The sequence below is a fragment of the Thermobia domestica genome, unplaced genomic scaffold, assembly GCF_964235325.1.
Source record: "Thermobia domestica unplaced genomic scaffold, izTheDome1.hap1.1 HAP1_SCAFFOLD_1057, whole genome shotgun sequence".
Lineage (NCBI taxonomy): Eukaryota > Metazoa > Arthropoda > Insecta > Zygentoma > Lepismatidae > Thermobia > Thermobia domestica.
This window is the reverse complement of record NW_027656767.1, coordinates 1-62,749: the sequence shown is the minus strand read 5'-3', so window position 1 is coordinate 62,749 and position 62,749 is coordinate 1. Positions and strand designations below refer to the sequence as shown.

Below are 62,749 nucleotides of genomic sequence, written 5' to 3'. Positions count from 1 at the left end.
GGGTGTTCGAAAAAGAATGTATCCTCTTGAAAGAAAATATTCTCTGGGCCCCTAATCCTTTATATACCGAAAGGAAGTTTGTATAGCATTTTTTCTTACCTTCGTTAGAAGAATTGAAAGTGACTACTATCGTGACACGGGAGATATTTAATCGATAGTCGAATTACTCACATACTCGAATGAACACGTCTCTTGTAAGGAGAGGAAAGGCTTCTGTGATCCGCTATCGCAGCTGTGTCATATCTGCAGAGAATGTTAGGACACAAACGTGATCTTTGAGAGCCTCGTGAAAAGAAGTCGCATAGTATCATGTGTGGAGACATCGGGGCCATCTGAAGAACGCTTCATCATTAGGACCAAGGGCGAGTTACGAAACACTCTGGGATATATTTATTAACATAACTTCTCGTCATTCTGCAAGTGTGGTGGAGCTCCATCCTATTGGAAAAGGAAACCTCGGGAGCCCTCTTCATGTGTAGGTATCGTTCACATCTGAAGCATGTGAAGATAGATTACTGTACTATCGTGTACCTAAAATCATTTTCTACGAATACGAACATGTCTACACTGAAGGCAGTGCAGCTCTTTTTCTCTTTTTTTTGGTCATGTATTGTAACGCGGGGCAATGCACACAATAACATGTAATGTTGTGTATCATCATAAAGGGCCAGGGCGATGATTGGATCTTGATGGACGTGGAGAACTGATAGGTGATGTGAGTGGTATTGTGATCTATGGTTGTATGTTTACTGATGAATGCATAAGGAGAGGTGAAGGGGTTGCCTTTTTTTTTATGTCGATCGGGAGGGAAGCGATTGGGAAACTTTTGACTTTGTTTTTCAACCGAATATATTGATTGAATAGGTCGCCGACAATTTTACGGGGCGTCACGTCGTTGCCTTTTTCATGTCGATCGCGAGCGAAGCGAGCGTTTTTTTTTTTTTTTTTTTTTTTTTTTTTTTTTTTTACCGACAATATGTATTGAATCGGTTGCCAACACCTTTAGGGGCGCGTCACGTCCTTCTTTCTGTGCTGATCGCGAGCGAAGCGAGCGCGAAATTTTTGACTTTTTTTTTTTTTTTTTTTTTTTTTTTACCCACAATATTTATTCAATCGGTCGCCAACACTTTTAGGGGTGCGTCACGTCCTCTTTTCTCTGCTGATCGCGAGCGAAGCGAGCGCGAAATTTTGACCTTTTTTTCTCTTTTTAATTCTTTTTTTTCTTTAAGAAAAAATATTGATTTCATAGGTCGCGAACATTTTTACGGGATGCAACATCGTTTATTTGTTTTTCCAACCGTCTTTCTGTCTTGAGCCCCCGCCAAGTTAACTTTATGGTGGACAAAAACTATGTGCGGTGGGTTACCGCGGGGTTCTCCCGTTTCCTCCCACTTTCTTCATTCCACCACCATTTCAATCATTTCTCATAATCAGCGCCTCTTTTAGCCTAAGCGGCATAACGTGGGACGTAAAACAAAGATTTCCTTTAGTTGCTTTCTGTCTTGATTACGAGCGCGAAATTTTTTACTTTTTTTTTCTTTCTTTTGATATTATTCATTTAATAGGACGGCAACACCTTTACGGGCCGCCGCGTCGTCGTTTACACTTCTTCAGCCCATATTCTTTCTGCTTGTTCGTTTTCCGGCATCTTGTTATCACCGCCCGCGGCAATGCCTATGTCTTTCATCGCTTTTTGAAGCAAATCTTTAATAAATATGCACTCTCACATTTGTACTAATATGCATACCACAGTGGATAGACTGTAACTAGGAAAGCAGAAGCCTGCATATCATATTATTTAACAGTTGAAAGTGAACTGTCATTTTAAGTTTGATTTTGATCAGATGAGTGCAGTTCAACTCGTCGACAATTGTGAAGATTCTCGAGGTTAGGGACCATCCATTTTGTGCTTTGTAATGAAAATGGCTGCAGCCAAACTTCTCTGATCTGAATGAAACTTGGCATGATGATACATCTTGACCTGCTCTACAAGTTTATTTAGTATTTTCCGTTGCGCAGGCTTTTGCTTCTCCAGGTTCTCCCATGGAACTGAGAAACGTATTCAGTCGAACTTCTGCGGTAAGTCAGTATATCATCCTGAGAAGTTTGATCGAGATAGCAGAGGTTCGACTATTCGTTTTTCAATTCCATGTGATATTACAACACGGTGAACTAAATTTATATAGAAACACTTTGATTTTGTTTTGTTTTTTGCTAGCATTAAACTGAGAAAATGTTATTCAATAGACAGAGAACACCACTCAAAGAAAAGTACATCATAAGAATATATATATGGTTGCTGTGGTTCTCGGTTTAATTTGCTAGTTAAGAAACTTGCTCTAAATAAGTACATCTTACAGGTGAAAAACTAAGCCAGGCGATAGAATTAAATATAAAGTTATACACTTTTATTTTACGTTTACTAGTGTTGGGTTACTACTGTAAAATAAGTCAGTATATATGAAAGATAACTGTATTAGGTACTATTTTCCACCGGCGGTGTATTCTTGCATAGTGTACTTAATGTTTACAAGCGGGGCGCTACTAGTATGGATGCATGACAAGTGCTATTGAAACTCGAAAACTAACTGGTTTCCACTACCCTTGCTTATACGTATACCCGCGTCGCCTTCGCTCCTGTTCACTTTGGACGCACATTCTTGCTATCGCTCAGGCCCCCAGCTTTCTCCTGTTTTGGCTCCCTTAAATAGTATTCGTGCTTTTTATTGGCCACCTGGCAAAGCACTTGTAATGATTTTACACCAGTAACTCTAAAATACATGTGTATTACTTTATTTAATTCTGTCGTCTGCAGAATTTTTTTTTTTTTCGTACAAATATGCCTTTTCATGCAGAACACTGAATTTTGCCTGTAAATTTTTGAGAATATGCTGTGACGAAACTTGAGCACCGTTCTTCTTTTCTTTCTTATCACGAGTCTTCTTTAGCCTAATGAGCACAATCATCACACGATAACGACTATTCTTTTCATTTAACTTGTAAACAAGTTGAACTAATAATAATAATTGATGTACAAAGGAGAAGTGTCCTACATATTTGAGGTAAAAAATAAAATAAATATACTTCTACTTCATCCGTGTTTACAAAGTTAAATGTTATCGATTTACAAAAAATGGTCACCTATCCACACACTGACCAGGCTCGACACTGCTTGACCATACATATTAAAACATCGGTCCCACTGAATACACAAGTAGTAAGCACATTCACATAAAAATAATTAGGATTACAGTATATAAAATGCGTTAATTAAAATAGCAAATGCCTTACCTTATCACAGGCGATCCAAAGCCACTGCACATCATCTGCTACGCACACTATATTCCTCCAATATTTCACTCACTTCCTATATCACGCAACAGAAAATATTAATAAAATTCACTTAGCAACATTTTCATTTTTAATCAACAATACGTATAACAATTAAGAATAAAATTAATTGTGAGCACATTGTTATAATTAGAATACTGTTTTTATTCGTTTACAAATATGGGATTAATATAGAGCTGGCAGCAACAATATATACAACTCATCCTGTATGTATCGTAAATCCTAACTTGAGAAGACATCTCTGACGCAAACAATGAGACAAGAAATCAAATACTATATCCGACACATTTGGGGTTTATTGAACTTCAATGTTGGAAGATACCACCTTGTCGGTAGTACAAATGTAATATCCTTACAACACGCGGAACTTTTGCCAGGCATATCTAGGAATTTGGGAAGATTAATTGATATCCTTAATGTGCAATGTATGATTATGACGCATTGTTATGTACACGCAGACGGAACCAGGACAATCTATAGATGACATTTGCACTGTGTTTGGACAATTTGTTCGCAGAAAATAACCGTTTTTGTCTATGAATACTTGAGAACATGGAAGGTATGAGATATACATTTTATGCGCAAATATTATAATACAAATCATTGTTAGTTTGGTGGATGCGTGAAAGAAAGAAAAGGAGTAGATTTTTGCAGACGTCCGGATATAAAGCGAGAACTGAGAATACGCATCTATAACATCTATTTTCTTTGTGTTAATGATATCGATGAACTAAACGGGGAAACTAAAATACAACTGTTTGCAGTATAATTCGAAGTATAGTCAAGTGCAGAGGCGTACTCACGGGGTGTCCACCGGGTGCGGACTCCTCGCAAAAGTTCCTAAGTGAACATACATTTGCAGACTTTCTCATTAAATGTAGTTATTAACAGGGAAAATATTGATGTATCATCAATATAAATCTGATCTTACACTTCATCTGTACTCTGTCTGTATCATGTTTTTGTGAAAAAGTAAGTGGAATATTTATCGTGTTTTCGAATGCAGAATAATAGTATATAGACATAGTGGCTTGTAGTATTGGAACCTTGCCCCCCGAAGCTTGGATCCCTTAGAAGAAAAAAAAATGCATGCGCGCCTGGTGAAATGGTTAACGAATTCAGTTCACTCGATGAATCGACAGATAGTAATACACATTTCGACAGATCGACAGCATTCGACAGATACAGACATATGAAAGTAGCACAAGAATTAGGCGAAAGTCCGTGCGTTTCCTCAATTCACGTAGGAAACAACAGAAAATATCAACTACCATAAAATAATCCGTATATATATTTAATTTATTTGGAATAAAATAAATATAGAAACAACCTGTTCATACATAACTACGGTAAGTGCGTTAATTGCTAACGTAAGAACAAATATGAAACAAGGCACAAAATAAAAAAGAAAAATAAAGTTAAAGGGAATAAATATTTAGGCTTGATTGTCATTCGTATTAAGAAGCTGGGTAATAAAATGTTAAAATCTACAGAAAATTATGAAATTAAATCAGGATTTGAAATAAAAGTCTATACATTGGAAGTAGGCCAGGGAGTTTGCAAGGCAGATGTGTGCGACACGCGTTACTTTATAGATTCCCTTCATTGAACTATAGTAAGCAGTACGAAGATGGTACTTTGCGTATAATCACAGGAAGGATTGAAGTTAATTACCATGGTAATATAATTATTTATTGATAAGTATTTCCATGTTAAATTATGAAAATTATAAGCACAAGGAGGGTGAAAAAGTAGTGTGACCGACTTAGCAATGACTGAAACATAAAATAGAAAAGCGAATAAAAACAAATGCCTTTTGAGTTATGTGGAATAAAGTTTCTTCTAGCCAGTAAGGAAGAATAGGATCTGGTGCATTCATTGAATACCTGAAAAAAATCGTTTATCAAAATAGAAGGAAACACACTTATCGTTGTGGCAACTACGAACTTCTGTTTACCTCAGCCCGCCTCAGCAAGTGCTTTCTATCCGGTCCGCGCTCCGTAACCAAACTCAACGCTGCCTGCTAGCGAAAATTTCATCAATTGCAAGCCCCAATCCCTAGCACGAAGGAGGTTCAGCGGGTTACCCGGACCTTTCGGTCAGGGAAGACACGTTGATTCCTTCAGTGTGGCGCGCGTGCGGCCCAGAGGGATCAAGGGAACCGTCCCTCAATAAAGTTATCATCTCGTATTTTTTGTGTGAAAATGGCTGGCTAAGGCAGTGCGGGAGTGCCGAAATAGTATTACGCGTACTCGGGAGTGCTTCGGGGTACGGATTTAGGCCCTTACCCTTCTAGGGGGACCTAACCCTGAAGAATTAGGTTAGAGGTACCGTCCTCAAATAATAAACTAGAAATACGAGGAACGTGTATTAGACGTAACCGGCCCTTTCAAGGACCACGCAGGACGCTCGGCGCCTGGCATTAATTGACAGTGACGCTCTCTGAGAGGTAATATATCTGTTAAAAGCTCAAAGTCCAAAGTAAATATCGTAGTGCAAAGTGCCTTATACGCTCAACTGAACGCGACGAGTGGTCAAAGTGCTATTAACTAAGTGACTACCAATACAAGTGTAACAGTGCTAAATCGAGATGGCCCGGCGGAAGAGGAAAGCGGCATCAGACTCAGAAGTAGGATGCATCCCGGAGCAACTACAAACAGCCGAGGAGGTGATCAGGTCAGACAGTAATCAAGACAAAGGTCAGTCAATTAGTATCAATACAAATGACATTAGAGATGGCAGACATAGGCGGAATTTGTCGTTAGATGATAAGAATATAAGCCAAGTTAATATAAGTCCTATAAACGATGATACTAGTAGTAGCTGCTCAGACACAGACGTAGAGTCAGATTTTTCTAAACTAAACATCACATATAGCACAACAGACGATTCTAGTGACACCACTTGCGAGACAACTTACTCTAGAGCACTACAGAAATCACCCAAGATTACACAGACGACACAAACACTGAACACAAAACAAAAGAAACCACTAATACGACAATATCCTTACATCACAGTTACAAACAGAGAAACTTTCAGTGACATCTCAAGAAAATTTGGAAATCTCACCGCGACAGTCACCAGTCAAGGCTTCAGGTTAAACGTGTGGAATGAGATAGCTTACAAGGAAATATTAGCGTACATACAGGAAAACAAAATAGCTCATTTCCACACAGCAAGAAACAACGCAAAGCATGCCAGGGTGGTAATTAGGGGGTTACCAGTCGACATGCCTATAACAGACGTGCAGGACTACATAAACAGGGTTCTACAGACAACAGGAGTCACAGTGCACCAAATGTCCAAACGGGTGTACAGTGACAAAAACAAGAAAACCGAGGGAAAAGAAAAGGTTCCAATGCCACTCTATCTCGTTAAGTTGCCCGATAATAAACTAAAGGATAAGCTCGTGAACTTGCCGCATATTTTGCATATAGCAGTCAGATTCGAGGAATATAGGCCTTCCCCCCAAGATGTAATTCAATGCCACAGATGTCAGAACTTCCAGCATTCTGCGGCCGGCTGCAATCTCCAGCCCAGATGTGTTAAATGTGGACTTGAACACTGGACGAAGGATTGCAAAAAGCCCAGAAGCGAACCACCAACCTGTGCTAATTGTCGAGGCCCCCACCCCGCCAATTACAGAGGCTGTGAGGTGTACAAGAAGATTCTGTCCAGAAAATCTGGCAACTTGCGAGATGGAAGGGCTGCAAGAACGAGAAAAACAGATACGACACCACAACAAACCAACAAAATGACCCAACAAAAACCAAAATCAACCCAACCTATCCCTCAACCTTCTACCTCCAACCAAACATCAACCCAGCAACCTAACCAACGAAAGAAGTCATACCAAAGATCAAAGCCAACACGAACACACGCAATAAGCACAACTAGTAGTGACACAGAAGACGAAACCACACCAATACGTACACAGTCATCAAAACAACACAATAAAAATAAAAACGAACCCATAACTAAACCACAAACAGAAAACTATACAGACATTGTCTCTAAATCATTAGGCCTGTTTCCTAAAATTGTAGATAATAAAAATGTAGACTCAGTATTATTTCATTTAAGAGACTTTATAAATAATCTGTTAATTTGGGCGGGCAGAGTTGCAAAGAAATCAACATTAGATCAGCAAACACAAACACACTAAAAAAAAAAAAAAAGCAATGGGCAGCTTAAATAGAAAACGAACAACACTCAGGATACTAGCCTGGAACGCAGAAGGGTTGACGGAGAAAGTAGATGAGTTAGGTGATTACATTGAACAAAACAAAATAGACATTGCATTAATTAGCGAAACACTGCTGAACCCGCTAACTAAAACAGCAATCCGAGGATATGCAATATACAGAAATGATAGGCATACAATAGGCAGCAACTTAGGCACAATGGTAGCAGTTAAGAAAAGCTTAAAACATACAGAGATAATCCTACCCACTCTCAATACTATTGAGGCTACTGGCATCAAAATATTTGTGAACAACCAACACGTTAACATTGTCTCTGTGTATAATTCCCCCTCTAAACAAATCGACACAGAAGACATCAGAAAACTAGCCAATACAAGTAGTTCAATAATACTAGCAGGGGATCTTAATAGCAAACATCCTCACTTCTGTAGCAGACAATCCAACAACAATGGTAGAAAACTATATAACTTCTTGCAAGGATCTCCCTTGCAGATCCTATCCCAATTTCAACCGACTCACTACCCTCACAACGGAAACGCGCCGGACGTACTAGATTATGCCTTACACAAAAACATTAACTCAAGACTCACTATACAAGTAGGAAACGAACTAGACTCAGACCATCAACCCATTATAATAACAATAAATGGCGAACCAGACCTGGAAAAAATTAATAAAGCACTCAACTACAGAAAAGCTAACTGGGATCTATTCAAAAATACAATAGATGAAAACTTACCAGGCGAGTATCCTATACACACAAAGGAAGATTTAGAAAAAGCAGTTAACACACTAACTAAAGCTATACAATTAGCAACTAACAAATCAATACCATTAGTAGACAATAATAAACATAGCAATAAATTACCTAATGTAATTCAGGAGTTAATTAAAACCAGAAATAAACTTAGAAGAGCATACCGAAACCATAGAGACCAAACTCTTAAAGCTCAGATTAATCAATTAAGACGAATAATAAAAGAAGAAATTAGGAGATACAAAATGTATACCTGGGATAAAAAAGTAGAAAGCGCCAATTTCAAAGATAACAGTATATGGAGAATAACTAAAACTTTAACCAAGCCATACACACCCACCCCTTCCATACATGGGGAAAATGGGCTAGTCTTTACTGATGAAGATAAGGCCAACACCCTAGCTGATACACTAGAAAAAACTTTCAAACCCAATGAAAATGACGAGTTCAGACAACATGAAAGGCAAGTTAAAAGACAAGTAAACGAACTGCTAGAAAGTCAACCATTAACGTCAGCAAGAAAAACAAACAAGAAAGAAGTGTACAAAGTAATAAAGAAACTAAAGCCTTTCAAAGCTGCAGGTCCTGACAACATACAAAATATTTGTATCAAAAACCTCTCACCAAAAGGAATTTCCTTTTTAGTCAAAATCATAAATGCAATAATGAAACTAGCCCACTTTCCCACTGAATGGAAAACAGCAAAAATAGTTGCATTACCGAAACCAGGAAAAGATCCTAAATTTCCACAAAACTATAGACCAATTAGCTTACTGAACACACTAGCTAAACTAACCGAGTCAATTATATTAGCAAGAATAAAACAACACATACAAAACTACAATGTGCTAATAAAAGAACAGTTCGGCTTCAGAAACCACCACTCTACTACACACCAACTAGTTAGAGTCATAGAATCAATAACAGATAAATTTAACAAAAACCAAAGTGTAGTAGCAGTATTTCTAGACATAGAAAAAGCTTTTGACAGAGTATGGCAAACGGGTCTTATATATAAGTTAAACAACATTGGCCTACCCGATATTTATGTTAAACTAATCTCTTCGTACCTGAAAAACCGTAAATTCTATGTATCAGTTGTAAATTCCCAATCTACCCATCGCAGAATAGAAGCAGGTGTCCCCCAGGGATCTCTCCTAGGGCCGGTACTCTTCAGTATCTATGTAAATGACATACCAAAACATAAAGACACCAACATAGCGCTCTTTGCAGATGACACATGTATATATTCTCATAGCTGGCAACCAAATCAGGCAGTAAAATATATCCAGAGACACATTCCGACACTTGAAGAATGGTTTAACAAATGGAAAATAAAAATAAATAGCACTAAATGTGAGGCTGTATATTTCACAAAACGTAAAAAGAGCCCTACCACCAACGTTGAAATTTTTGATACCCCAATAAACTGGTCTAATAAAGCAAAATACCTCGGTGTCACCCTGGATAGAAACCTAAATTTCAAAGAACACACCAAGCTGCAAATAGGCAAGGCCACTGGCCGACTTTCCGAACTAAAACCGCTATTAACAAGCCAAAACATTAGTAGAAATGCAAAAGCAACCCTATACAAAACACTTATAAGACCGATACTCACATATGCAGCCCCTGCTTGGGGACATGCACTGATAGGAAATATGAAGAAATTGCAGACATTTCAAAATAAAATCATAAAATTAATCACAAACTGTCCTAGGTATACTAGATTAAAACCATTACAATATAGTATGAACATCCTGCCCATTGCTGAAATAATAAAGACACAAGCGAAAACTCTTTACAACAACAAACATAACATAAATAACACTTTAATAAATACACTAGGCACCTACACAATAAACTCCTACACCAAACACAAGAGACCACTACACCTAATATTAAACCCATAAAAGTTTCTATTACTCAGAGGATGGAGAAATACTTATCTTAAGCTAACCGTAAAATATTCAAATATGTACGAGCGTATACGTATGTAGGTGCGAATGCATATGTAAGTATGTAAGTTTGTATGTGTGAGTATATGTATGTACATTTGTGTATACGAATATCTATATGTTTGTGAATGTGTGCGTATGTCCGAGCGTGTATGCGTGGATATGTACATGAATAACATTGTATATATGTGTATATATGTATGTGTGTGTGTGCGTATGTATACTTTGGACGCAAAAAACATTTTCAAATATATGTATGTATGTGTGTAGTGTGTATGTATATGTATAGAAAAAAAAAAAATAAATAAAAATAAAAATAAAAAAAAATACAAAAAAAATAAAAAAAAATAATAAAAAAATAATAATAATAAAAATTAAAATTAAAAAAATATTAATAAAAATAAATAAAAAATAAAAAAAAAATAATAAAATAATAAATAATAAAAAAAAACTAAAACACGTAACATTTCATTGACCAAACGAGAATCAATAGGGTAATATAGTATGTTTGTATATAAGCATATCAATATATATGTACAAATATGTATATAATTAGCACAAATTGACGAATCTGGGTAATAGTCATATACAATAGACACTAATAACAAAAGCAACCTAAGTTTCTCTTTTCAGGAATAAATCACGACGACCAGGCGAGGCAACGGAACAAGCAGCAGAATTGCATGACATATTAAAAAAAAATAACAAAGTCCCCACTAACAAAACACCTCCACACTACAGACAACACAGACATGACAACAGATTAAATATTAATCAACTGCAGAAGTAGTATTATAAAGATGCAACTACACACTTATTTACATGGATTTTCACCACCCCTTCAAGTGTGGTTTTGCCATGTAAATTGCCTATGCATGCAGCACGACCGACAAGGGGGTTTTTTCCTGGCTTCCAGGTTTTTTGTCCCTCTATCAAAACAAAATAACTTCTCTCGCGCTTTCCTATCTTCTTGTTTACCCTTCTTTCTTTCTATCTACACATAATACCAGATTCGCGTGTAAATGTCTTCCGTTTAAGATAGAGGCCGCGGTACACACACTCCCCACCGACAGATTCTATAGGTTACTAACAGCATGGAGGAGAGGCATGTAGAATGTTGGTTGATGCCTTACTCACTATCCAGGACGCGGGCTTTCCTGAGGGGCGTCCTTACTTATAAATTTTCTGTTTCTGTTTCTGCGAAAATTTCATTCTTCAGTATCGTTGAGTTTATTGCAGAAAGCAATGGCAGATACGGCATCAGCACCTGCAGCCCCGGCACAGGCTTCTCCTAAGAAGTCTGCAAAGCCTAAGAAACCAAAAACAACACCTTCTCATCCAAGAACATCAGAAATGGTGAACAACGCCATCAAGAATTTGAAGGAAAGGGGAGGAAGTTCACTGCAAGCTATTAAGAAATACATCTCTCAGAACTACAAAGTGGATGCCGAGAAGCTTGCTCCATTTATCAAGAAATACTTGAGAAGTGCAGTTGCTTCTGGGTCTTTGGTTCAGACCAAGGGAAAAGGTGCATCTGGATCGTTTAAGCTTAGTGCTTCATCGCTGAAGGAGAAGCCTGAAGGTGGATCTTCAACCAAGGCGAAACGATCAGCATCAAAGGAGAAGAAGCCTGCGAAAAAGCCAGCAGCTAAACGTCCCAAGAAGACTGGTGAAAAGAAAAAGGCTGCTGCTCCCAAACCTAAGAAATCACCATCTAAAGTGAAGAAGGCAAAAACTCCCAAGAAGCCAAAGGCCCCGAAGCCAAAGAAGGCTACAGCAAAACCGAAAAGTGCTAAGAAGGCTGCACCAAAGAAGAAGTAAATGTGTCAGTAAATCATCTGACATTTTAAAACGGCTCTTTTTAGAGCCATCAAATACTTTGAGAAGAGTAAAATTGTGCTTTTCCTATCATTATCACATGTTCATTCATAGCAATGTATAGTATACACGCAAGGGACTTTGAGTTTTCTTTTTAACCGAAGCACTTCTTGATGTAAGTGCTTTATAACAGAGGGGAATTGAGGGTGGGGAAAGAAAGCTTTCACGGGTGTCAAGAATGGTGTACTCGAAAAAAAATGGGGAACACATTACGTAATGTCAATTTGTGATCACTTACTTTTTCCTTGTTCCTATCTTCAAGTAGCGAAACAGTACAGAAAACGCACTTAATGCATTTGTTAGAAAAACTTTTGCAGGCTGACTGGGTTCGATTCTCGGTGGGAGCTCAAATGTTTCGCATTGCACGTTAATAAGTAGGTCCACGTTTGAAACAGCCTTGCTGCTGAAAGGGACACTAAACTAAAATCAACTCTTTTCAAGGCTGGGGTGAAAGAAATGTTCGAACTTATTACAACTCGTGAAAGTGAAGTAGACTATGTTTCAATTTAACGTCGTACTATTATGATTTTTATGATAAAGGAGACGGGTGATTACGCCTAATGAATGATGGAAATACTGGTGTAATGAGAAAGTGTTAGGAAAAGGGAACACGCTAATAACCACGGATACCGTCTTATAATTCGTAATATTGCTATAAAGAAAAATAGTAACACCAGCAGAAATGTAGGTGTACAATTGAACTGATGTTAAGTACAAACAGACACTTAAAGAAAGTTTAGTTTAACGTTTGCATTCAACAGCAGCGACCTCTGACAAAATAATATTACTTTTGCTACCTTGGAAGAAGTACATATTTCGCCTGCGAGTTCTATCAGATTAATAACGTTGAGAAGGGCAAACAGTGGTTGAATCGAAGTTAAGTTATGCAACATATGGCAAAATCGAACCCTTGACCACATAAAACGAAGATAATCAATCGGTAAACATAGGGGAAAACTAAAGAATATACTTGAAAGATAGGATGATATACGAAACGACAGGAAAACGAAGGTAGATGTATTAACTATGCAACATACGGCGTGAGAATTTAAAAAAAAAAGATAACAAGTATGGACAAGATCCTTGTTAGGATAACAGCATCTCTAAGTAGTGTATTGGTCCTAAAAAGGACCGTTTTTGAACTCAGTGCCAGAACTTCAAACTTAAGCACGTTCCCCACGGATGCGGCGAGCAAGCTGAATGTCCTTAGGCATGATTGTGACTCTCTTTGCGTGAATAGCACACAAGTTGGTGTCTTCGAAAAGCCCTACAAGGTAAGCTTCACTTGCCTCCTGTAAAGCCATGACAGCTGAGCTTTGGAAGCGAAGATCTGTCTTGAAATCTTGTGCAATTTCTCGGACGAGTCGTTGGAAGGGCAGCTTGCGGATGAGCAATTCAGTGCTCTTCTGGTAACGACGAATTTCTCGGAGAGCCACAGTACCAGGCCTGTAACGATGGGGCTTTTTCACTCCACCGGTAGCTGGAGCACTCTTTCTTGCAGCTTTGGTGGCAAGCTGCTTTCGAGGAGCTTTGCCTCCAGTAGATTTCCTAGCTGTCTGCTTGGTACGTGCCATTGCAACTGTCACGACTTGTTTCAAATAATTGCGCGCTGAATGAAGTCAAGTTATATAAAGAGCAAAACCGTTAAATCAAGCTATTTCTCATTGGATAAAGTCAGTCGAAAAGGACAGTTCTCATTGGCTTAGACACGTTTTGTGTTTTTCCTCCGTGCTTTCCCTGCATGATCGAAGGAACAAAACCACGAGTCTTGGGCTGCTTGGGCTTGTATTTCTCGTGTGTGGTGAGCGAAGCAGTAACATATCGAAATGACAGGACGTGGAAAAGGAGGCAAGGGTCTTGGCAAAGGAGGTGCCAAGCGCCACCGTAAAGTTCTTCGTGACAACATCCAGGGTATCACCAAACCCGCTATTAGGCGTCTTGCTCGCCGTGGTGGTGTGAAGCGTATCTCTGGTCTCATTTATGAAGAGACCCGAGGAGTATTGAAAGTATTCCTGGAGAACGTAATCAGAGATGCTGTTACATACACAGAACACGCCAAGAGGAAGACAGTGACAGCTATGGATGTTGTGTATGCCTTGAAGAGGCAAGGAAGAACCCTGTACGGTTTCGGAGGTTAAGTTGGGGTTCCTCCTATTTTGGATATAAAATTGGCATAAACGGCTCTTTTCAGAGCCAACAAATTTATATAAAGGGAAAGATTTACTTTGTGCGATTTTCTGTTAGATTATAAGAATTCGTGTAACTACATTAAAGCCTTTTGATGCACACTAAATTACAGACGTAGAGAGATTAATTTGAGAAAATCATACGTTTTTTTTTACATTATGTACGTTCATGTATACGTATTCATATCATGTAGCAGTATTAATGCTGGAGAAGGGGTTCTGGTTGGAAATTGGCGATTTGTTGGAAGTAGCGAGCATGAGAGATGCGAAACGCAAGTCGGAATTTCTGTTCTGACAGTAGGATGTACGTATAGAGGCTTATACAACTTCTATACTGTGCTGTGAGGGGCGAATAATGCGTTAGAAACCTGAATCTTGTCCTTTATCTTGTTTACGTGGTCTTGGGTTCGATTTCTTTCTTTTGCGGTAGTGTCTATTGTGATTTACATGTAAATTAATGACACTTCGTAGCGGGTTACTAAAATAAAGAGTAATACAAATATGAGATGTAGGTTAATGCATTGTATACTTCACATTATTTACTAAAGAAAGGCAGTAGTTACAAGAAACCTAGGCTCGCTCGTTGGGCACAGTAGCAAATGAGTTCTGAGATCAGAGAATAAGAGTAGTTGCGTATTACAAACCATATACATATAACACATATCACACAAATATGAATATCGACCTTGCAAAGAATAAATCGTACTTAAGTGTGCATTTAATGTCATTACTATGTTGCAAAAGAAATTTAGGAAAGTTTTCTGATCCGCTCTGTTCATGATGTCATTGGGGCATAGTAATGAACAATAATAAATGTCGAGAACATATTGAACAGAGTAATTTCAGCCAAGCCAACGCAAGAGAGAAACATGAGTGCTTTAAGAATGTTGGAAATTCCTTTGTCTAGCATGAAGTACATGAGAATATGTGGTATGAGGTTTTCTTCCATTGCTGAGAATCTGGGCTCGACTGTCCTGTCCTCTGGGTAATATGAGCCCGATGTACGCAAATATCAAAAAAATGTAGCTAGCGACAATACAAAAGGTAATGATCTTATAATTAATAATGTAGTGGGAACTAAGCACATCGCTGTTTGGAGTATTCTAAAGTTAGTGTGACTTCCTATGGGCTTCAATTACGATCGACGACTACACATATACTAATTAATCGAATAGCAGCGAGAATTTCGAATGAAACTAAGCAACTATCTCAGACACTTTTGATGAGTCTGTATATCGAAAACAATTCATTTCAATCGTAAATCTCCTCTATAAAGGGGTTTGTGGCCCTCATAAGGGCCGATTTGTATGAGATATAGGTCTTACATTTATGCCTTCTTCTCAGTTTTCTTGGGCAGAAGTACAGCTTGAATGTTGGGCAAAACACCACCCTGAGCGATTGTAACTCCAGACAACAACTTGTTTAATTCCTCGTCGTTACGGATAGCTAACTGCAGATGACGTGGAATAATCCTAGTCTTCTTGTTGTCACGAGCAGCGTTGCCTGCCAACTCAAGAACTTCAGCTGCCAGGTATTCCATGACTGCAGCCAAATACACGGGAGCGCCAGCACCAACTCGTTCGGCATAGTTACCCTTTCGCAAAAGACGATGGATTCTGCCTACTGGGAATTGAAGGCCAGCCCTGCTGGAGCGGGACTTGCTCTTTCCCTTGACTTTTCCACCTTTGCCGCGACCAGACATTGTTCAATATTCTTTCGTAATAAGATGAGAGGAAAAATTGCGGCCTCCCATGAATCAAGTCAGTTTTGTTACTACTTCAAGCGTGCACCCGAGTGCATCAAATGAAAAGCAAGGCAGTTGGCGCGAATTGAAACACGTACTGTAATTTAAATGAAGTCGATAAATCGGCGAATCAAGCTGATCCTATACAAGAACTCCGTGAGCGCCAAGCTGCGATTATTCAAGACTTGCGAAACCAACAACAAGATGTATTAGAGAGAAACAAATCGCTTCTCTTTACTATATACAAACTTACATCTGGGAATCCACAGTGTAGTGAATGTCCGGACTGCAGTAAACCCAGGCAAATCCCTGGCCCTTGTGAAATTCATATAGACGTTCTCCCAGTTGAACTTCGTAAAGACTATCATCGGACTCAGGCGGACATTTTCGGTCTGTCTCTACAATTGAAGCAACTAACGAATCAAGAATTTGACTATAATCTCTTCACTACCTTTCTACGGACTTTGAATACTGAAGATTCTGGACTCCCAGCAACTGCAACAAATTCCCCTCCGGGGGATCGTCTCTTTAAAAAGCCTAAAAGAACTGTGAAACCACGACCAGTGTTACCCACCACACTTCCTACTAATAATAGTTACTCTCCATTAACAACGCCTGAGCCCCCCCCCCAAGATTCAGGTGCTGAAAACATGGATATTTCTACTCAGGATACTACAAGTGAGAAAACAAAGACCAACCATAACTCCAATTCACAGCGCACTATCAAGTCTCTCACCATCTATGACTACCCTCAAGACAAAGGATATAGACTCACCCATGGTGCAAGTTCCGTCTGTAAGGAAATCCCATATTGTGCAGTGTATTCAGATAGAGTGAAACTCCAATGCAACAATCAAGAAGATTATCAGGCACTAATCAAGTTTTGTAAGGAATTTAAGCTACAATATGCGTTAGATCTAGTGAGGAAAGAAAAAGTTCTCAAAGTAGTAATCCGTCAACTGCCCATTGACGCCTCAGTGGAAAATATCAAGCAAGACCTGGAGAACCGTGGTTACCCCACTCTTTCAGTACATCAACTCAAAGGTCGAGGTGGAACCCCCTTTCCCCTCTACCTAGTAACTCTAGTCAAGACACCAACTTCGAATAGTATTTTTGAACTTCAATATTTGGAGTTTTATAAAATAAAAATCGAACCGTTCCGAGCTAGACCTTATATTCAGTGCTACAGATGCCAAAGGCTTGGGCATACCCAATCTTCTTGTTATGCAACTCCACGCTGTGTCAAGTGTGCTGGTGAACATATGACTTATCAATGTACAAGAAAAACTCAAGATGAAGCAGTAAAGTGTCCGAACTGTGGTGGTGGTCACCCCGCCAATTACCCAAGATGTCCAACAATTCATCGTGTTCTATCAAGAAGATCATCTCAAAATAAAGTACCGAAACCTCAGGACTTCCCCCCTCTTCAGAAGGGAACCCCACCTGAATCTACACCCAAGAAGCATCCACAATCTTCCTATGCAGAGAAAGCAAGCTCTTCATCCAAGAATTCACAAACTACATCACCCCCGCCTACTGAAGAATCAGCTGTTAGTTGGCACGACCTATTACAATTATTTCAAGATCTCCAGTTACCAAAACTTCTACAAGCAGTGCAGGAAAGATTTAGTGATATTAAATCAGCTCCAGATGTTTTCACAAAGCTAATTATCTTTTGTGAAATTCTTGAGGAACTTCAAGACTGATGGAATAGCAATTAACATACAGGACCAAAACCCTTTTCAGAGCCACTGTACTGGCTAACTTCCATTGGCCCTTCACCAACAGCCAATCACAGGCAGCCCTCTCCTTAAATCAACCAATCTCTTCCTTCCCCAGCTTTTCCTTCACTTTAACAAAACTCTGGATCTTCAATCAAGACTTCAATGAGCCGGCGTCGGTCTCCGGCCATTATCAGTTCTACGTTGTGCATCTACTCACTTCAAAATCTACTTCAAATGCGAGGCAGGGGACTTCCACTAGTCCCGGAACTCAACCACTCAATCAACCCGTCAATTATAACTTGGCAAACTTGGCGGACACATCTAATTTTGCTGAACGAGTGAGTCATCATGCCACCAAAAACTAGCGGAAAGGCTGCAAAGAAGGCTGGTAAAGCCCAAAAGAATATCTCCAAGGGAGATAAGAAGAAGAAGAGGAGGAGGAAGGAGAGCTATGCCATTTACATCTACAAAGTTTTGAAGCAAGTGCATCCTGACACTGGCATATCTAGCAAAGCTATGAGTATCATGAACAGCTTTGTTAATGACATCTTCGAGCGTATTGCTGCTGAAGCTTCTCGTTTGGCCCATTACAATAAGCGGTCAACTATCACCAGCCGGGAAATCCAAACAGCTGTGCGCCTTCTTTTGCCTGGTGAACTTGCCAAGCACGCTGTAAGTGAGGGTACGAAGGCTGTTACCAAGTACACAAGCTCTAAGTAAAAATCTTCTTCAAGATTTTTCATTTCAAACGGTCCTTGTCAGGACCAACACATTATTCGAAAGAGTTAAATCACGAAATTTGCTTCATTCTGTTATGTAGAAACACGTTGAAATCCAATTTCTATATGCTGTTAGTAAAAAAGTAAAGCACATAGCGGAGATGTGTCGTGCTTGTATACGAAAGGCATTTACTCGCCGGAGATCTACACTTAGTCATAATAATTTACTTTTAAAAAGTGGTAATACATTCCGTGTTAAGTATAGTAGTAGGTGCACACGGATCGGAAATCAGGTTATTTTAATGTGCCGTGCAAATAAACAGGCTGTTAGTGTAAGAAATAGTGGGTATAACGCTTAGAATATCGATTAATCGCTATGAAATAATGTTGATAAATTATCTCTTGAAAGTACTATAAAATTAATGTTTCTAGTATTTTCGTACTTGAAGGATAATGAAATTTGAAAAAGAGATGCCAACAGCACCTGGTGTTCCCAGGCGGTCACCCATCCAAGTACTGACCAGGCCCGATGCTGCTTGACTTCGGTGATCGGACGAGAACCGGTATATTCAGCATGGTATGGCCGTTGGCGAATGCATATGGCTTCGAGTGAGTTATTGTAGCTACGTAGGTTTGTCGGTGAATACTCAAAAAGACCAGCGCGTGGAAAGCGTTGCTAATTGTTTTAAGTAATGCATGATTACGAAATTATCGTGGTGAACGATGTGAGAATATTCGTCTTTGTGAAAAACAAAATTAGAAAAAGTATACCAACAGCACCTGGTGTTCCCAGGCGGTCACCCATCCAAGTACTGACCAGGCCCGATGCTGCTTGACTTCGGTGATCGGACGAGAACCGGTATATTCAGCATGGTATGGCCGTTGGCAACTACCTTTTCTTCAATGTCCTGTTAAGGAAGTATGTTTTAAGTAAGAATTGACATTATTAACTATAAAGGCAAGCATATTAACGTCGTTAACATTACTTGGAATATACTAATATTCGAATAAATATTTGAATGTTCGAATGATGAGTGATTCGGATGTTCATAGTGCCACTGTGTCCTATCGAGTTTACTATCACGAACCACGTATGAAATTGTATATAAATAAATAAAAATAAATCCTTTATTAAGTATTGATTACAGGAAAAAGGCAAACTTACATTCTTTAATGTACACAATGAAATGTATGAAAGATATTTTTAAGATATGTTTCACTTACCCTTTATAACGCAAGGTAGTTTTCAGTGTAGCATTCTCTTCAGCTGCGAGATAACGTAAGGCAGATGATCATTCAGTCGTGAAGCACTAAAATGTAATATACATTTTAACTATTATCGATAAGAATTATTTACTGCAGGGATGCAAATAAAGTGAGGCAAATTAGTAAATAAAAACCGATACTGTAACTGATAATATAATTAGTTGTATCTGTATTAGTTGTATATACAGTAATCGCACGATTATCCGCGGAGTTGGATGTTGGCATAATCGCGCATAATCAGCAGTATGAGCAGAAAAGGGAAATGAAATGAAATATTTAGATTTACGTCGCATACTTATACCGGTTACGCTAAAGGAGACGGTGATGATGAGTACTGAATGAAGAAAGTGGGAGGAAACGGGAGAAACCCGAGAAAACCCATGAGCACGGTCTTTATGCACGACAAAGTTCACACGGCACGAGCTGGGATTGAATCAGGGACCCCAAGCACCGGAGGCCAAAAAACGGACAAAAAGTCTTTCGTGCAACTTTCGTTTTCGGTAAAAAGTTTACACATAATTTAGAAAGAGTAGTTTTCTGGTCTTTTTATTTCACAAGTTGGTTCATGTCTATATTTTTTACATGCATAAAAAATTTTTCAACTCCCTTGCTTATTTCCTGTTAAAGACCTCTACCTCTGATTGTATTTTTTGCACATATTCTTATTGTTTTCAGACAACATTTCTAAAAGCGTAATTTATCGTCAGCAAGAAAAGAAAAGGAAAGCCTCGGATAGTGGAATGTGTACTGTATATATATATATATATATATATATATATATATATATATATATACGTATTAGTATATAGTTTTATTTTATACGTCTCCTATTATTACACAATGTGCAGATATTGTCAAAGCGCAAGTAAATATGTATAACTCCCCGTTCTGCACTTAATAACTTGAAAGAAGTTCGGGGAAGGTAGTGTAACAGAAAGTGCAAACAGAAATGAGGGTTTAAAGGCATTTAATATTATTCCGTAGTAGTATGATTTTTTGTAAAAAAAAAAAATATATATATATATATATATATATATATATATATATATATATATATCTAAACATACATATTCAATGATATAGTAAGAGGTTAGCAGCACTGATAGAACTGCAGAAAGTACAAAACCGTTAATAAGAAAGAGAGAGAGATGGTGGCCGCTTTTGTGCTTTTCATTGGCTAATTCCGAATTGCGCGCGAATACGTACGAGATTTCTTTCTTTTTCCTCTTCGCAGCCCAGATGTTGCCAATTAGAAGTTTTTAGTACTACATTTGTATGAAAATGTTGCCTTTAAGAAATGTGGTTTGCATACAGAGAAAAGAGCAAAATGAATATTTACCTTAGTGGGCATGAAAAAAGACGAAACATTTTGCAAGATGGACACACGAACTTCCTTAATGCAGGCGTTCAGTACATTATTGTAAAGAAAAAAACACTAAAAAGAATTACTTCAATATCCCTAGCAACATTCAACAATTCATAGAGAAAAATCTTTATTTTGAGAACAATGGAAAACTATGTAATTGTAGATAACTACTAAATTTAATGATTAAGGAAAACGTTTAGGCCCGGCCCTTCAGAAAGAAAGTGCACAGAATATTCTCTCATGGAAGCAATTGCAAAATCAACATTTTGTTTGCAGTTATAATTAGAGGATCTATATACAGGGTGTTCGAAAAAGAATGTATCCTCTTGAAAGAAAATATTCTCTGGGCCCCTAATCCTTTATATACCGAAAGGAAGTTTGTATAGCATTTTTTCTTACCTTCGTTAGAAGAATTGAAAGTGACTACTATCGTGACACGGGAGATATTTAATCGATAGTCGAATTACTCACATACTCGAATGAACACGTCTCTTGTAAGGAGAGGAAAGGCTTCTGTGATCCGCTATCGCAGCTGTGTCATATCTGCAGAGAATGTTAGGACACAAACGTGATCTTTGAGAGCCTCGTGAAAAGAAGTCGCATAGTATCATGTGTGGAGACATCGGGGCCATCTGAAGAACGCTTCATCATTAGGACCAAGGGCGAGTTACGAAACACTCTGGGATATATTTATTAACATAACTTCTCGTCATTCTGCAAGTGTGGTGGAGCTCCATCCTATTGGAAAAGGAAACCTCGGGAGCCCTCTTCATGTGTAGGTATCGTTCACATCTGAAGCATGTGAAGATAGATTACTGTACTATCGTGTACCTAAAATCATTTTCTACGAATACGAACATGTCTACACTGAAGGCAGTGCAGCTCTTTTTCTCTTTTTTTTGGTCATGTATTGTAACGCGGGGCAATGCACACAATAACATGTAATGTTGTGTATCATCATAAAGGGCCAGGGCGATGATTGGATCTTGATGGACGTGGAGAACTGATAGGTGATGTGAGTGGTATTGTGATCTATGGTTGTATGTTTACTGATGAATGCATAAGGAGAGGTGAAGCGGTTGCCTTTTTTTTTATGTCGATCGGGAGGGAAGCGATTGGGAAACTTTTGACTTTGTTTTTCAACCGAATATATTGATTGAATAGGTCGCCGACAATTTTACGGGGCGTCACGTCGTTGCCTTTTTCATGTCGATCGCGAGCGAAGCGAGCGTTTTTTTTTTTTTTTTTTTTTTTTTTTTTTTTTTTTTTTTTTTTACCGACAATATGTATTGAATCGGTTGCCAACACCTTTAGGGGCGCGTCACGTCCTTCTTTCTGTGCTGATCGCGAGCGAAGCGAGCGCGAAATTTTTGACTTTTTTTTTTTTTTTTTTTTTTTTTTTACCCACAATATTTATTCAATCGGTCGCCAACACTTTTAGGGGTGCGTCACGTCCTCTTTTCTCTGCTGATCGCGAGCGAAGCGAGCGCGAAATTTTGACCTTTTTTTCTCTTTTTAATTCTTTTTTTTCTTTAAGAAAAAATATTGATTTCATAGGTCGCGAACATTTTTACGGGATGCAACATCGTTTATTTGTTTTTCCAACCGTCTTTCTGTCTTGAGCCCCCGCCAAGTTAACTTTATGGTGGACAAAAACTATGTGCGGTGGGTTACCGCGGGGTTCTCCCGTTTCCTCCCACTTTCTTCATTCCACCACCATTTCAATCATTTCTCATAATCAGCGCCTCTTTTAGCCTAAGCGGCATAACGTGGGACGTAAAACAAAGATTTCCTTTAGTTGCTTTCTGTCTTGATTACGAGCGCGAAATTTTTTACTTTTTTTTTCTTTCTTTTGATATTATTCATTTAATAGGACGGCAACACCTTTACGGGCCGCCGCGTCGTCGTTTACACTTCTTCAGCCCATATTCTTTCTGCTTGTTCGTTTTCCGGCATCTTGTTATCACCGCCCGCGGCAATGCCTATGTCTTTCATCGCTTTTTGAAGCAAATCTTTAATAAATATGCACTCTCACATTTGTACTAATATGCATACCACAGTGGATAGACTGTAACTAGGAAAGCAGAAGCCTGCATATCATATTATTTAACAGTTGAAAGTGAACTGTCATTTTAAGTTTGATTTTGATCAGATGAGTGCAGTTCAACTCGTCGACAATTGTGAAGATTCTCGAGGTTAGGGACCATCCATTTTGTGCTTTGTAATGAAAATGGCTGCAGCCAAACTTCTCTGATCTGAATGAAACTTGGCATGATGATACATCTTGACCTGCTCTACAAGTTTATTTAGTATTTTCCGTTGCGCAGGCTTTTGCTTCTCCAGGTTCTCCCATGGAACTGAGAAACGTATTCAGTCGAACTTCTGCGGTAAGTCAGTATATCATCCTGAGAAGTTTGATCGAGATAGCAGAGGTTCGACTATTCGTTTTTCAATTCCATGTGATATTACAACACGGTGAACTAAATTTATATAGAAACACTTTGATTTTGTTTTGTTTTTTGCTAGCATTAAACTGAGAAAATGTTATTCAATAGACAGAGAACACCACTCAAAGAAAAGTACATCATAAGAATATATATATGGTTGCTGTGGTTCTCGGTTTAATTTGCTAGTTAAGAAACTTGCTCTAAATAAGTACATCTTACAGGTGAAAAACTAAGCCAGGCGATAGAATTAAATATAAAGTTATACACTTTTATTTTACGTTTACTAGTGTTGGGTTACTACTGTAAAATAAGTCAGTATATATGAAAGATAACTGTATTAGGTACTATTTTCCACCGGCGGTGTATTCTTGCATAGTGTACTTAATGTTTACAAGCGGGGCGCTACTAGTATGGATGCATGACAAGTGCTATTGAAACTCGAAAACTAACTGGTTTCCACTACCCTTGCTTATACGTATACCCGCGTCGCCTTCGCTCCTGTTCACTTTGGACGCACATTCTTGCTATCGCTCAGGCCCCCAGCTTTCTCCTGTTTTGGCTCCCTTAAATAGTATTCGTGCTTTTTATTGGCCACCTGGCAAAGCACTTGTAATGATTTTACACCAGTAACTCTAAAATACATGTGTATTACTTTATTTAATTCTGTCGTCTGCAGAATTTTTTTTTTTTCGTACAAATATGCCTTTTCATGCAGAACACTGAATTTTGCCTGTAAATTTTTGAGAATATGCTGTGACGAAACTTGAGCACCGTTCTTCTTTTCTTTCTTATCACGAGTCTTCTTTAGCCTAATGAGCACAATCATCACACGATAACGACTATTCTTTTCATTTAACTTGTAAACAAGTTGAACTAATAATAATAATTGATGTACAAAGGAGAAGTGTCCTACATATTTGAGGTAAAAAATAAAATAAATATACTTCTACTTCATCCGTGTTTACAAAGTTAAATGTTATCGATTTACAAAAAATGGTCACCTATCCACACACTGACCAGGCTCGACACTGCTTGACCATACATATTAAAACATCGGTCCCACTGAATACACAAGTAGTAAGCACATTCACATAAAAATAATTAGGATTACAGTATATAAAATGCGTTAATTAAAATAGCAAATGCCTTACCTTATCACAGGCGATCCAAAGCCACTGCACATCATCTGCTACGCACACTATATTCCTCCAATATTTCACTCACTTCCTATATCACGCAACAGAAAATATTAATAAAATTCACTTAGCAACATTTTCATTTTTAATCAACAATACGTATAACAATTAAGAATAAAATTAATTGTGAGCACATTGTTATAATTAGAATACTGTTTTTATTCGTTTACAAATATGGGATTAATATAGAGCTGGCAGCAACAATATATACAACTCATCCTGTATGTATCGTAAATCCTAACTTGAGAAGACATCTCTGACGCAAACAATGAGACAAGAAATCAAATACTATATCCGACACATTTGGGGTTTATTGAACTTCAATGTTGGAAGATACCACCTTGTCGGTAGTACAAATGTAATATCCTTACAACACGCGGAACTTTTGCCAGGCATATCTAGGAATTTGGGAAGATTAATTGATATCCTTAATGTGCAATGTATGATTATGACGCATTGTTATGTACACGCAGACGGAACCAGGACAATCTATAGATGACATTTGCACTGTGTTTGGACAATTTGTTCGCAGAAAATAACCGTTTTTGTCTATGAATACTTGAGAACATGGAAGGTATGAGATATACATTTTATGCGCAAATATTATAATACAAATCATTGTTAGTTTGGTGGATGCGTGAAAGAAAGAAAAGGAGTAGATTTTTGCAGACGTCCGGATATAAAGCGAGAACTGAGAATACGCATCTATAACATCTATTTTCTTTGTGTTAATGATATCGATGAACTAAACGGGGAAACTAAAATACAACTGTTTGCAGTATAATTCGAAGTATAGTCAAGTGCAGAGGCGTACTCACGGGGTGTCCACCGGGTGCGGACTCCTCGCAAAAGTTCCTAAGTGAACATACATTTGCAGACTTTCTCATTAAATGTAGTTATTAACAGGGAAAATATTGATGTATCATCAATATAAATCTGATCTTACACTTCATCTGTACTCTGTCTGTATCATGTTTTTGTGAAAAAGTAAGTGGAATATTTATCGTGTTTTCGAATGCAGAATAATAGTATATAGACATAGTGGCTTGTAGTATTGGAACCTTGCCCCCCGAAGCTTGGATCCCTTAGAAGAAAAAAAAATGCATGCGCGCCTGGTGAAATGGTTAACGAATTCAGTTCACTCGATGAATCGACAGATAGTAATACACATTTCGACAGATCGACAGCATTCGACAGATACAGACATATGAAAGTAGCACAAGAATTAGGCGAAAGTCCGTGCGTTTCCTCAATTCACGTAGGAAACAACAGAAAATATCAACTACCATAAAATAATCCGTATATATATTTAATTTATTTGGAATAAAATAAATATAGAAACAACCTGTTCATACATAACTACGGTAAGTGCGTTAATTGCTAACGTAAGAACAAATATGAAACAAGGCACAAAATAAAAAAGAAAAATAAAGTTAAAGGGAATAAATATTTAGGCTTGATTGTCATTCGTATTAAGAAGCTGGGTAATAAAATGTTAAAATCTACAGAAAATTATGAAATTAAATCAGGATTTGAAATAAAAGTCTATACATTGGAAGTAGGCCAGGGAGTTTGCAAGGCAGATGTGTGCGACACGCGTTACTTTATAGATTCCCTTCATTGAACTATAGTAAGCAGTACGAAGATGGTACTTTGCGTATAATCACAGGAAGGATTGAAGTTAATTACCATGGTAATATAATTATTTATTGATAAGTATTTCCATGTTAAATTATGAAAATTATAAGCACAAGGAGGGTGAAAAAGTAGTGTGACCGACTTAGCAATGACTGAAACATAAAATAGAAAAGCGAATAAAAACAAATGCCTTTTGAGTTATGTGGAATAAAGTTTCTTCTAGCCAGTAAGGAAGAATAGGATCTGGTGCATTCATTGAATACCTGAAAAAAATCGTTTATCAAAATAGAAGGAAACACACTTATCGTTGTGGCAACTACGAACTTCTGTTTACCTCAGCCCGCCTCAGCAAGTGCTTTCTATCCGGTCCGCGCTCCGTAACCAAACTCAACGCTGCCTGCTAGCGAAAATTTCATTCTTCAGTATCGTTGAGTTTATTGCAGAAAGCAATGGCAGATACGGCATCAGCACCTGCAGCCCCGGCACAGGCTTCTCCTAAGAAGTCTGCAAAGCCTAAGAAACCAAAAACAACACCTTCTCATCCAAGAACATCAGAAATGGTGAACAACGCCATCAAGAATTTGAAGGAAAGGGGAGGAAGTTCACTGCAAGCTATTAAGAAATACATCTCTCAGAACTACAAAGTGGATGCCGAGAAGCTTGCTCCATTTATCAAGAAATACTTGAGAAGTGCAGTTGCTTCTGGGTCTTTGGTTCAGACCAAGGGAAAAGGTGCATCTGGATCGTTTAAGCTTAGTGCTTCATCGCTGAAGGAGAAGCCTGAAGGTGGATCTTCAACCAAGGCGAAACGATCAGCATCAAAGGAGAAGAAGCCTGCGAAAAAGCCAGCAGCTAAACGTCCCAAGAAGACTGGTGAAAAGAAAAAGGCTGCTGCTCCCAAACCTAAGAAATCACCATCTAAAGTGAAGAAGGCAAAAACTCCCAAGAAGCCAAAGGCCCCGAAGCCAAAGAAGGCTACAGCAAAACCGAAAAGTGCTAAGAAGGCTGCACCAAAGAAGAAGTAAATGTGTCAGTAAATCATCTGACATTTTAAAACGGCTCTTTTTAGAGCCATCAAATACTTTGAGAAGAGTAAAATTGTGCTTTTCCTATCATTATCACATGTTCATTCATAGCAATGTATAGTATACACGCAAGGGACTTTGAGTTTTCTTTTTAACCGAAGCACTTCTTGATGTAAGTGCTTTATAACAGAGGGGAATTGAGGGTGGGGAAAGAAAGCTTTCACGGGTGTCAAGAATGGTGTACTCGAAAAAAAATGGGGAACACATTACGTAATGTCAATTTGTGATCACTTACTTTTTCCTTGTTCCTATCTTCAAGTAGCGAAACAGTACAGAAAACGCACTTAATGCATTTGTTAGAAAAACTTTTGCAGGCTGACTGGGTTCGATTCTCGGTGGGAGCTCAAATGTTTCGCATTGCACGTTAATAAGTAGGTCCACGTTTGAAACAGCCTTGCTGCTGAAAGGGACACTAAACTAAAATCAACTCTTTTCAAGGCTGGGGTGAAAGAAATGTTCGAACTTATTACAACTCGTGAAAGTGAAGTAGACTATGTTTCAATTTAACGTCGTACTATTATGATTTTTATGATAAAGGAGACGGGTGATTACGCCTAATGAATGATGGAAATACTGGTGTAATGAGAAAGTGTTAGGAAAAGGGAACACGCTAATAACCACGGATACCGTCTTATAATTCGTAATATTGCTATAAAGAAAAATAGTAACACCAGCAGAAATGTAGGTGTACAATTGAACTGATGTTAAGTACAAACAGACACTTAAAGAAAGTTTAGTTTAACGTTTGCATTCAACAGCAGCGACCTCTGACAAAATAATATTACTTTTGCTACCTTGGAAGAAGTACATATTTCGCCTGCGAGTTCTATCAGATTAATAACGTTGAGAAGGGCAAACAGTGGTTGAATCGAAGTTAAGTTATGCAACATATGGCAAAATCGAACCCTTGACCACATAAAACGAAGATAATCAATCGGTAAACATAGGGGAAAACTAAAGAATATACTTGAAAGATAGGATGATATACGAAACGACAGGAAAACGAAGGTAGATGTATTAACTATGCAACATACGGCGTGAGAATTTAAAAAAAAAAGATAACAAGTATGGACAAGATCCTTGTTAGGATAACAGCATCTCTAAGTAGTGTATTGGTCCTAAAAAGGACCGTTTTTGAACTCAGTGCCAGAACTTCAAACTTAAGCACGTTCCCCACGGATGCGGCGAGCAAGCTGAATGTCCTTAGGCATGATTGTGACTCTCTTTGCGTGAATAGCACACAAGTTGGTGTCTTCGAAAAGCCCTACAAGGTAAGCTTCACTTGCCTCCTGTAAAGCCATGACAGCTGAGCTTTGGAAGCGAAGATCTGTCTTGAAATCTTGTGCAATTTCTCGGACGAGTCGTTGGAAGGGCAGCTTGCGGATGAGCAATTCAGTGCTCTTCTGGTAACGACGAATTTCTCGGAGAGCCACAGTACCAGGCCTGTAACGATGGGGCTTTTTCACTCCACCGGTAGCTGGAGCACTCTTTCTTGCAGCTTTGGTGGCAAGCTGCTTTCGAGGAGCTTTGCCTCCAGTAGATTTCCTAGCTGTCTGCTTGGTACGTGCCATTGCAACTGTCACGACTTGTTTCAAATAATTGCGCGCTGAATGAAGTCAAGTTATATAAAGAGCAAAACCGTTAAATCAAGCTATTTCTCATTGGATAAAGTCAGTCGAAAAGGACAGTTCTCATTGGCTTAGACACGTTTTGTGTTTTTCCTCCGTGCTTTCCCTGCATGATCGAAGGAACAAAACCACGAGTCTTGGGCAAGACGAAGTGCGCGACACGCGTGTGTTTGTGCTCCGACAAATTACGTGGTTTTGTGAGGAAATAAAAACTTTTTCCCCTCAGAAACTATCCAAATAGAGAAATAAACATTAATTGTAGTGTTTGTGAACATTATAAGTGCAGTGAACAATAGGAAGTGTCTGTGCTAGTGCTGTGTGCATGTTGCATGTGCTAGTTAGCAGTAGCTAGGAGTAGTTAGCAACAAAGCACAGCTAGCACCAAAGGCGCCATATTGAAGCTGACGATCAGTTTTGTTCAGGAACTTGCGTGGCCCCGAGAAGACACAACTCGAGAGCGCTCTTCTGATTGGTCGGGGAGACGCAAGCAAGGGAGCCAATCAGGGAGCCGCTTTTCCCGAGCATTTCATATAAATATCAGACTCATCATAGCCCTCGTCACAGTGCTCTGGAAGCACTCGATGCGTTCAGAGTGCCTAAAAATGAAAATTAGTTCCCCACCATAATAAAAGTGAAGGAAAAGGCAAAAAGAAAAATAGGCCAGCCGGGAGCAAGCCTAAAAAGCTCCTGGCAACAGCGTATACGGGAAACTACCAGCCAGTTAACAAAAATAATAAAACCTTACCAGCTAAACAGTGAACTGACAGAACAGAAAAACAGCCATAGTGTTAGTAAAATCACAATATCATAAACTCCGGCCCTTACAAGAGCCACATACGTGAACTCTCATACCAATATAATATATTGATCCCAGCTCTTACTAGAGTTACAGTGTGAGCATTTTACATTGCAATTAGTGCTCTGGCCCTTTCAAGAGCCACAGAGTGAACTCCCCACACCAATACAAGCCATTATCTCTGGCTTTTACTAGAGACACCCTGTGAACATCGTACATAGTACTAGTGTTCGGCCCTTACAAGGACCACAAGTGCACCCCGCTCAATCCTAGTGAGACATTGAGAAACTAGTGTCTACGACTGGCCCTTTCGAGAGCCACAAAAAGAAATCGAAATGCCTTTACAGGCTAAACGTACGCGGAAACCCATCCAGGACAGTAAGAACATTTTGAAAAAGTATAAAGCCTTGAAGTACACGCCCATTGGGCCTGTGCCAAAGAAACGAGTAGTGCCACCCTCCCCCCGAATTATCCCAGAGCCAATGGAGCCTCTACCCACCCACAAACCCACGAAGGACAACCAGCCAGCACCGAAGACAACGAGTCAGGAGGTCTTCCCCCCCCTCCCAACCCCACCCCAAGTGGAACAAGCAAACAAGACTAGTGAAGCTGAAACTGACAGCGCGAAAGCAGGTCCGTCAAGAACGTCAAATGACGACACATCAGGATATATCACCCCCAAGAAGACGTTCAGACCAAAAACGTCATTGTGTGCAACCATCGCTTCTGTAGTGCAATTCAGGAACCAGTACTCGGTGCTTCGACAGCAAAAACTTGACAGAGAAGCAGCAGCCGAAGAGGAAGAGGACGACGAAACAACAATCTCAGAAAAGATCGAGAAGATGGACATCATCCAAGAAACGGGAGAAAGCCCCAAAGAAATCCCCCTCCCGAATCTCGCAACGAAGAAGATACCACCCATATACATATACGGCATCAAGAACAGAAGTACATACGTCCAGACCTTGGCTGCCACATGTACAGAACCCCCAGAGGCTTTTCACAACAAAGATTTTATAAAAATACACTGCGCCAATATGCAGGACTTCCAGAAAATCGACGCCTACTGCCTCCAGACGAATGCGTCCTACTCCACGGAGCTACCAAAATCAAACAGACCTCTCAAAGTAGTAATCAGGAAGCTACCTCTTGACACATCACCTGACGACATACATAAAGCCTTAGAAGCACTGGGATACACCCCCGCTGCGGTCTCTCAACTCAGAGGCCGACCAGACGAGAAGGGAGTCAGACCACTCTTTCCGCTGTTCTTGGTCTCTCTCCCAAAAACAACCACCAACTCTGACATATATAAGGTTCGCTTCCTACTCCACTTCAGAGTAGAGATAGAACCGTACAAAGGCACAGACATGCTGCAGTGTTTCAGGTGCCAAAGGACAGGACATTCCCAGCTGACCTGCAATGCCACTCCACGCTGTGTCAAGTGTGCTGGACCCCACCACAACAGAGAGTGCCCCAAAACATCAAGGGACACACCAGCCAAGTGTGCTAACTGCCAGGGAGCCCACCCTGCAAATTACCAGGGCTGCGATTACCTGAAGAAAGCCAAAATGAAGAGGGGGAACCAACGATTCACCGCCCCCAATCCGCCATCAGATGACCCGACAAGCACCTCTGAGACAGCAGACACCCCACAAAAGACAACAAGACCAAGTACGTCCACCACAGACAAGACAGTGAGAAGTCGACCACGCCAAGAAGAGTCCACCAAACCTCAGCCAACGGAAACCAAACAGAACCCACCAGAGAAACCGACCATCAGAGAAACCACCCCAGAGGAAGGGCCAACCAGACGTCAAGATCCGCCACAACGAAAACAAAGCAACCAAGATCAGCCAACCCCAGCGCAACAAGACTGCAGCCAAGAACCATCCCTGGCAGCGACCATCAAGGAAGTGATGGAACTACTAAAGGGACTCAACATCAGGAAATTCATGAACACCTTGAAGTCAGGACTAGAGAAAATGAAAACAGCTACAGACCCCGTCACGAAGTTCACAACTCTCCTTGAAATTGCAGCCAGCATCCTCGATGATGGAACAGAATAAGTCAACCATAACCCGAGACCTGAGACTCGCGTTTTGGAACGCGAACGGAGTCAGAGACCAGAGGCTAGAGCTGACGGATTTTCTCACTCGAGAAAAGATTGACATAGCCCTACTCAGTGAAACTCATCTCCATCCTCCAGACACCTTCAAGATTCGCAATTACGTGATGTATAGAACAGACCGGCAAGGACGCAAGGGAGGCACAGCTGTTCTGGTGAAGAGACACATCGCTCACGACACACTACAGTTGCCACCGTTACAAACCATAGAGGCCACAGCAGTAACCATCCACTCTCCAGATGGCCCCCTTCAGCTCATCTCGGCGTACAAGAAGCCATTGGCACCTATCCAAGCCCAGGACCTGCAAGCGCTAAGAAGACTAGGACATCGAGTTCTCGTAGGCGGGGACCTGAATTGCAAGCACCCCGCTTGGAATTCCAGGGTATCCAACCAGGGCGGACGGGATTTGTTCCAAGCACTGAGAAACATCGACTTCCTGGCCACAGCTCCTCCAGATCCTACACACTTCCCGACTAATGGAGGTGAACCAGATGTGTTAGACATGGCTCTCACGGCTAACATTACAATCAAGGACGGACCAAATTCAGTTATCGCACTTCATTCAGACCACGTCCCAGTCACCATGACGGTAGCGCTGCGTACACACGTTCCAGCCAATCAAGTACCACGCCTCCGTCAAACTAACTGGGACGACTACACCAGGAATCTTGCAGAAATGATCGACCCCAGGCTGCCAGTCAACACACCGGACGAGATAGATGCCACACTTGCAACACTCACGGCATCAATGCAAACCGCATATAGACTGGCAACAACTACCCAACTCATCCCTCCAGAAGAGCAGAAACCAGAGGATCTGAGGACTACAGCACTCATCCACCTAAAGCGCTGGGCCAGGAAGAAATGGCAGGCCACACGCCACCCAGCATTCAAAACCCTATGGAATTCACTGACCACCAGGGTGAAGAAACGCCTCCAGCGCCTCCGACTCAACCAGTGGAACGCCAGACTTCAGGAGCTTGAAACGCCATCCAGAGACTTCTGGAGACTTCTAAAGTCATTGTCAAGAACACCTGGACCCCCCAAAACTCAACCACTACGAGGGCCGCAAGGACTAATTTATTCACCGAAACAGCAAGCTGACCTTCTCGCAGATCATCTGGAACAAACATTCACGGAGAACAACACTCCAGTGCCAGAGGGAATCCTGGAAGCAACACAGCAAAGCATGCAGCAACTAACTGGACAGCATCACCTACCAGCACAAGAGCTAACCACACCTCGGAAGATCCAGCAAATCATCCGAACAATCAATCCAAACAAAGCAGCGGGACCAGACAGGCTTCCACCACTGGCACTCAAACATGCTCCGAGGAAGGCTATAGTTCTACTATGTAGACTAACAAACGCAATTCTAGCAACAGGATACTACCCCGCCGCATGGAAAGAAGCAAGAGTAATTTTAATACTCAAACCAGGAGCGGCCAGGACTGAACCCAAAAGCTACAGACCCATCAGTCTGCTGTCACATCCAAGCAAAGTGGTCGAGCGAGTGATACAACAGAAACTGATGAAGCACATCGAGGAAAACAACATCCTTCCTCCTCACCAATTCGGGTTCAGGCCTGGTCACAGCACCACCCACCAACTGGTCAGAGTAGCTGAACAAATAACTTATCAGTTCAACGAAGGAGGCCACACTCTCGGTCTTTTCCTAGATATAGGCAAAGCGTTTGACAAAGTGTGGCATGCAGGACTACTACACAAACTACTGCAAGTAGGAGTACCACGACACTTAGTGAAAACTCTGAAAAGCTACCTGACCAACCGCACATTCAGAGTCTCCCATGCGAACAACCTCACAGAACCAAGAACAATCAGAGCAGGAGTGCCACAAGGATCCTGTCTATCCCCGATCCTGTACAATGTGTACACGGCAGATCTTCCCACCACCAGAACAACCATGACGGCGACCTTTGCGGATGATACTGCCATCTTCGCAAGTCACCATAACTTCAGATTTGCTCACCTGTACCTCCGCAGACACATCGAACAGCTGGAACAGTGGACCAATGACTGGAAAATTCAAGTCAACACAGAGAAGACAGCACTGGTCGACTTCACTAGGAACCGGACACCACGGGAATACAACTTCACCCTGCATGGAAGAAACATACCCATCCAACAACAGGCGAAATACCTTGGAGTAGTGCTGGACCGTCACTTGAAATTCGGAACCCACCTGGAGGCAACAGCCAAGAAAGCAACACAAAGATTCCGATCCCTTCTACCCATCCTGTTGAGCCCTCAACTCACCCAAGAAACAAAACGACATGTTTACCGAATGTACATCCTACCCATCCTAATGTACGCCCATCCAGCATGGGAACACACATACCAGTGTCACCTGCGCCACCTCCAGGTGGTACAAAACAGAGCCGCCAGGGCCATCACGGGCCATTCTATGGACACCCGAATACTTCAAATTCATGAGGACCTCGATATCCCACTACTTCAAGAACTGCGTCATCAGCAATCAACCAAATTCTGGATGAAGGCTTCAAGATCAACAGATCCAGTCATCGCATCCCTCGGAACCAAAGACCCACCCCGTCGACTGTACAAGATGCCAAAACCGCCTTAACAACATGAAGGACAACTAAAGGAACCTGCGACAGTTGCGGTTCCTTCAATCACATACGACCACCTCAAAATCAACGCCAAGTTTCAACACAGAAAGAAGACAAGGGCTTTGGCCCGTTACTTCCTACAAATAATCAACGGTCAAGAAAACACTCAGCTTGGGCTTGTATTTCTCGTGTGTGGTGAGCGAAGCAGTAACATATCGAAATGACAGGACGTGGAAAAGGAGGCAAGGGTCTTGGCAAAGGAGGTGCCAAGCGCCACCGTAAAGTTCTTCGTGACAACATCCAGGGTATCACCAAACCCGCTATTAGGCGTCTTGCTCGCCGTGGTGGTGTGAAGCGTATCTCTGGTCTCATTTATGAAGAGACCCGAGGAGTATTGAAAGTATTCCTGGAGAACGTAATCAGAGATGCTGTTACATACACAGAACACGCCAAGAGGAAGACAGTGACAGCTATGGATGTTGTGTATGCCTTGAAGAGGCAAGGAAGAACCCTGTACGGTTTCGGAGGTTAAGTTGGGGTTCCTCCTATTTTGGATATAAAATTGGCATAAACGGCTCTTTTCAGAGCCAACAAATTTATATAAAGGGAAAGATTTACTTTGTGCGATTTTCTGTTAGATTATAAGAATTCGTGTAACTACATTAAAGCCTTTTGATGCACACTAAATTACAGACGTAGAGAGATTAATTTGAGAAAATCATACGTTTTTTTTTACATTATGTACGTTCATGTATACGTATTCATATCATGTAGCAGTATTAATGCTGGAGAAGGGGTTCTGGTTGGAAATTGGCGATTTGTTGGAAGTAGCGAGCATGAGAGATGCGAAACGCAAGTCGGAATTTCTGTTCTGACAGTAGGATGTACGTATAGAGGCTTATACAACTTCTATACTGTGCTGTGAGGGGCGAATAATGCGTTAGAAACCTGAATCTTGTCCTTTATCTTGTTTACGTGGTCTTGGGTTCGATTTCTTTCTTTTGCGGTAGTGTCTATTGTGATTTACATGTAAATTAATGACACTTCGTAGCGGGTTACTAAAATAAAGAGTAATACAAATATGAGATGTAGGTTAATGCATTGTATACTTCACATTATTTACTAAAGAAAGGCAGTAGTTACAAGAAACCTAGGCTCGCTCGTTGGGCACAGTAGCAAATGAGTTCTGAGATCAGAGAATAAGAGTAGTTGCGTATTACAAACCATATACATATAACACATATCACACAAATATGAATATCGACCTTGCAAAGAATAAATCGTACTTAAGTGTGCATTTAATGTCATTACTATGTTGCAAAAGAAATTTAGGAAAGTTTTCTGATCCGCTCTGTTCATGATGTCATTGGGGCATAGTAATGAACAATAATAAATGTCGAGAACATATTGAACAGAGTAATTTCAGCCAAGCCAACGCAAGAGAGAAACATGAGTGCTTTAAGAATGTTGGAAATTCCTTTGTCTAGCATGAAGTACATGAGAATATGTGGTATGAGGTTTTCTTCCATTGCTGAGAATCTGGGCTCGACTGTCCTGTCCTCTGGGTAATATGAGCCCGATGTACGCAAATATCAAAAAAATGTAGCTAGCGACAATACAAAAGGTAATGATCTTATAATTAATAATGTAGTGGGAACTAAGCACATCGCTGTTTGGAGTATTCTAAAGTTAGTGTGACTTCCTATGGGCTTCAATTACGATCGACGACTACACATATACTAATTAATCGAATAGCAGCGAGAATTTCGAATGAAACTAAGCAACTATCTCAGACACTTTTGATGAGTCTGTATATCGAAAACAATTCATTTCAATCGTAAATCTCCTCTATAAAGGGGTTTGTGGCCCTCATAAGGGCCGATTTGTATGAGATATAGGTCTTACATTTATGCCTTCTTCTCAGTTTTCTTGGGCAGAAGTACAGCTTGAATGTTGGGCAAAACACCACCCTGAGCGATTGTAACTCCAGACAACAACTTGTTTAATTCCTCGTCGTTACGGATAGCTAACTGCAGATGACGTGGAATAATCCTAGTCTTCTTGTTGTCACGAGCAGCGTTGCCTGCCAACTCAAGAACTTCAGCTGCCAGGTATTCCATGACTGCAGCCAAATACACGGGAGCGCCAGCACCAACTCGTTCGGCATAGTTACCCTTTCGCAAAAGACGATGGATTCTGCCTACTGGGAATTGAAGGCCAGCCCTGCTGGAGCGGGACTTGCTCTTTCCCTTGACTTTTCCACCTTTGCCGCGACCAGACATTGTTCAATATTCTTTCGTAATAAGATGAGAGGAAAAATTGCGGCCTCCCATGAATCAAGTCAGTTTTGTTACTACTTCAAGCGTGCACCCGAGTGCATCAAATGAAAAGCAAGGCAGTTGGCGCGAATTGAAACACGTACTGTAATTTAAATGAAGTCGATAAATCGGCGGACACATCTAATTTTGCTGAACGAGTGAGTCATCATGCCACCAAAAACTAGCGGAAAGGCTGCAAAGAAGGCTGGTAAAGCCCAAAAGAATATCTCCAAGGGAGATAAGAAGAAGAAGAGGAGGAGGAAGGAGAGCTATGCCATTTACATCTACAAAGTTTTGAAGCAAGTGCATCCTGACACTGGCATATCTAGCAAAGCTATGAGTATCATGAACAGCTTTGTTAATGACATCTTCGAGCGTATTGCTGCTGAAGCTTCTCGTTTGGCCCATTACAATAAGCGGTCAACTATCACCAGCCGGGAAATCCAAACAGCTGTGCGCCTTCTTTTGCCTGGTGAACTTGCCAAGCACGCTGTAAGTGAGGGTACGAAGGCTGTTACCAAGTACACAAGCTCTAAGTAAAAATCTTCTTCAAGATTTTTCATTTCAAACGGTCCTTGTCAGGACCAACACATTATTCGAAAGAGTTAAATCACGAAATTTGCTTCATTCTGTTATGTAGAAACACGTTGAAATCCAATTTCTATATGCTGTTAGTAAAAAAGTAAAGCACATAGCGGAGATGTGTCGTGCTTGTATACGAAAGGCATTTACTCGCCGGAGATCTACACTTAGTCATAATAATTTACTTTTAAAAAGTGGTAATACATTCCGTGTTAAGTATAGTAGTAGGTGCACACGGATCGGAAATCAGGTTATTTTAATGTGCCGTGCAAATAAACAGGCTGTTAGTGTAAGAAATAGTGGGTATAACGCTTAGAATATCGATTAATCGCTATGAAATAATGTTGATAAATTATCTCTTGAAAGTACTATAAAATTAATGTTTCTAGTATTTTCGTACTTGAAGGATAATGAAATTTGAAAAAGAGATGCCAACAGCACCTGGTGTTCCCAGGCGGTCACCCATCCAAGTACTGACCAGGCCCGATGCTGCTTGACTTCGGTGATCGGACGAGAACCGGTATATTCAGCATGGTATGGCCGTTGGCGAATGCATATGGCTTCGAGTGAGTTATTGTAGCTACGTAGGTTTGTCGGTGAATACTCAAAAAGACCAGCGCGTGGAAAGCGTTGCTAATTGTTTTAAGTAATGCATGATTACGAAATTATCGTGGTGAACGATGTGAGAATATTCGTCTTTGTGAAAAACAAAATTAGAAAAAGTATACCAACAGCACCTGGTGTTCCCAGGCGGTCACCCATCCAAGTACTGACCAGGCCCGATGCTGCTTGACTTCGGTGATCGGACGAGAACCGGTATATTCAGCATGGTATGGCCGTTGGCAACTACCTTTTCTTCAATGTCCTGTTAAGGAAGTATGTTTTAAGTAAGAATTGACATTATTAACTATAAAGGCAAGCATATTAACGTCGTTAACATTACTTGGAATATACTAATATTCGAATAAATATTTGAATGTTCGAATGATGAGTGATTCGGATGTTCATAGTGCCACTGTGTCCTATCGAGTTTACTATCACGAACCACGTATGAAATTGTATATAAATAAATAAAAATAAATCCTTTATTAAGTATTGATTACAGGAAAAAGGCAAACTTACATTCTTTAATGTACACAATGAAATGTATGAAAGATATTTTTAAGATATGTTTCACTTACCCTTTATAACGCAAGGTAGTTTTCAGTGTAGCATTCTCTTCAGCTGCGAGATAACGTAAGGCAGATGATCATTCAGTCGTGAAGCACTAAAATGTAATATACATTTTAACTATTATCGATAAGAATTATTTACTGCAGGGATGCAAATAAAGTGAGGCAAATTAGTAAATAAAAACCGATACTGTAACTGATAATATAATTAGTTGTATCTGTATTAGTTGTATATACAGTAATCGCACGATTATCCGCGGAGTTGGATGTTGGCATAATCGCGCATAATCAGCAGTATGAGCAGAAAAGGGAAATGAAATGAAATATTTAGATTTACGTCGCATACTTATACCGGTTACGCTAAAGGAGACGGTGATGATGAGTACTGAATGAAGAAAGTGGGAGGAAACGGGAGAAACCCGAGAAAACCCATGAGCACGGTCTTTATGCACGACAAAGTTCACACGGCACGAGCTGGGATTGAATCAGGGACCCCAAGCACCGGAGGCCAAAAAACGGACAAAAAGTCTTTCGTGCAACTTTCGTTTTCGGTAAAAAGTTTACACATAATTTAGAAAGAGTAGTTTTCTGGTCTTTTTATTTCACAAGTTGGTTCATGTCTATATTTTTTACATGCATAAAAAATTTTTCAACTCCCTTGCTTATTTCCTGTTAAAGACCTCTACCTCTGATTGTATTTTTTGCACATATTCTTATTGTTTTCAGACAACATTTCTAAAAGCGTAATTTATCGTCAGCAAGAAAAGAAAAGGAAAGCCTCGGATAGTGGAATGTGTACTGTATATATATATATATATATATATATATATATATATATATATACGTATTAGTATATAGTTTTATTTTATACGTCTCCTATTATTACACAATGTGCAGATATTGTCAAAGCGCAAGTAAATATGTATAACTCCCCGTTCTGCACTTAATAACTTGAAAGAAGTTCGGGGAAGGTAGTGTAACAGAAAGTGCAAACAGAAATGAGGGTTTAAAGGCATTTAATATTATTCCGTAGTAGTATGATTTTTTGTAAAAAAAAAAATATATATATATATATATATATATATATATATATATATATATCTAAACATACATATTCAATGATATAGTAAGAGGTTAGCAGCACTGATAGAACTGCAGAAAGTACAAAACCGTTAATAAGAAAGAGAGAGAGATGGTGGCCGCTTTTGTGCTTTTCATTGGCTAATTCCGAATTGCGCGCGAATACGTACGAGATTTCTTTCTTTTTCCTCTTCGCAGCCCAGATGTTGCCAATTAGAAGTTTTTAGTACTACATTTGTATGAAAATGTTGCCTTTAAGAAATGTGGTTTGCATACAGAGAAAAGAGCAAAATGAATATTTACCTTAGTGGGCATGAAAAAAGACGAAACATTTTGCAAGATGGACACACGAACTTCCTTAATGCAGGCGTTCAGTACATTATTGTAAAGAAAAAAACACTAAAAAGAATTACTTCAATATCCCTAGCAACATTCAACAATTCATAGAGAAAAATCTTTATTTTGAGAACAATGGAAAACTATGTAATTGTAGATAACTACTAAATTTAATGATTAAGGAAAACGTTTAGGCCCGGCCCTTCAGAAAGAAAGTGCACAGAATATTCTCTCATGGAAGCAATTGCAAAATCAACATTTTGTTTGCAGTTATAATTAGAGGATCTATATACAGGGTGTTCGAAAAAGAATGTATCCTCTTGAAAGAAAATATTCTCTGGGCCCCTAATCCTTTATATACCGAAAGGAAGTTTGTATAGCATTTTTTCTTACCTTCGTTAGAAGAATTGAAAGTGACTACTATCGTGACACGGGAGATATTTAATCGATAGTCGAATTACTCACATACTCGAATGAACACGTCTCTTGTAAGGAGAGGAAAGGCTTCTGTGATCCGCTATCGCAGCTGTGTCATATCTGCAGAGAATGTTAGGACACAAACGTGATCTTTGAGAGCCTCGTGAAAAGAAGTCGCATAGTATCATGTGTGGAGACATCGGGGCCATCTGAAGAACGCTTCATCATTAGGACCAAGGGCGAGTTACGAAACACTCTGGGATATATTTATTAACATAACTTCTCGTCATTCTGCAAGTGTGGTGGAGCTCCATCCTATTGGAAAAGGAAACCTCGGGAGCCCTCTTCATGTGTAGGTATCGTTCACATCTGAAGCATGTGAAGATAGATTACTGTACTATCGTGTACCTAAAATCATTTTCTACGAATACGAACATGTCTACACTGAAGGCAGTGCAGCTCTTTTTCTCTTTTTTTTGGTCATGTATTGTAACGCGGGGCAATGCACACAATAACATGTAATGTTGTGTATCATCATAAAGGGCCAGGGCGATGATTGGATCTTGATGGACGTGGAGAACTGATAGGTGATGTGAGTGGTATTGTGATCTATGGTTGTATGTTTACTGATGAATGCATAAGGAGAGGTGAAGGGGTTGCCTTTTTTTTTATGTCGATCGGGAGGGAAGCGATTGGGAAACTTTTGACTTTGTTTTTCAACCGAATATATTGATTGAATAGGTCGCCGACAATTTTACGGGGCGTCACGTCGTTGCCTTTTTCATGTCGATCGCGAGCGAAGCGAGCGTTTTTTTTTTTTTTTTTTTTTTTTTTTTTTTTTTTTTTTTACCGACAATATGTATTGAATCGGTTGCCAACACCTTTAGGGGCGCGTCACGTCCTTCTTTCTGTGCTGATCGCGAGCGAAGCGAGCGCGAAATTTTTGACTTTTTTTTTTTTTTTTTTTTTTTTTTTACCCACAATATTTATTCAATCGGTCGCCAACACTTTTAGGGGTGCGTCACGTCCTCTTTTCTCTGCTGATCGCGAGCGAAGCGAGCGCGAAATTTTGACCTTTTTTTCTCTTTTTAATTCTTTTTTTTCTTTAAGAAAAAATATTGATTTCATAGGTCGCGAACATTTTTACGGGATGCAACATCGTTTATTTGTTTTTCCAACCGTCTTTCTGTCTTGAGCCCCCGCCAAGTTAACTTTATGGTGGACAAAAACTATGTGCGGTGGGTTACCGCGGGGTTCTCCCGTTTCCTCCCACTTTCTTCATTCCACCACCATTTCAATCATTTCTCATAATCAGCGCCTCTTTTAGCCTAAGCGGCATAACGTGGGACGTAAAACAAAGATTTCCTTTAGTTGCTTTCTGTCTTGATTACGAGCGCGAAATTTTTTACTTTTTTTTTCTTTCTTTTGATATTATTCATTTAATAGGACGGCAACACCTTTACGGGCCGCCGCGTCGTCGTTTACACTTCTTCAGCCCATATTCTTTCTGCTTGTTCGTTTTCCGGCATCTTGTTATCACCGCCCGCGGCAATGCCTATGTCTTTCATCGCTTTTTGAAGCAAATCTTTAATAAATATGCACTCTCACATTTGTACTAATATGCATACCACAGTGGATAGACTGTAACTAGGAAAGCAGAAGCCTGCATATCATATTATTTAACAGTTGAAAGTGAACTGTCATTTTAAGTTTGATTTTGATCAGATGAGTGCAGTTCAACTCGTCGACAATTGTGAAGATTCTCGAGGTTAGGGACCATCCATTTTGTGCTTTGTAATGAAAATGGCTGCAGCCAAACTTCTCTGATCTGAATGAAACTTGGCATGATGATACATCTTGACCTGCTCTACAAGTTTATTTAGTATTTTCCGTTGCGCAGGCTTTTGCTTCTCCAGGTTCTCCCATGGAACTGAGAAACGTATTCAGTCGAACTTCTGCGGTAAGTCAGTATATCATCCTGAGAAGTTTGATCGAGATAGCAGAGGTTCGACTATTCGTTTTTCAATTCCATGTGATATTACAACACGGTGAACTAAATTTATATAGAAACACTTTGATTTTGTTTTGTTTTTTGCTAGCATTAAACTGAGAAAATGTTATTCAATAGACAGAGAACACCACTCAAAGAAAAGTACATCATAAGAATATATATATGGTTGCTGTGGTTCTCGGTTTAATTTGCTAGTTAAGAAACTTGCTCTAAATAAGTACATCTTACAGGTGAAAAACTAAGCCAGGCGATAGAATTAAATATAAAGTTATACACTTTTATTTTACGTTTACTAGTGTTGGGTTACTACTGTAAAATAAGTCAGTATATATGAAAGATAACTGTATTAGGTACTATTTTCCACCGGCGGTGTATTCTTGCATAGTGTACTTAATGTTTACAAGCGGGGCGCTACTAGTATGGATGCATGACAAGTGCTATTGAAACTCGAAAACTAACTGGTTTCCACTACCCTTGCTTATACGTATACCCGCGTCGCCTTCGCTCCTGTTCACTTTGGACGCACATTCTTGCTATCGCTCAGGCCCCCAGCTTTCTCCTGTTTTGGCTCCCTTAAATAGTATTCGTGCTTTTTATTGGCCACCTGGCAAAGCACTTGTAATGATTTTACACCAGTAACTCTAAAATACATGTGTATTACTTTATTTAATTCTGTCGTCTGCAGAATTTTTTTTTTTTTCGTACAAATATGCCTTTTCATGCAGAACACTGAATTTTGCCTGTAAATTTTTGAGAATATGCTGTGACGAAACTTGAGCACCGTTCTTCTTTTCTTTCTTATCACGAGTCTTCTTTAGCCTAATGAGCACAATCATCACACGATAACGACTATTCTTTTCATTTAACTTGTAAACAAGTTGAACTAATAATAATAATTGATGTACAAAGGAGAAGTGTCCTACATATTTGAGGTAAAAAATAAAATAAATATACTTCTACTTCATCCGTGTTTACAAAGTTAAATGTTATCGATTTACAAAAAATGGTCACCTATCCACACACTGACCAGGCTCGACACTGCTTGACCATACATATTAAAACATCGGTCCCACTGAATACACAAGTAGTAAGCACATTCACATAAAAATAATTAGGATTACAGTATATAAAATGCGTTAATTAAAATAGCAAATGCCTTACCTTATCACAGGCGATCCAAAGCCACTGCACATCATCTGCTACGCACACTATATTCCTCCAATATTTCACTCACTTCCTATATCACGCAACAGAAAATATTAATAAAATTCACTTAGCAACATTTTCATTTTTAATCAACAATACGTATAACAATTAAGAATAAAATTAATTGTGAGCACATTGTTATAATTAGAATACTGTTTTTATTCGTTTACAAATATGGGATTAATATAGAGCTGGCAGCAACAATATATACAACTCATCCTGTATGTATCGTAAATCCTAACTTGAGAAGACATCTCTGACGCAAACAATGAGACAAGAAATCAAATACTATATCCGACACATTTGGGGTTTATTGAACTTCAATGTTGGAAGATACCACCTTGTCGGTAGTACAAATGTAATATCCTTACAACACGCGGAACTTTTGCCAGGCATATCTAGGAATTTGGGAAGATTAATTGATATCCTTAATGTGCAATGTATGATTATGACGCATTGTTATGTACACGCAGACGGAACCAGGACAATCTATAGATGACATTTGCACTGTGTTTGGACAATTTGTTCGCAGAAAATAACCGTTTTTGTCTATGAATACTTGAGAACATGGAAGGTATGAGATATACATTTTATGCGCAAATATTATAATACAAATCATTGTTAGTTTGGTGGATGCGTGAAAGAAAGAAAAGGAGTAGATTTTTGCAGACGTCCGGATATAAAGCGAGAACTGAGAATACGCATCTATAACATCTATTTTCTTTGTGTTAATGATATCGATGAACTAAACGGGGAAACTAAAATACAACTGTTTGCAGTATAATTCGAAGTATAGTCAAGTGCAGAGGCGTACTCACGGGGTGTCCACCGGGTGCGGACTCCTCGCAAAAGTTCCTAAGTGAACATACATTTGCAGACTTTCTCATTAAATGTAGTTATTAACAGGGAAAATATTGATGTATCATCAATATAAATCTGATCTTACACTTCATCTGTACTCTGTCTGTATCATGTTTTTGTGAAAAAGTAAGTGGAATATTTATCGTGTTTTCGAATGCAGAATAATAGTATATAGACATAGTGGCTTGTAGTATTGGAACCTTGCCCCCCGAAGCTTGGATCCCTTAGAAGAAAAAAAAATGCATGCGCGCCTGGTGAAATGGTTAACGAATTCAGTTCACTCGATGAATCGACAGATAGTAATACACATTTCGACAGATCGACAGCATTCGACAGATACAGACATATGAAAGTAGCACAAGAATTAGGCGAAAGTCCGTGCGTTTCCTCAATTCACGTAGGAAACAACAGAAAATATCAACTACCATAAAATAATCCGTATATATATTTAATTTATTTGGAATAAAATAAATATAGAAACAACCTGTTCATACATAACTACGGTAAGTGCGTTAATTGCTAACGTAAGAACAAATATGAAACAAGGCACAAAATAAAAAAGAAAAATAAAGTTAAAGGGAATAAATATTTAGGCTTGATTGTCATTCGTATTAAGAAGCTGGGTAATAAAATGTTAAAATCTACAGAAAATTATGAAATTAAATCAGGATTTGAAATAAAAGTCTATACATTGGAAGTAGGCCAGGGAGTTTGCAAGGCAGATGTGTGCGACACGCGTTACTTTATAGATTCCCTTCATTGAACTATAGTAAGCAGTACGAAGATGGTACTTTGCGTATAATCACAGGAAGGATTGAAGTTAATTACCATGGTAATATAATTATTTATTGATAAGTATTTCCATGTTAAATTATGAAAATTATAAGCACAAGGAGGGTGAAAAAGTAGTGTGACCGACTTAGCAATGACTGAAACATAAAATAGAAAAGCGAATAAAAACAAATGCCTTTTGAGTTATGTGGAATAAAGTTTCTTCTAGCCAGTAAGGAAGAATAGGATCTGGTGCATTCATTGAATACCTGAAAAAAATCGTTTATCAAAATAGAAGGAAACACACTTATCGTTGTGGCAACTACGAACTTCTGTTTACCTCAGCCCGCCTCAGCAAGTGCTTTCTATCCGGTCCGCGCTCCGTAACCAAACTCAACGCTGCCTGCTAGCGAAAATTTCGTTTTTCTTTTCATTTTTCATAGTGAGATACGATAGTGAATGAAGTGAGATGTGCGTTTTTTCGCTCTCGTGTTCCGAGTGAGAATTTGAGGAAATAAAGACATTTTTTCCCCAAATTTATTATTAACAGTGTCAGAAACACTCAAAGTTTTGTTGTGATTTGATTTCAGTGCTGTGCAAGTGATAAACTCTGTGAAAAGTGCTGTGTTTTAGATAGCATTTGTAGAGTAGTGTGTGCACGTGCATGTTTTGGTCAAACAAAGCACTGCACCCACACTTCCCGCACAAGTGACTGCCAAAAAGTAGTCGTTCAGGAGCGCGGACCCGAAGGAAAGCACCCTATCGGGATTGGCCAATTTGACTTCGAGATCTCGCTTCTGATTGGCTGTTTTAAACAGGCTCCCTGCCAGCCCTTAAAAAGGAGAACTCAGGCGCTTCACGTTCAGTCCGCCACGCTGTGTGGAGGAAGCAACACGTTGCGGCCACTCCTTATAGCAAATACATTATATCAATAAACTCTAGTGCAAGTGAATAGAACGATACACTCCCATATATGAATAAACTGATATCCCAACAGGAACGATTTCACGAGAAATAAGCAAAAACACAGTGAAAGGCAAAAAGAAAAATAGGCCGGCCGGAGCACGCCCAAAAAGCTCACGGCACCCACGGGCACTCCCCCCCCCAAAATAAGAGACAGTGCTATCAAGACCCTGCGGTCCTTTCAAGGGCCACCGGAACTGTAGTGCTTGAGTAGGATTTCCATTCAGTGATTCCAGCCATGAATGAAGGGAACACCCAAGCCCCCGTGCCACGTAAGGGCAGACCAACGACCAGCAAGGGGCCCCGCCCCAGGAAAGCCCCCCCCAGCAATCTTAACACCGTCACTAAGCAGCTCCAGGGACTCAAATTCACCGCCCTGGGCACAGTCCGTAAGCGAAGAGTAACCATCACCAAGGCCAAGAAACCAACGAAAACCCCACAGGAGCCCCCCCCGATGACCCCACCGCAGGAGACAGGGCCCGATACCCAATCACCACAACAATTTCCCCCTTTACAACAAAGAGAGGAGGCAACTCCATTCCAGCCAGAACCAGGAGTCTCAACTGAAGTACCGCCGCCCCCCCCAAGCCCCACAGAAGAAACTACCAATTCAGATGATGGCTTCCTGCAGCCCCCCCGAAAATCATTGAAAAGAGCACCAACAGGACCAGTGAGCTCCCTAGTGGAATTCAGGGCTGAGTGCAGAAACCGCTTTTCCGCCCTGACCCCAGGGGACCAGCAAGCCGTAACCCCCCCCCAGGATGAGCCGACAACCTCCACAACGGAAGTCGACATGGAAGCAGGAGACGAAGAACACAGTGCTACCCCACCCATCAGAGCCAGACATGTCCCCCCCATATTCATATATGGTGTGGTGAAACAGAACACTCTAATGAAAACACTGGCGGCCACTCTTGCATCCCCCCCCAAAGTGTGGTTCAACAAAGACTACATCAAGCTGCATTGCGCCAGCATGAGTGACCATTCCAAAGTTGAAGCTTTTTGCAAACAGCAGAATTACCCATACTCCACGGAGTTGCCAAAGACCTCCCGCCCCCTCAAGGTGGTTGTGAGGAAGCTCCCCATTGACACAGATCCGGAGGATGTGAAAACTGCACTGGAAGCACTGGGACACCCCGTCCTCACAGTACATCAGATGAGAGGCAGACCGGATGCGCAGGGCACCAGACCCCTATTCCCCCTGTTTCTCGTCTCGCTAGAAAAGAAGCAGGGAAAACCCAGTATCTACGAGCTCACCCGCCTACTCTGGTACAGAGTAGTGGTAGAGCCGTACAAAGGGAACGATCTGCTGCAGTGCCACCGCTGCCAACGCGTTGGCCACTCACAACAAACGTGCCATGCAATACCACGCTGCGTGAAGTGTGGGGAAATGCACTCTACACAGGAGTGTCCCAAGAAGACGCGAGACGCCCCGGCAAAGTGTGTTAACTGCAGTGGCGCACACCCTGCAAATTATCAAGGATGCCCGTACCTCCAGGCGGAAAAGAAGAAGAGGACAAGCAAGACGCAGAAAATCACCCCTCCGCCACCCAAACAAGACATCCCTGCTCCCGGAAAAGAAGAACCAAGACAAAACACGACCACCCAGAAGACAACTCCACAAAACCCAGAAACGCCTCCATCGACGACGCCCACAGCGACACCCTCGACATCCGCCACAGAGACGACACAGGCCGACATGTCGCAGCCAGACCCTCCTGAGAAACCAGAGGCCAGCAGACAGACAGAACAGAAGGCAACGGAATCACAGTCATCCGCAGACGCCACAGCAGAGGACCCCAGCCTGGCGTCATCACTCAAGGAGATCCTCAGTCTACTGACGGGACTCAACGTCAAGAACTTCCTGAAGAACCTGAAGGAAGGACTGAAGAAGATCGCCGCAGCCAAAGATCCCATAACAAAACTGACGACTCTCCTGGACGTTGCTGCAACACTCCTTGATGATGGCGCACAGTAATTCCCATATACACCGAGCCTTACGGGTGGTCTGCTGGAATGCGGAGGGCATTCAGAAACAAAAAGAAGAGTTCAAGGACTTCCTGGAGCGAGAGAACATCGATGTGGCACTCCTCTCGGAGACACACCTGAAGCCCCACATCTCCCTCCGAGTCAGGAACTATATCACATACAGAGATGACCGTCAGGGAAGGAAAGGAGGCACAGCGATACTACTCAAACGGCAGATCGCACACGACCGTCTCCAACTTCCTGCGCTGCAATCCCTGGAAGCAACTGGCGTCACGATACATTCTCCAGATGGGCCGCTACACATTGTCTCTGTTTACCGGGCACCTGGGAACAAGCTTCACTCTCCGGATCTCATCGCACTAAGAAGACTGGGCCACAGGGTAATGCTGGCAGGCGATTTCAACTGCAAACACCCGGCGTGGCATTCCAGAGTAGCGAACAGAAACGGCAGAGCACTCCACTGCGCTCTACGTCACATAGATCTGATCCCGGCAGCACCAAGGGAACCCACCCATTTCCCAAGGAACGGTGGTCTACCTGACGTGCTCGACATCACCTTGTCAGCCAATACAGCGATACTGGATGGCCCAGGTGTACTGCATGACCTCCAGTCGGATCACATACCAGTGCTGTTCACAATAGCGCTGAGACACCATGTTCCGGCGAACAGCTTACCCAAGCAAGTCACCACCGACTGGAACGAATACACTCGCCTGCTAGCTGAAATGACCAACACCCGGCTTCCGGTGAGCACGCCAGAGGAGATCGACGATGCAGTCCAACACCTCTCCACGTCCATCAAATCAGCCTACCGGCTGGCAACCACAGTCCAACAACAGGAGCAACAACAACATCCAGAAGACCTTAGAACAGTGGCCCTGATCTCCCTTAAAAGGTGGACCAGACGCCAATGGCAGAAGACAAGACACCCACAATTCAAGGTACTGTGGAACGCATTGGTGAAACGAGTGAAAAACCGACTAAGGCGACAAATGCACAAAGCGTGGAACGAAAGACTGCAAGCCATGGACGCCCCCTCCAGAGAGTTCTGGCAACTCCTGCGCGCCATAGCAAGACCGCCAGGCCCACCTCGTACGCAACCCATACGAGGGCAGCAGGGATTAGTGTACTCACCAGGAGAAATTGCATCAGTGTTTGCAGATCATCTACAGAGCACCTTCCAGGAGAACAACACCCCTCCCGACGCCACCACGGAAGAAGCAGTGCAGGCCAGCCTGAGGGACATCCAGGAGGACTTCCAGCTTCCGGCGACAGATCTGGCTACCCCGAGGGAAATCACCAAACTAATCAAACGACTACACAACCGTAAGGCAGCAGGACCAGACGGAATCCCAACCCTAGCGATAAAGAAGGCACCGAGGAAAGCTGTGGTACTCCTCACGAAAATCACCAACGGCATCTTGAGAACGGGACACTTCCCACCAGTGTGGAAAGAGGCTCGAATCATAATGCTACCCAAGACAACAGGACACAGGACTGAAGCAAAAAACTATCGTCCGATCAGCCTGCTCTCCCACATAGGAAAGATCGTGGAAAGAGTGATCCAAAGGAGAATCATGGACCAGGTGCAGGAAAGGAACCTCATTCCTGACCATCAACACGGATTCAGGCCTGGGCACAGCACTACCCTACAGCTCGTCCGGGTAGTAGACAAAATAACTTTCCAGTACAACGAAGGAGGCCACACCCTCGGCCTTTTTCTAGACATCGAAAAAGCGTTCGACAGGGTGTGGCACAATGGGCTAGTCCACAAGCTGCACCAAGTAGGCCTCCCCACACATCTAACCAGGATCATTCAGAACTACTTGACTGATCGCCGATTCCGGGTGTTCCATGCAGGACAACTAACAGACGCCAGGCCAATCAACGCAGGAGTACCACAGGGGTCCTGCCTCTCTCCACTTCTGTATGCACTCTTCACTGCAGACATCCCCACGGACCATGGAACGCTGCTCGCAACCTATGCAGACGACACGGCAGTCTTCGCCCAGAATCGCAACCCACGGTACGCAGAAAGGGCACTGCAGCGACATATCAACAAACTCGAGGAGTGGACGCAGAAGTGGAAGATCAGAATCAATCCTGCGAAAACCGCCTTCGTAGATTTCACCAGAAGATACGCAAACCGGGACTTCACCATCATGATGTCTGGAACCCTGCTACCTCTGACAACAGAAGCCAAGTACCTCGGGGTTATCCTGGATCAACGCCTAACGTTCCGAAGACACCTACTAGAAACCTCCACCAAAGCAACTAGAACACTACGAGCACTGCTGCCAATTCTTCTAAGCGGGAGCTTCAGCCACAGTACCAGAAGACACATCTACGAAATCTGCATACGGCCCATCTTGTTGTACGCTCACCCTGCTTGGGAGCACGCAGCACGCCATCACCAACGTCACCTACAGGTGATCCAGAACAGGGCAGCCAGAGCCATAACCCGGCACGCACTCGGAACCAGCATTGCACAACTACATGAAGATTTGGACCTCCCTCTCCTCCAGGAAGTTCGAGAGAACCTTTCAGCCAGATTCTGGGCACAGATCACCAACCACCCCAACCCCAGCATCGCAGCCATTGGAACCAATGCACCCAGAAGACAAGTCTACAGGATGCCACGACCACCCTAAGGAAAACAAGCAGAAGGATCTGCGACAGTAGCGATCCGAAAATAACAAGATGATCACACACAAACGCCAGAGAAAGAAAACTCAAATGCAAGTCAAGAGCAAACGCTCGTTACTTGAAACACTAAAAACCCGCCAAGAACAACGAACGAACGAACGAAAATTTCATTCTTCAGTATCGTTGAGTTTATTGCAGAAAGCAATGGCAGATACGGCATCAGCACCTGCAGCCCCGGCACAGGCTTCTCCTAAGAAGTCTGCAAAGCCTAAGAAACCAAAAACAACACCTTCTCATCCAAGAACATCAGAAATGGTGAACAACGCCATCAAGAATTTGAAGGAAAGGGGAGGAAGTTCACTGCAAGCTATTAAGAAATACATCTCTCAGAACTACAAAGTGGATGCCGAGAAGCTTGCTCCATTTATCAAGAAATACTTGAGAAGTGCAGTTGCTTCTGGGTCTTTGGTTCAGACCAAGGGAAAAGGTGCATCTGGATCGTTTAAGCTTAGTGCTTCATCGCTGAAGGAGAAGCCTGAAGGTGGATCTTCAACCAAGGCGAAACGATCAGCATCAAAGGAGAAGAAGCCTGCGAAAAAGCCAGCAGCTAAACGTCCCAAGAAGACTGGTGAAAAGAAAAAGGCTGCTGCTCCCAAACCTAAGAAATCACCATCTAAAGTGAAGAAGGCAAAAACTCCCAAGAAGCCAAAGGCCCCGAAGCCAAAGAAGGCTACAGCAAAACCGAAAAGTGCTAAGAAGGCTGCACCAAAGAAGAAGTAAATGTGTCAGTAAATCATCTGACATTTTAAAACGGCTCTTTTTAGAGCCATCAAATACTTTGAGAAGAGTAAAATTGTGCTTTTCCTATCATTATCACATGTTCATTCATAGCAATGTATAGTATACACGCAAGGGACTTTGAGTTTTCTTTTTAACCGAAGCACTTCTTGATGTAAGTGCTTTATAACAGAGGGGAATTGAGGGTGGGGAAAGAAAGCTTTCACGGGTGTCAAGAATGGTGTACTCGAAAAAAAATGGGGAACACATTACGTAATGTCAATTTGTGATCACTTACTTTTTCCTTGTTCCTATCTTCAAGTAGCGAAACAGTACAGAAAACGCACTTAATGCATTTGTTAGAAAAACTTTTGCAGGCTGACTGGGTTCGATTCTCGGTGGGAGCTCAAATGTTTCGCATTGCACGTTAATAAGTAGGTCCACGTTTGAAACAGCCTTGCTGCTGAAAGGGACACTAAACTAAAATCAACTCTTTTCAAGGCTGGGGTGAAAGAAATGTTCGAACTTATTACAACTCGTGAAAGTGAAGTAGACTATGTTTCAATTTAACGTCGTACTATTATGATTTTTATGATAAAGGAGACGGGTGATTACGCCTAATGAATGATGGAAATACTGGTGTAATGAGAAAGTGTTAGGAAAAGGGAACACGCTAATAACCACGGATACCGTCTTATAATTCGTAATATTGCTATAAAGAAAAATAGTAACACCAGCAGAAATGTAGGTGTACAATTGAACTGATGTTAAGTACAAACAGACACTTAAAGAAAGTTTAGTTTAACGTTTGCATTCAACAGCAGCGACCTCTGACAAAATAATATTACTTTTGCTACCTTGGAAGAAGTACATATTTCGCCTGCGAGTTCTATCAGATTAATAACGTTGAGAAGGGCAAACAGTGGTTGAATCGAAGTTAAGTTATGCAACATATGGCAAAATCGAACCCTTGACCACATAAAACGAAGATAATCAATCGGTAAACATAGGGGAAAACTAAAGAATATACTTGAAAGATAGGATGATATACGAAACGACAGGAAAACGAAGGTAGATGTATTAACTATGCAACATACGGCGTGAGAATTTAAAAAAAAAAGATAACAAGTATGGACAAGATCCTTGTTAGGATAACAGCATCTCTAAGTAGTGTATTGGTCCTAAAAAGGACCGTTTTTGAACTCAGTGCCAGAACTTCAAACTTAAGCACGTTCCCCACGGATGCGGCGAGCAAGCTGAATGTCCTTAGGCATGATTGTGACTCTCTTTGCGTGAATAGCACACAAGTTGGTGTCTTCGAAAAGCCCTACAAGGTAAGCTTCACTTGCCTCCTGTAAAGCCATGACAGCTGAGCTTTGGAAGCGAAGATCTGTCTTGAAATCTTGTGCAATTTCTCGGACGAGTCGTTGGAAGGGCAGCTTGCGGATGAGCAATTCAGTGCTCTTCTGGTAACGACGAATTTCTCGGAGAGCCACAGTACCAGGCCTGTAACGATGGGGCTTTTTCACTCCACCGGTAGCTGGAGCACTCTTTCTTGCAGCTTTGGTGGCAAGCTGCTTTCGAGGAGCTTTGCCTCCAGTAGATTTCCTAGCTGTCTGCTTGGTACGTGCCATTGCAACTGTCACGACTTGTTTCAAATAATTGCGCGCTGAATGAAGTCAAGTTATATAAAGAGCAAAACCGTTAAATCAAGCTATTTCTCATTGGATAAAGTCAGTCGAAAAGGACAGTTCTCATTGGCTTAGACACGTTTTGTGTTTTTCCTCCGTGCTTTCCCTGCATGATCGAAGGAACAAAACCACGAGTCTTGGGCTGCTTGGGCTTGTATTTCTCGTGTGTGGTGAGCGAAGCAGTAACATATCGAAATGACAGGACGTGGAAAAGGAGGCAAGGGTCTTGGCAAAGGAGGTGCCAAGCGCCACCGTAAAGTTCTTCGTGACAACATCCAGGGTATCACCAAACCCGCTATTAGGCGTCTTGCTCGCCGTGGTGGTGTGAAGCGTATCTCTGGTCTCATTTATGAAGATACCCGAGGAGTATTGAAAGTATTCCTGGAGAACGTAATCAGAGATGCTGTTACATACACAGAACACGCCAAGAGGAAGACAGTGACAGCTATGGATGTTGTGTATGCCTTGAAGAGGCAAGGAAGAACCCTGTACGGTTTCGGAGGTTAAGTTGGGGTTCCTCCTATTTTGGATATAAAATTGGCATAAACGGCTCTTTTCAGAGCCAACAAATTTATATAAAGGGAAAGATTTACTTTGTGCGATTTTCTGTTAGATTATAAGAATTCGTGTAACTACATTAAAGCCTTTTGATGCACACTAAATTACAGACGTAGAGAGATTAATTTGAGAAAATCATACGTTTTTTTTTACATTATGTACGTTCATGTATACGTATTCATATCATGTAGCAGTATTAATGCTGGAGAAGGGGTTCTGGTTGGAAATTGGCGATTTGTTGGAAGTAGCGAGCATGAGAGATGCGAAACGCAAGTCGGAATTTCTGTTCTGACAGTAGGATGTACGTATAGAGGCTTATACAACTTCTATACTGTGCTGTGAGGGGCGAATAATGCGTTAGAAACCTGAATCTTGTCCTTTATCTTGTTTACGTGGTCTTGGGTTCGATTTCTTTCTTTTGCGGTAGTGTCTATTGTGATTTACATGTAAATTAATGACACTTCGTAGCGGGTTACTAAAATAAAGAGTAATACAAATATGAGATGTAGGTTAATGCATTGTATACTTCACATTATTTACTAAAGAAAGGCAGTAGTTACAAGAAACCTAGGCTCGCTCGTTGGGCACAGTAGCAAATGAGTTCTGAGATCAGAGAATAAGAGTAGTTGCGTATTACAAACCATATACATATAACACATATCACACAAATATGAATATCGACCTTGCAAAGAATAAATCGTACTTAAGTGTGCATTTAATGTCATTACTATGTTGCAAAAGAAATTTAGGAAAGTTTTCTGATCCGCTCTGTTCATGATGTCATTGGGGCATAGTAATGAACAATAATAAATGTCGAGAACATATTGAACAGAGTAATTTCAGCCAAGCCAACGCAAGAGAGAAACATGAGTGCTTTAAGAATGTTGGAAATTCCTTTGTCTAGCATGAAGTACATGAGAATATGTGGTATGAGGTTTTCTTCCATTGCTGAGAATCTGGGCTCGACTGTCCTGTCCTCTGGGTAATATGAGCCCGATGTACGCAAATATCAAAAAAATGTAGCTAGCGACAATACAAAAGGTAATGATCTTATAATTAATAATGTAGTGGGAACTAAGCACATCGCTGTTTGGAGTATTCTAAAGTTAGTGTGACTTCCTATGGGCTTCAATTACGATCGACGACTACACATATACTAATTAATCGAATAGCAGCGAGAATTTCGAATGAAACTAAGCAACTATCTCAGACACTTTTGATGAGTCTGTATATCGAAAACAATTCATTTCAATCGTAAATCTCCTCTATAAAGGGGTTTGTGGCCCTCATAAGGGCCGATTTGTATGAGATATAGGTCTTACATTTATGCCTTCTTCTCAGTTTTCTTGGGCAGAAGTACAGCTTGAATGTTGGGCAAAACACCACCCTGAGCGATTGTAACTCCAGACAACAACTTGTTTAATTCCTCGTCGTTACGGATAGCTAACTGCAGATGACGTGGAATAATCCTAGTCTTCTTGTTGTCACGAGCAGCGTTGCCTGCCAACTCAAGAACTTCAGCTGCCAGGTATTCCATGACTGCAGCCAAATACACGGGAGCGCCAGCACCAACTCGTTCGGCATAGTTACCCTTTCGCAAAAGACGATGGATTCTGCCTACTGGGAATTGAAGGCCAGCCCTGCTGGAGCGGGACTTGCTCTTTCCCTTGACTTTTCCACCTTTGCCGCGACCAGACATTGTTCAATATTCTTTCGTAATAAGATGAGAGGAAAAATTGCGGCCTCCACAGGTCCACAGGTCCACAGGTTAACATGACAAGTTGGTCGAGTGTGAGTACCGGGCTAGAAGCCCCTGCCTCTTATATGAGATGATAATCCATTTGAAGTAACGGCATGTGAAGTGATGACCAAATCAGCCACTGTCGCTGATCGCCAGGGAATGTGGAGTCTGGTAGAAGTCCTGTATAGTGCCTGGGGAGCTGTGAGTCTGGTCGTTGCTGATGAGAGAGTATTAGCACTGGAAGCTTGGAAGAGTCCTGATTGGCAGCGGCGATGACCAATGAGGCAGCCTGGAGTGGCCCTCATAAGGGTGTGGTCCTGTATGTATGGAAAGGTCGTGGTTAATTAAAGAATTCACTAAGCATGTCAATGAAGATTGACAGCTTGTTGAACATGTCTTTTTCTTCTTTCAATTTCGGCGTATACTTCTTGAGGAGAGGGAGTAGTCTGAATAGTTCAAAGTCCTTCAATATTTGAAGAAAATCTTTGAAGGAGGTTGCGGCAGTGTCTTCTGGTGCTGAAGGAGGTGTATCTTTCTTCGGAAGAGGAGGCCAGGAGGTCCGGTCGTCTGTACTGGAAAAAGTCTTGGTTGGCTTCATGGTTGATGGGGTCGTGGAAGTGTCCGTCGTTTCAGATGCAGGGGTCTTACTGTTTTTCCCCTGGAGAAGGCGTTGAATTTTAGGGCATCCTGAGTAGTTGGCGGGGTGATCTCCCGTGCAATTGACGCATTTAGCAGACGTTAATGTGTCCCTTTTTTCACAAGCAAAAGTCCAGTGGTTACCGGCGCACTTGACACATCTTGGTTGCGCTTGGCATGTGCTTTGGCCATGGCCAAAACGCTGGCATTTGTAGCACTGTAGATAGGCTTTGGAGTGATATGGCTCTACTTTAATCTTCATATGGAGGAGGAGATCTTCTTTAAAAAAGGAGTTGGCCCTGAGTGTTTTCCTCATTATCACTAGAAAAAGGGGGAACAAAGTTTTCCCCGACGGTTCGTGAGCGTTCCGCTTGGACAGTTGAATGATGGAAAGGACTGGATAGCCTTTTTCCTTCAGCTCGGAAATTATGGCATCCACAGCCGTGTCTAGAGGTAAGTGGCGAATCACTGCTTTAATGACATCTTTCTTCTTTTGTATTTCTGTGGCGTACTCAAGGTTTTCAGCAGAGCAGAAATCTTGGATAGCTTGGAAGTCTTCTTGAAGAGTGCATTTGATCTTGAGAAAACCTTTCATGAAACGAAAGGTGGGCGTTTCTTTACATTGTTTTTGCATCTTAGCTATGAGGTCGTAGCCCCGAGAGTACGGACAGTTGTAGATGTATAGCCAGGTCTTGGAAGATTCGCCAGTGGCATCCATCGGTTCGGGAGTGTTCTCAGCTCCAGCAAGGGCCGCAAATGTGTTGGAGGTAGGAATTGGTGTAACAGGTTCGGTAGATGGTTTACAAGTTCTCTTGGGTAGCTGAAACTCGTTGTTATGTGCTTCTGAAGATGAATGACGTGCTGAAGTAAAAGCGGTGGACTGTCTCTGAGTCACTGATTGGATCATTTGGAGGGCCATTTTGTTGTAGTCTGGCGAAGTCTGCTGTACCGAGGGAGAAGAGGAGACGGGCTGCGATGAGGGAGTAGGTTCCCCATAGAGGTCCCTATGGTGGGATTGTAAGTGCGGGCCTGAGCACCAGCCGCATGCCGTTTCTCTGCCTATAATGTCTCGTGTGTCATGTTCTCGGGGATCTTCAGGAATTACCCGTTCGTAAGTATGATAGCTGCCAGTGCCGTCTCGAAGACGAACAGCACGTTTTTTGCGTGTCGTGTTTGGAGCGCGAGTAAGTGCCTGCATTTCTCACTGATTTCCCGACGCTGATGCGGCCTCCCATGAATCAAGTCAGTTTTGTTACTACTTCAAGCGTGCACCCGAGTGCATCAAATGAAAAGCAAGGCAGTTGGCGCGAATTGAAACACGTACTGTAATTTAAATGAAGTCGATAAATCGGCGGACACATCTAATTTTGCTGAACGAGTGAGTCATCATGCCACCAAAAACTAGCGGAAAGGCTGCAAAGAAGGCTGGTAAAGCCCAAAAGAATATCTCCAAGGGAGATAAGAAGAAGAAGAGGAGGAGGAAGGAGAGCTATGCCATTTACATCTACAAAGTTTTGAAGCAAGTGCATCCTGACACTGGCATATCTAGCAAAGCTATGAGTATCATGAACAGCTTTGTTAATGACATCTTCGAGCGTATTGCTGCTGAAGCTTCTCGTTTGGCCCATTACAATAAGCGGTCAACTATCACCAGCCGGGAAATCCAAACAGCTGTGCGCCTTCTTTTGCCTGGTGAACTTGCCAAGCACGCTGTAAGTGAGGGTACGAAGGCTGTTACCAAGTACACAAGCTCTAAGTAAAAATCTTCTTCAAGATTTTTCATTTCAAACGGTCCTTGTCAGGACCAACACATTATTCGAAAGAGTTAAATCACGAAATTTGCTTCATTCTGTTATGTAGAAACACCTTGAAATCCAATTTCTATATGCTGTTAGTAAAAAAGTAAAGCACATAGCGGAGATGTGTCGTGCTTGTATACGAAAGGCATTTACTCGCCGGAGATCTACACTTAGTCATAATAATTTACTTTTAAAAAGTGGTAATACATTCCGTGTTAAGTATAGTAGTAGGTGCACACGGATCGGAAATCAGGTTATTTTAATGTGCCGTGCAAATAAACAGGCTGTTAGTGTAAGAAATAGTGGGTATAACGCTTAGAATATCGATTAATCGCTATGAAATAATGTTGATAAATTATCTCTTGAAAGTACTATAAAATTAATGTTTCTAGTATTTTCGTACTTGAAGGATAATGAAATTTGAAAAAGAGATGCCAACAGCACCTGGTGTTCCCAGGCGGTCACCCATCCAAGTACTGACCAGGCCCGATGCTGCTTGACTTCGGTGATCGGACGAGAACCGGTATATTCAGCATGGTATGGCCGTTGGCGAATGCATATGGCTTCGAGTGAGTTATTGTAGCTACGTAGGTTTGTCGGTGAATACTCAAAAAGACCAGCGCGTGGAAAGCGTTGCTAATTGTTTTAAGTAATGCATGATTACGAAATTATCGTGGTGAACGATGTGAGAATATTCGTCTTTGTGAAAAACAAAATTAGAAAAAGTATACCAACAGCACCTGGTGTTCCCAGGCGGTCACCCATCCAAGTACTGACCAGGCCCGATGCTGCTTGACTTCGGTGATCGGACGAGAACCGGTATATTCAGCATGGTATGGCCGTTGGCAACTACCTTTTCTTCAATGTCCTGTTAAGGAAGTATGTTTTAAGTAAGAATTGACATTATTAACTATAAAGGCAAGCATATTAACGTCGTTAACATTACTTGGAATATACTAATATTCGAATAAATATTTGAATGTTCGAATGATGAGTGATTCGGATGTTCATAGTGCCACTGTGTCCTATCGAGTTTACTATCACGAACCACGTATGAAATTGTATATAAATAAATAAAAATAAATCCTTTATTAAGTATTGATTACAGGAAAAAGGCAAACTTACATTCTTTAATGTACACAATGAAATGTATGAAAGATATTTTTAAGATATGTTTCACTTACCCTTTATAACGCAAGGTAGTTTTCAGTGTAGCATTCTCTTCAGCTGCGAGATAACGTAAGGCAGATGATCATTCAGTCGTGAAGCACTAAAATGTAATATACATTTTAACTATTATCGATAAGAATTATTTACTGCAGGGATGCAAATAAAGTGAGGCAAATTAGTAAATAAAAACCGATACTGTAACTGATAATATAATTAGTTGTATCTGTATTAGTTGTATATACAGTAATCGCACGATTATCCGCGGAGTTGGATGTTGGCATAATCGCGCATAATCAGCAGTATGAGCAGAAAAGGGAAATGAAATGAAATATTTAGATTTACGTCGCATACTTATACCGGTTACGCTAAAGGAGACGGTGATGATGAGTACTGAATGAAGAAAGTGGGAGGAAACGGGAGAAACCCGAGAAAACCCATGAGCACGGTCTTTATGCACGACAAAGTTCACACGGCACGAGCTGGGATTGAATCAGGGACCCCAAGCACCGGAGGCCAAAAAACGGACAAAAAGTCTTTCGTGCAACTTTCGTTTTCGGTAAAAAGTTTACACATAATTTAGAAAGAGTAGTTTTCTGGTCTTTTTATTTCACAAGTTGGTTCATGTCTATATTTTTTACATGCATAAAAAATTTTTCAACTCCCTTGCTTATTTCCTGTTAAAGACCTCTACCTCTGATTGTATTTTTTGCACATATTCTTATTGTTTTCAGACAACATTTCTAAAAGCGTAATTTATCGTCAGCAAGAAAAGAAAAGGAAAGCCTCGGATAGTGGAATGTGTACTGTATATATATATATATATATATATATATATATATATATATATACGTATTAGTATATAGTTTTATTTTATACGTCTCCTATTATTACACAATGTGCAGATATTGTCAAAGCGCAAGTAAATATGTATAACTCCCCGTTCTGCACTTAATAACTTGAAAGAAGTTCGGGGAAGGTAGTGTAACAGAAAGTGCAAACAGAAATGAGGGTTTAAAGGCATTTAATATTATTCCGTAGTAGTATGATTTTTTGTAAAAAAAAAAATATATATATATATATATATATATATATATATATATATATCTAAACATACATATTCAATGATATAGTAAGAGGTTAGCAGCACTGATAGAACTGCAGAAAGTACAAAACCGTTAATAAGAAAGAGAGAGAGATGGTGGCCGCTTTTGTGCTTTTCATTGGCTAATTCCGAATTGCGCGCGAATACGTACGAGATTTCTTTCTTTTTCCTCTTCGCAGCCCAGATGTTGCCAATTAGAAGTTTTTAGTACTACATTTGTATGAAAATGTTGCCTTTAAGAAATGTGGTTTGCATACAGAGAAAAGAGCAAAATGAATATTTACCTTAGTGGGCATGAAAAAAGACGAAACATTTTGCAAGATGGACACACGAACTTCCTTAATGCAGGCGTTCAGTACATTATTGTAAAGAAAAAAACACTAAAAAGAATTACTTCAATATCCCTAGCAACATTCAACAATTCATAGAGAAAAATCTTTATTTTGAGAACAATGGAAAACTATGTAATTGTAGATAACTACTAAATTTAATGATTAAGGAAAACGTTTAGGCCCGGCCCTTCAGAAAGAAAGTGCACAGAATATTCTCTCATGGAAGCAATTGCAAAATCAACATTTTGTTTGCAGTTATAATTAGAGGATCTATATACAGGGTGTTCGAAAAAGAATGTATCCTCTTGAAAGAAAATATTCTCTGGGCCCCTAATCCTTTATATACCGAAAGGAAGTTTGTATAGCATTTTTTCTTACCTTCGTTAGAAGAATTGAAAGTGACTACTATCGTGACACGGGAGATATTTAATCGATAGTCGAATTACTCACATACTCGAATGAACACGTCTCTTGTAAGGAGAGGAAAGGCTTCTGTGATCCGCTATCGCAGCTGTGTCATATCTGCAGAGAATGTTAGGACACAAACGTGATCTTTGAGAGCCTCGTGAAAAGAAGTCGCATAGTATCATGTGTGGAGACATCGGGGCCATCTGAAGAACGCTTCATCATTAGGACCAAGGGCGAGTTACGAAACACTCTGGGATATATTTATTAACATAACTTCTCGTCATTCTGCAAGTGTGGTGGAGCTCCATCCTATTGGAAAAGGAAACCTCGGGAGCCCTCTTCATGTGTAGGTATCGTTCACATCTGAAGCATGTGAAGATAGATTACTGTACTATCGTGTACCTAAAATCATTTTCTACGAATACGAACATGTCTACACTGAAGGCAGTGCAGCTCTTTTTCTCTTTTTTTTGGTCATGTATTGTAACGCGGGGCAATGCACACAATAACATGTAATGTTGTGTATCATCATAAAGGGCCAGGGCGATGATTGGATCTTGATGGACGTGGAGAACTGATAGGTGATGTGAGTGGTATTGTGATCTATGGTTGTATGTTTACTGATGAATGCATAAGGAGAGGTGAAGGGGTTGCCTTTTTTTTTATGTCGATCGGGAGGGAAGCGATTGGGAAACTTTTGACTTTGTTTTTCAACCGAATATATTGATTGAATAGGTCGCCGACAATTTTACGGGGCGTCACGTCGTTGCCTTTTTCATGTCGATCGCGAGCGAAGCGAGCGTTTTTTTTTTTTTTTTTTTTTTTTTTTTTTTTTTTTTTTTTACCGACAATATGTATTGAATCGGTTGCCAACACCTTTAGGGGCGCGTCACGTCCTTCTTTCTGTGCTGATCGCGAGCGAAGCGAGCGCGAAATTTTTGACTTTTTTTTTTTTTTTTTTTTTTTTTTTACCCACAATATTTATTCAATCGGTCGCCAACACTTTTAGGGGTGCGTCACGTCCTCTTTTCTCTGCTGATCGCGAGCGAAGCGAGCGCGAAATTTTGACCTTTTTTTCTCTTTTTAATTCTTTTTTTTCTTTAAGAAAAAATATTGATTTCATAGGTCGCGAACATTTTTACGGGATGCAACATCGTTTATTTGTTTTTCCAACCGTCTTTCTGTCTTGAGCCCCCGCCAAGTTAACTTTATGGTGGACAAAAACTATGTGCGGTGGGTTACCGCGGGGTTCTCCCGTTTCCTCCCACTTTCTTCATTCCACCACCATTTCAATCATTTCTCATAATCAGCGCCTCTTTTAGCCTAAGCGGCATAACGTGGGACGTAAAACAAAGATTTCCTTTAGTTGCTTTCTGTCTTGATTACGAGCGCGAAATTTTTTACTTTTTTTTTCTTTCTTTTGATATTATTCATTTAATAGGACGGCAACACCTTTACGGGCCGCCGCGTCGTCGTTTACACTTCTTCAGCCCATATTCTTTCTGCTTGTTCGTTTTCC

At 40.8% G+C, this 62,749-nt stretch overlaps 6 non-coding genes across 6 annotated transcripts; all 6 read right to left on the bottom strand.

Annotated features, from left to right (window-relative positions):
- Positions 1-18,994: 18,994 nt before the first annotated feature.
- On the bottom strand, positions 18,995-19,113 carry LOC145677581 (5S ribosomal RNA). Its single transcript, XR_014129885.1, has one exon. It is a non-coding gene; the product is annotated as a 5S ribosomal RNA (ribosomal RNA).
- A 177-nt stretch (positions 19,114-19,290) lies between these two features.
- On the bottom strand, positions 19,291-19,409 carry LOC145677579 (5S ribosomal RNA). The gene has a single exon (XR_014129883.1). It is a non-coding gene; the product is annotated as a 5S ribosomal RNA (ribosomal RNA).
- An 18,584-nt stretch (positions 19,410-37,993) lies between these two features.
- LOC145677580 (5S ribosomal RNA) lies at positions 37,994-38,112 on the bottom strand. The gene has a single exon (XR_014129884.1). It is a non-coding gene; the product is annotated as a 5S ribosomal RNA (ribosomal RNA).
- A 177-nt stretch (positions 38,113-38,289) lies between these two features.
- Positions 38,290-38,408, bottom strand: LOC145677583 (5S ribosomal RNA). Its single transcript, XR_014129887.1, has one exon. It is a non-coding gene; the product is annotated as a 5S ribosomal RNA (ribosomal RNA).
- A 20,242-nt stretch (positions 38,409-58,650) lies between these two features.
- LOC145677578 (5S ribosomal RNA) lies at positions 58,651-58,769 on the bottom strand. The gene has a single exon (XR_014129882.1). It is a non-coding gene; the product is annotated as a 5S ribosomal RNA (ribosomal RNA).
- A 177-nt stretch (positions 58,770-58,946) lies between these two features.
- LOC145677582 (5S ribosomal RNA) lies at positions 58,947-59,065 on the bottom strand. Its single transcript, XR_014129886.1, has one exon. It is a non-coding gene; the product is annotated as a 5S ribosomal RNA (ribosomal RNA).
- Positions 59,066-62,749: the final 3,684 nt, after the last annotated feature.